The sequence below is a fragment of the Salvia splendens genome, chromosome 10 (assembly GCF_004379255.2).
Source record: "Salvia splendens isolate huo1 chromosome 10, SspV2, whole genome shotgun sequence".
NCBI lineage: Eukaryota > Viridiplantae > Streptophyta > Magnoliopsida > Lamiales > Lamiaceae > Salvia > Salvia splendens.
This window is the reverse complement of record NC_056041.1, coordinates 24,311,085-24,372,032: the sequence shown is the minus strand read 5'-3', so window position 1 is coordinate 24,372,032 and position 60,948 is coordinate 24,311,085. Positions and strand designations below refer to the sequence as shown.

General features: G+C 39.6%; 4 protein-coding genes across 4 annotated transcripts; 2 read left to right on the top strand and 2 right to left on the bottom strand.

The window, feature by feature from the left end:
• The first annotated feature begins 10,648 nt into the window (after positions 1–10,648).
• Positions 10,649–14,970, top strand: LOC121751664 (beta-galactosidase-like). The gene is made up of 18 exons (XM_042146463.1): positions 10,649–10,988; positions 11,057–11,152; positions 11,327–11,439; positions 11,534–11,600; positions 11,697–11,789; positions 11,868–12,011; positions 12,297–12,385; positions 12,479–12,584; positions 12,685–12,772; positions 12,864–12,982; positions 13,071–13,235; positions 13,303–13,478; positions 13,565–13,674; positions 13,765–13,874; positions 13,963–14,073; positions 14,166–14,276; positions 14,352–14,557; positions 14,640–14,970. The coding sequence occupies exons 1-18, from the start codon at positions 10,821–10,823 to the stop codon at positions 14,746–14,748; spliced, it is 2,181 nt and encodes a 726-aa protein (XP_042002397.1). The 5' UTR covers positions 10,649–10,820; the 3' UTR covers positions 14,749–14,970.
• A 4,239-nt stretch (positions 14,971–19,209) lies between these two features.
• On the bottom strand, positions 19,210–21,162 carry LOC121751666. Its single transcript, XM_042146466.1, has 6 exons — positions 20,964–21,162; positions 20,545–20,627; positions 20,329–20,450; positions 19,965–20,072; positions 19,797–19,881; positions 19,210–19,501 (listed from the first exon to the last, which is right to left on the bottom strand). Exons 1-6 carry the CDS (start codon positions 21,108–21,110, stop codon positions 19,309–19,311), a joined length of 738 nt encoding a protein of 245 aa, XP_042002400.1. The 5' UTR covers positions 21,111–21,162; the 3' UTR covers positions 19,210–19,308.
• Positions 21,163–24,863: 3,701 nt separating this feature from the next.
• On the bottom strand, positions 24,864–28,732 carry LOC121751665 (DNA repair protein recA homolog 3, mitochondrial-like). Its single transcript, XM_042146464.1, has 8 exons — positions 28,471–28,732; positions 28,322–28,364; positions 27,626–27,843; positions 27,421–27,508; positions 26,671–26,843; positions 26,431–26,577; positions 25,942–26,073; positions 24,864–25,427 (listed from the first exon to the last, which is right to left on the bottom strand). The coding sequence occupies exons 1-8, from the start codon at positions 28,528–28,530 to the stop codon at positions 25,050–25,052; spliced, it is 1,239 nt and encodes a 412-aa protein (XP_042002398.1). The 5' UTR covers positions 28,531–28,732; the 3' UTR covers positions 24,864–25,049.
• Positions 28,733–44,136: 15,404 nt separating this feature from the next.
• LOC121752813 lies at positions 44,137–45,076 on the top strand. Its single transcript, XM_042147901.1, has 2 exons — positions 44,137–44,409; positions 44,555–45,076. The coding sequence occupies exons 1-2, from the start codon at positions 44,137–44,139 to the stop codon at positions 45,074–45,076; spliced, it is 795 nt and encodes a 264-aa protein (XP_042003835.1).
• The last annotated feature ends 15,872 nt before the right edge of the window (positions 45,077–60,948 follow it).

Sequence of the window (60,948 nt, the reverse complement as noted above, 5' to 3'; positions counted from 1 at the left end):
TAAAATTCGAAAGTGTATATTTTTGTGAGACGGATTAAAAAGAAAAGAATGCATATTCTTGAGGGATGGAAGGAGCATTTCATTTTGGACTTGATGAGTCAAAAATTCTGAAAACTGACGAGATATGGGCCAGCCTTATATTTTTGTTAATTCAACTTTTTTTCAACCTTGATTTTCATTTCAATTTTTATATTATTCAAATATCTCTGGTACACTACTAGATGATCATCTTATCTTATGGCTAGTGAGAGCCGTAATGAACATGAGTTTTCCTTAACCTTATCTAGTTAATGTCCATTTGATGGGACTTTAGGTGTTATATATGCAGTTATTTTCTTATTAAGATTTACGTGCTTTAAAACTTTTGTAATTTTTTAGTGTTCTTTTAAAAAAATCATGTTTTTTTAGTTTTCAATTATAACTTTCTAGTTTATTCAATTATTAATTTAATTATAGTTAGTTATATTCATAAATAGATTTTAGTTTATTCATAAATAGATTTTAGTTTATTCATAAATAGATTTTAGTTTATTCATATTTTTATATTCTATAAATAAAAATAATACCACAGAATTTGGCCATAACACATATCTTTCTATTAAATATTTGTTCGAGCCTTGAGGAATTAGGAAAGAGAAACTTGATACAATAACACACGGGCATACCCAATTAGGTACACTATCCGAACATTGGCGACTACCGATGGTAAGCTAATCCAATCTCAATTAGGGCCGACAATTTTTGATCCGACACGAATTTGCACGAAATTAACCCAACACGAACACGCACGTTTAGGATTTGGGTCCTTATAGGGTCGACCCAATAAGAACCCGGAAATTTTGGGTTGGGTTGGGTTGGGTTGGATTTGGGTCGGGTTGGGTTATCCGTTAAGGAAAAAAATTATTTTGATTATTTTGATTAATAAAAATAATATATTAAATCTTAATTTTTAATTATTTTTATTAATTAAAAAAATATTATAATTATAATTTTATTAGTAAAAATATGATTAATACGGTTATCAATTATTTTTTATGATAAAAAAATATTACTGCATACTTAAATTTTATTAAAAAATAATTATTTTAAATATTTTAACTTTATTAGTTAGATTTAATTTTAATATACTTTAATTTTATTATTTGGATTTAAAAATTATTTAAATTAATTATTTTAATTTTGTAATATCTTATTTTATCGTGTAATATCAAATTTTAATTATATAATATCATATGCCAGTCGTTATCGTATAACGTATATATTGTGTAGTAACTTACTATTAGGGATGTCAATTGGGCCGGCCTATCGTATAACATATATATTGTGTAGTAACTTATTACTTACTATCATTAAAAGATGACCAATATTTTTTGGATGACACGAAATCCGCACGAATCCGACACGACCTATATATTTTTGGATGACACGAAATCCGCACGAATCCGACACGAATCTGTTTGGGTTGAACTCGATAAGAACATGATGATTTGGGTTGGGTTGGGTTGGGACCCGATAAGGTTGGGTCGATATTGGGTTGACCCGATAGCGATCCAATCCGCACGATTTGCCAGCCCTAATCTCAATTAATCCTAAGTTATAGTACTATCATTTAGTACTGGTTGGAATTGTGATTGATCAAATGACTTTGATCGATAATAAATGTGACGAGATATTTTATTTTATAAAATTAAATCAATAATGTCAATTTACGTTCAGAGTAGATGACGGTATTACATTCATTTTCTCAATCTGATTTCTGGTGAGTAAGAAATAATAGATTAAACACTAAAAAAATGCAAATTAACGACGAAATTAGTAACGGCAGCGGAAATTTCAAGAATTAGTGACGGATAAATGACTGAAAAACGTCAGTCACTAATTGGTGACAGAACATTCCGTCACTAATCCGAATTTAGCATGACAATCGCTTTTGATTTCCGTCATTGTTACTTTAGTGACAGATTTTTCCGTCGCTAATATTTTTTAGTGACAAGCTTTTTATTGACGGACCCATCGATAATTTATCTGTCACTAAATATGTTAAGTGTGTAAATTTTGCTGATTGGTGACGGATAATTCCGTCACTAAATTGCGAGTTCTTTTGTAGTGAAAGTTGGTCACAATAAAACTATGTGAAAAGACAATGATTAATTAACTAAGTGTTAAGTATCTCACATCGAGGATGATAACCTCATTGAAGAGGTATTTAATAAGATGAATTATTATGTGTAATAATTATCATGGAGTAAGATGGTCGATAGAGCTCACATGCGCGCCGCCACCTTGACGAGGTCGAGGTCACGAGCCGCGCATCGTGATTCGTGCTCCCCGCCTGTGTGCCGTGGATTTTAGAAAAGTGTCGTATTATGTATGTATAGATAACAATAAAGACCTGTCTATGCTTAATATTCATTTAGTGTTGTACCACACCAATGTTTGTTTACTTATGTGAAAAACATTTCGCATGCTAACATTGCAAGTTTTATATAGGTAACCAATGTCTATCTGGATTGTTCAAAATGGAAATATAAAAATAATCCATCAAAAACGAGAGAAACATGAAGGGTAAGTACTAATTATCCCATATATGAGTTGAACAATGAGAAATATTTGTCTTGATGATCAAAGTCTTCACAATAGCTCTCCTCTTGCTATGGGATGTTTTCTTATATTTTGGGGGCAAGTTGTAGGGTTTCATTCTATGACGTATATTTAAAGCGTCAGAGGAGTTGAGCTAAAAAAATAGCCCAAAAATTATGATTGGAATGCTTGGACATGCCAGCATGTCACTAGGCATGTTATCCTGGGGGCAAGTTGCACCTAGAGACTCACTGGGCAAGTCACTGAGTGTACATCTGGCGACTTGCTGGTTCGACACTATCCTGCTCAGTCCCCGTAAAACAGCCATAACTTCTTCTACTGGACTCTGATTGAGGCGAGGTATCCACGTGAAGCTCTTTCGAAGATGAAGAGAATGATGACATTTAATGATAATTTAGAGATCATCTTGGTAGGAGATTTCTGTTGACATCTAACTTCCTTCATTTGTCAATCTTGCCTTGAGTGATGACATCTTTTTCGGCTTGTGAAAACCTATTGTGAGTTATTTTTTTTACATAACTCACACAAAAATGGTCACAATATCAAAATAATTGAGTTCAAGATATAATAGCGACATTTCTTGGTCAAGCATCAACAAAACTGTGCAAATCTAGAATCTAAACACATGCAAAAACCAAGCATATCAACTTCGGCAAGGAACTAACTGAGTCACTTATGGTGAAGAATTGTTCCATGACTTAGTCCACAATGCAGGAGACTTAAAATTACTTTACCTATCGATATTTTAGTTATATAAATTAACACAATCACTAACCATTAAAGTAAAATAACAGTGTGATAAAAGTCCCCATATGACGTTTTCCATTAATTCAGATTCACGAAGCTATATTTTTCTTGTCTAATGACCTTGTGGGGATCAGATTTATAGGATTCACTAATTATTGGGACCTCTCTTCGATTACACCGCTATTGAGATGGCTAATCTTAGAGGATACAAGCCAGGATACAAAAGATTATTACAGGTTTGTAAAACCCTAAGTACAAACTAGAACACCAAAGAACGAAAAGATAGTTACAATTGGAAACCCTAGCTAAGACCAGCTCCTCTACCGGATCTGGACTCCAAGCTTAATCCAAAGAAAAGTCCTGCACACTTATAACATAAGTCAGTAACACTAAGAACAGATCCTACTGGATCTTGATCCTCATGGAGTGCTACGTGGCGCCCATCGGAGCATGCCTAATTAAGTAACCGGCCGATTCTCTTTGGGTCACCGTTAGTGGTTTGGGCCTCCCGAATTAATTCAGCCCATACTAAATAAATCAGGCCCATACACAATTGGTCCATTATATCTCACATACCTAAAAGATACGATACCTATTTTTCAGGGATAAAATTTAAAGTTCACTAAATTTTACTGGTTGCGTCGAAATCAGAATTCGTTAGAACTCGTGTTAAATCTTACAATTATCTTTCTAATAAAAATACATACCATATAAATTTGTTTTCTCGATTGATATTTTCTTTTGTTTATGTTTATAGATTTGTTGAAACGTACTTTCGACATTTTAATGTTGTTAATGCTCACATCTTTATTCAATTACATGAATGCTATGAAACGTCGAATTTGGACCCACCTACCAAATCCAACAAATATGAATTGGGATATTGGAGTCCACATTTTTCCGATAATTATGTGGCGTTCTAATCCAAACACCAAAATTGTGATTCATTATTGACAAAATCTTGCACGCAACTTCTCTCACAATCGACTTTTCCTTTATCCTTAACAAACAATTATATTATGAGAAAATGACTTGCATCCCTCTTTATTTACGTTGCATGTAAGCAATTGAAATAGATCGTTAGTGCTTATATATATTAATTAGATATGATATATGAAAAGGATTTGTATAGATAAATGCAACATCTTTTTAATAATTCATGATTTAAAAAAAGTTTAGTCATGGAAATATGATATGGGGAACCTATTAAAAATCTTGTTAGGCTGAAAAGTATATCGATACTTAGATAGATGAGATTAAATATAATTGTACATGATACTGCGCCAATTATTGGACTGGCCATCTAAAAAGATTTATAAAGCATCAACTTGAAAAGATTGGGTTTAATTTCTTTTTATTAAAAAATCTTTAACATGTTATGTATATCTATATATTATTAATTTGATAACGATGCATGGACCATCCAAGTGGCCATATTATTTTCACAAATTAATTATCTTTTCCATTGAATTATTATATCAATATTTTAGTATAGATAATGATTCAATAAAATAATTAAATAATTGCAATGAGAATATTCGAAATTGGTTTGTATTCCTTAAGTTGTAACTTTGCCTTTATACAAACTTTTTTTGTTACTAAACAACGTTTAAATGTTAAGATTCTTGGACATTGAGAGTGAAGTTGAAGATATAGTTATTCTTAAGCAATGAACTTAACCCCCCTTAATAGTAAAAAAAGATTTTTTTAATCTTTTTTTAGTTGGGCATACGGAGATGGAACCCTGAGAGCATCTCCAGTAAGACTGGACGTCAAATAGCCCTCACATAGCCTTCACACTGCCACATCATCAGCACTACAATTCTCCTGCCACATCAGCTTGCCACATCAACTGGACATCAAATAGCCCTCACATAGCCTTCACACTACATATCCACATCACTAATAACAATTATATAATTTAATTTACAATCGTATCAACATACGGAATTTAATTTACGAGACAAATACATTTAAATTGAATAATACTATTAAAATTTCAAAAAGTACAATAAATTTAAAAAAATACATTTAAAAAAATTACATTTAAAAAAATTACATAAATTTACATAAAAACTAACGCCTTGCAATCCTCGTTAAAACAAGTGGTGCGAATGAAAATGACGTTCAAAGCGCGTATATATAGTGTTTTCAAAAGAAAAAAAAAATAAAAAATAAAATCTGACGCCGGTTTGACGCCGATCCGGGACCCACAATGGCGCCGTGAGGATCGGCGTCGGAACCGGCGTCATCGCGCGAATCGGCATGGCCACGCCAATTTTGACACCGATTTCGCCGACGCCGGTTCCAATGGTTCGGCGTCAGAACCGGCGTCGGCGAAAAATCAGCGTCGCGATTTTGACGCCGGCATTGGAGATGCTCTAAACTATGTTACGAATTGGATGTCATCGAAGGACATAAGAAAATTGATTGTAGAGAGAAATACAACCCTCAAGAGAAGAATATACTTAATTACAACATATCCCAAATTTAAAGTTATACAGTAGTATAAAGAAGTCTTAATCAATATTGCCAAACAAGAATGAACTTGAAAAGATAGGCTAGTATTCTTTTGCTCCTTTTAATCTGAATTAGTGGATATAGTCAATTAATTTGAAAACACTCCTCACCTATTGAAATTAAGGTATGAGTTAGCATGATTTTCTATTGGCCTATAATTTATTGCAGCCATATTGTATTGATGTGATGTTGGATAAGTAGTCATGTCCAAATAAATTATGTATGCTTCAAAGCAAATTAAATTTCCACTATCATTTACTCTATTCAAATTATTAACTCAGTCATATGTGAATTTCTTTGTTTTAGATGAAACGTATGCATGATTTAGAGACGGGCATTTTTAAGTCCTGGTGTATTTAAGAAAATATGAAAGGACAGTATACACAAAAAGACTGTTATTTTTATACTAAGATGCATAAGTTATAAAACCATACGAATATTTAAATTATTTAACTAAAAGATAGTACTATAAATTAAGCATTTGTTATATGAATGGGGACAGTTATACACCAAACTTGCAACTTTTTTGGGTGAAATAAACTGCTTTAGATGTAGATGGTGGTGGAGAGGTTGTTGGCCTACAACAACAGCCTTGTGCACAATTCAATTCAGCACTAAATTTGTTGAATACGAAAAATATATATGCACTTAATTGTAAGAAAATGCTTCAAAGTATCATATATAAGGAGTAAATTTATTTAACATTCTCTTGCACGCAATAATATTGCTTTCACAAATGTATCCCACATCCATGACTTCTTGGCTTGGGTAACTAGTCAAGTAAAAGAAATAAAAAGAAAAGAAAATATAAAAAACTCTCCATGTAACTAGTTTAAGAATAAAGAACGGTCTAGAATTTCATCTTGAAAATGTGAAATTTAGGAGTAATATTTTATATTATCATTGTTTTCAGACGACGATGTCAAAAAAAAAAAAACAAAAATCACACATGCTCTCTTTTTTCTTTACTTTTTTTTGTTTGACCACAAGTGTACTGAATATGACTTTGGTGGAATCCGACTAATTTCGCTCAACGAGATTTGCGGTTTAAGGCCGAAGGTGTCCCAGTGGGTGATGAAGATTGAATCCGTAACCTTAAGATCGCCACCTCTCCGCCCTGCGACCCGTTGGTCATGCTCTCTTTTTTTAGTTAATTAGAATATTGAGTTGGTAATTTGTTGATGTGTATTGGGTAGTAACTCCACATTTAGGTGCAATAATCTACAAGCTACAAATAATAAATAAATTAAACTTTAAATATTAAGTGTGACAGAATCATGACCTATAGTGTATAGAGACATTAATAAAATTGAAGATGAGATATTTGGCATCAGAATACCTAATAACCTAATGTACCACTAAGCACACATTTCCAATATATGAAGGGAAAAATGACAAATTCAAAATTAAAATGTAATCGTAGCCTTCACGAACTGTTGATTCTAGATTGAATTATAGAATCACAATTTTTTAAGCCTACGAATTAATGGCACATGTCGTTGGTTGGACGATGGCACCAACTTGCATGACTAATTTGCACTCAACTCATGGTCAACACTATTTGATTTATTTGCTCACACAAAAATGTTCAAGACAATTTCACACTTGGTCCTATCTACTAACAGGATGAGGACTATGAGTGGCATTTTCTCAATGTTCTCAACATTAAAATAATAAATCAATTGATGTGATAAATTCAATTTAATCAGACTTATATTGTATACTTGTCTAATCGTATGAGTTTACAATTAAATTAATTCGACATCAAAATTCAAAATTGTCTGAAGACTTTAAAAATTCATTGTCTGGAAAAGATTTCAACATTATGACTAGAAAAGATTTCTAGTTTCTACATTATTTAAAATTTTAATATTAAAAACAATGAAATCACTATCACTGTAAATATAAAAGCAAACTCTCTATATCCAATTCCATTGTCTAAGAAAGTAGCGACGAACAGAAGAAAACATAAACAAATAAACAATACAAACATTATCTAACATTTTCATCTACCTAATAAATCAAATAACCACAAATAGGTAGCAAAGCACCGATAGGAGAGAAGGTCACTGAGTAGTCAACCATATATGTCTGAGTGTATCATTTTGCAATCACTCTTGCCTTATACGTATCTATCTGTCTATCGATCCGTATGGTCTTCTTTTGATACTCCCTCCATCTCTAATAATTTAATTTGTCATCATTTGACCATGCACGAGTTTTAAGAAATGTAATGGAAAGTGAGTTGAAAAAGTTTATGGCTGTGGGTCCTACTTTTATATATTAGTTTTATATCAAAATGTGAGTGAGAATGAGTTAGTGGAATATGAAGTTCACACCAAAAATGGTAAAAGTGAAAGGTGGCAAATTTTTAGGGACGAACGAAAATGGAAATAAGTGAAAAAATTTCAGGGACAGAGGGGTAGTAAACACTAATCTACACCTAACTAGTTTTCCTCCATTAGTTAACTTGCACTTCTCCCAGGTGTGGTTTTGAGCTAGCACTTACATCTGAAGCTTGTGCTATCTGAGACATGTGGCTGATTGCATTGTTTGCTCTAGCAAATATTGTGTTCTGACCGATCTTTTTCGGGGAGTATCTCTTCGGAGGGACCCCTCTATTGGATCGTGGAGGTAGGTCATATCTTCCAATATCTTCGTCAAAAGCGGTCACAGACCCATCTCCTTTAGTCACCCCGTTTCTGTTTCACCGTTATTAGTAATAGTAATATCAGTGGAAACAACTTCAGGAGTAGCGTTACTTACATCAGTCAATAGGCGAGGAGACTCTTGATAAACACCCCCGATAAGGGAAAACCACCCCCAAACCCAATTCTACATCGCAAAATACTCACTCTGTCCCAATAAATATGAAACATATTAATATTTTTGTCGCACGAGATTTTATGTAGTGTTGTTTTATTAGGGATATGAGAGAATACTAAATGTCTCATATTTGAATGATTTATATTTCCTACAATCTCTAATAAATGTATCGTACGTGTGAGTTTTAAGAAATTATTTGTTCTTATGAGAGAAAGTGAATGGATAGAATTAGTGGAGGCGTGACTCCTAATTTTTTATATACAAGTTTAACAAGCACCTTTGAGTAGAATTAATTAATAATATATGTGGTTGACTGACTTGGTAAATATAATAAATGGGAAACATTTACTAGTTTAAATACGTTAATAGTATGAAACATTTATTAAGGATATGACACATTTATTAAGGATGAGATGGAATACTAATTTTTTTATGAGTAGTGATAAATTAACTTAAATTATAGTATTATACTAGCAAAATAATATTTATAAAAGATATAAAAAATATTACTAAAATGAAATGTATTAAAGAAATTTAAATGATATGTTTTATTTTTGTAAAGAAACAAATTTTATCTTTAAAATATCATCTACCAATGTGCACTATAATACTTGCGAAATTAAAAGTTAGAAATTAAAAATAAAATATCAGTATATTGTGAAATACATATGGCATAATACAAGAGAAATGCCAAATAATAAAGTATTTTGTCCAAATTTTACTTTGTAGAAAAATGAAAAAATTATTTATCTTCCTATCATTGTGATAGTTTAAATAAAATGAATAAAAAACTCATTTCATTAAAATAATATTAATGATTATTGTATCAAAAAATTTATTTTGAATCTTTTAATAATGGTGGATATTTTCTAGAATAAAATCAATTACATGGAGTATTTTTTAAAACAATATAGTAAATGACTACGGAAAAATTGAATTAATATAATTTTCCTCCTAAAACTGTAAACAAGGCCAAATTAGTCACAGAAGTATGTAATTAGTGATGCTATTAATTCAAGGTTTGATCTTATCCTATTCAAATTGAAGGGAATTTTGATATACAATTTTTGTCTGTTTACCTGTATTCTTTTGTTATTAGGGGGTATGAAACATTTATTTGGGATATGAGAGAATAATAATATTTTAGGCGAGGCATACATTTAATATGGATAAGAGGGAATATTAGTTTTTTTAATGTAAGATAGTTGACAAATATTCTTACATTTACTAGGGATAAGCGGGAATACTAATTTTAGTCTAATCATAGTTAATGAATAAAACAAAATGAAAAATAAAAAAAAATAAATCTTTCGAATATAATTTTAAAATATCTAACTAATAATAATCTTGAATTTTGATAAAAAAAACATATACCAATAATTGAATTTGAATATAAACAGGAACAGAAATTAAAACTAACAATAAAATAGAATAAAAAAAGAAGAATCGAAATCATAAATAAATTGAAAGCGTGAGGAGAGACAAAAATAATAAATAAATTAATAAATTAAGAGAGAACGTGTTATAAAGAAAATGTCAATTGTGCCCTTGAGACTGAAAATGGCACAATGGGATAGAAAATATGAAAAAGTTTCTTTAAACACGATTGATTTTCACACTAAAAATACTATTTTTATAATTTACTCATTTTTTGAAAGGGGTGTTTCTTAGAAGATATTGAAAACATATAAAGTTGACGTAATATTGAAAAATAAGTCTAAAAATTGGAGAATGTGAAATATCCATTTATTGCTTTATATGCAAGTGGAGTATTTTTCCATCATCAAGCTTTCTAAAATTTTCACCGAATCCAGTTTGGGTGCAGCAAAAAGTAAAAAGAGAGAAAGTTGCTTAGCTCATACAAATTTGGTCTCTCACTTAACCCCACCTAAAATATGAATTTATGGATTTGTCTCTTTCCAATTCAATCTTTATAAAAAGCAGTTAGAGCTTTCTCATTATCTCATGCACAAATAACCAAACCTCGCAAACTTCCTCTTTGTCTTCACAAACAAAAACCCACAACCTATAATCCTATATAAATTCCATCCTTTTTCTCCTAAACAACAAAGGGGTCAAAAAAGTTTTCAAATTTAACCCCTTTTTCTGTCTTTGTCTCAAAAGCCATGGGTTCAACCTTAAAAATGGTGGGAATCATGTTTGGTTTGGTGTTATTTTTGGCCATTTCATCTGTTGGAGCCACAGTTTCTTATGATGACAAATCCTTTATCATTAATGGGAAGAGGAAAATTCTCATCTCTGGCTCCATTCACTATCCAAGAAGCACACCTGAGGTACTAATTTTTCATTTTACTAAAAAAGATTATATTTTTTTGACTTGATTGTATTTTCTTGGTGATAGATGTGGCCTGATCTCATTCAAAAGGCTAAAGATGGTGGGTTAGATGTTATACAAACATATGTGTTTTGGAATGGGCATGAGCCTTCTCCTGGGAAGGTAACTCATTCATTTACTCCATAATTTTTCCGTATAGAAAAAAAAAAGATTACATTTTTTGTGGTTGTATTGCTGTGGGCATGAGCCCTTCTCCTGGGAAGGTACATTTACTCCATAATTTTTGCATATACAAAATAAAGATTCAATTTTTATTGGGTTTATTGTTGTGGGCAGTACAATTTTGAAGGGCGTTTCGACCTCGTGAGGTTCATCAAATTGGCGCACCAAGCCGGTCTCTACGTGCACCTCCGCATTGGGCCTTTTGTTTGTGCAGAGTGGAATTTTGGGTGATTTTTATGATGCCAAATCCAAGTAATTTTTATGAGCTACTACATTGTTTCTTGATCACTGAAATGTTTTTGCTGCTCAATTGTGATGCAGGGGATTCCCTGTTTGGCTCAAGTATGTGCCGGGAATCGAGTTCAGAACAGACAATGGGCCTTTCAAGGTCTGCACTCTCATGCAAAACATATTCACATTGTATTTGAAATGAGGATTTTTGTAGCTGATGATTTTGGTATGTACATGTTTAATTGTGATGAAGGCGGCTATGCAAAGTTTTGTTCAAAGGATAGTCGGGTTGATGAAGTCAGAGAGTTTGTTTGAGCCCCAAGGAGGACCGATAATCATGTCTCAGGTACATACGCGCGCACATACATATATGTATGAGTTGGCAATATTGTTGTGACCGGTTTTGAGAGATGAATATTGGCAGATAGAAAATGAATATGGACCAGTGGAGTGGGAAATTGGTGCTCCTGGTAAAGCTTACTCAGCATGGGCTGCAAAAATGGCGGTGGCTCAAAATACCGGTGTCCCGTGGATCATGTGCAAGCAAGAAACTGCCCCTGATCCTATGGTGAGAATTTTTCACTTTTTCTCTAACTTTTTTATATAGTTTGGAATGGTTTTGGTATATATATATATTTCTTTATTGCTTTCGCTTTTGAAACACGGCTTATTTAGGTTAGAACTATCGTTTTCTTGTTATAATAATGCGCGACAAAGGGACAGTTCGGTCCAAAAATCTACTCTTGATTTGACTTATTGATCAGATCAGTCAAGCTATCGTGTGACGTTTGCTTATTTTCTGCAACATTCTTTGTTCTTGTGCGTATTTCCTTATCATGCTTAATCTTTACAGATAGATACTTGTAACGGATTCTACTGCGAAGGCTTTCATCCTAACAAGCCGAACAAGCCAAAAATGTGGACTGAAGCCTGGACTGGCTGGTAAAGAATTAACTTAGCTATCTGCATAAGTAACTCCATTTTGCAGCTATAATATGGAAGGTCTCATTGCTAAGTCTTTTATACGTCGTGTAGGTATACACAATTTGGTGGACCGATTCCTTACAGACCTGCTGAAGACATGGCCTTTGCAGTGGCTAGGTTTGTGCAGAACAATGGCTCCTTCTTCAATTATTACATGGTAAGTTGTCTTCAAAATAGGCAGTTAGGATTTAAAAGAAGTGAAGGATTTGCAGATAACAAAAATGTTTGCCTTCTGTTGCATATTTGCACGGTACCAGTATCATGGAGGGACGAACTTTGGACGAAATGCAGCTGGTCTTTTTGTTGCCACCAGCTATGATTATGATGCTCCACTCGACGAATATGGTAACCTTTAATATCACCTTAAATTTATCTTGTAAGAAGTCATATCAGTACTATAGTCGTGGTAAGTGATCGAGCCATTGTTCGTGAATAGGACTATTGAACGAGCCTAAGTGGGGGCACTTGAGGGACTTGCACAAAGCAATCAAGCAATGTGAACCAGCTCTAGTATCGTCTTATCCCACAGTGACATGGCCCGGGAAAAATCAAGAGGTGAAAATCGATACTATCTTAGCTTTCCAACTAAAGATTGTACTTTTAACATTTAGTATTTACGTCGTGCTCATCATCCAATCCTCAGGTTCATGTCTTCAGATCCAAGAACGGGGCTTGTGCTGCATTTCTCTCCAACTACGACCCTTCATTCTCCACGAAGCTGACATTCCAAAACGTGCAGTATGATTTGCCCCCTTGGTCGATCAGCATTCTTCCCGACTGCAAGACTGTTGTTTACAACACTGCAAGAGTAAGCAAACATGACATCTCTACAATAATGCTATTGGTTTTTTCAATATTTTTACATGTGGCTGCAGATTAGCTCAAAAAGCTCCACACCAAAAATGTTACCCGTGGGTGGTAGTTTAAGTTGGCAATCATACAACGAAGAGACTCCTTCGGCTGATGATAGAGACACGGTTACAAAGTCCGGCTTATGGGAGCAACTAAGTGTTACAAGAGACTCATCTGATTATCTATGGTATCTGACAGAGTAAGTGATCAACTATCGAGTTTCATCTAGAATGTTTCAGGCCAAAAGGGGTTGATGTGATCACTCATTACGATACAAATTTTCAGTGTAAATATAGCATCCGACGAAGGATTCCTGAAGAGTGGCGAGTGGCCTCTTCTCACAGTTATGTCAGCTGGCCATGCCTTGCATGTTTTCATCAACGGAAAGCTAGCAGGTGATTTATAGCGTCTTGTTATGTCGGTATATGTACGCGTCTTCCCCTTTTTTTGTTTATGTATATTGACATGTTCTGCCTCTACATCAGGCACTGTGTACGGAAGTCTGGACCATCCTAAAGTGACATACAGTGGCAAAGTAAATTTAAGAGCCGGAGTTAACAAAATATCACTACTTAGTGTTTCCGTGGGCCTTCCGGTCAGTGGAACCGTACTTTTTTACTCGTATCTCTCCCCAGAACTGTCCAAGCTCTTACATGACTCGTTTTATTTGTTAAATATGTTAGAACGTGGGTTTGCACTACGAGAGATGGAATGAAGGCGTTCTTGGACCGGTCACTTTGAACGGCCTCAATGCGGGCACGAGAGACTTGACAAAGCAGAAATGGTCCTACAAGGTTAGATGATATTGAATTCCTTCCACCTAATTAAAATTTTGGGATTAAGAAGGCCATAGACTCATGTTTGTGTTATTATTGTACATGAATAGACTGGCTTGAGAGGCGAATCGCTGAGCCTTGGGACAGTGACAGGGAGTTCATCGGTTGAATGGGTGCAAGGATCGCTTCTTGCTCAGAAGCAGCCCCTAACGTGGTATAAGGTAGCCGGTCTGATCAAGCGAGACCTGATGAGTTTTGATGACATTAGAGTTTAAATCTATTTCATTTGTTTGCAGAGTACATTTGAGGCACCGGGCGGGGAGGAACCATTGGGCGTGGACATGATGAGCATGGGCAAAGGCGAGGTGTGGATAAACGGGCAAAGCATAGGCAGGCACTGGCCGGCATACACAGCAAAAGGTAGCTGTGGGAACTGCAACTACGCAGGCACATTCAATGAGAAGAAATGCCAAAGAAACTGCAATCAGCCGTCACAGAGATGGTAAGGCGCGAATCCACGACCACTATTACATTACACAACATGATTTTATCGCAAGCAACATAACAAGTGGTGTGAATTGTAGGTACCATGTTCCGCGGTCATGGCTGAAACCGAGTGGGAATTTGATGGTCGTGTTTGAGGAATGGGGCGGTGACCCAACGAAGATCTCCTTAGTGAAGAGAACAACATAGATAAGGTGCCTGTAGAAAATAAGATGTGATTGAATCAAAAAAACAAGAATGGTGAATTATAGAGCTAATTACAGATGATGTAGTTCTGTTCTCATACATACATACATACATATCTGAATGTAATGAAGCTAGTTAGTTATGTTCATTACTATAGAAAAAAAAAGGAGGTGGTTTATTATATATTCAATGCAACAATCAAGATACATCCTGGTTGCTTTGGAATATCATATTTCATCCAATAGCATAATCACTCTTTGCAACATTGTCCAGTAAAATTTAACATTGAAAGAAAGAATTGGGAATTCTGGCAAAACTTGTGCTACAAAATCATTGGATCCAAATGCCATGACATAATTCAGTATTTTTGAGCCTAAATTAAAGCAAAACATATCAGTCTGCCAGTTTTATTGTTCACCAGTTCAGAGGAATTTAAATGGATTCAGAGAGAGAATATTTCGCCCCTAAAAACACAAGGGATATTGGCACTAATATCATACTACTAATTTATAAAATTTGTTTTTTTCCAGAAACTTTCAACAAGGCAATAATATCACGAACATTTTCCGTGGTTTTTATTTCCCACCGCGATGGATTCCGGCTACATTAAATGACATGGATAACAAGTTAACAACCACAGATAAAATTGGTGATATTATTTTGCCAATAAAAACAATTTTTTTGGATGTTTTAAGATATTTGGGCCAATATCCCAAATTATAAATTATAAATATTTGGGGCCAATATTTTACCATATGTTATATAATATCTCAACGAGAGCAATTGTTTCATTTTTGTATAATGCGACAGTTTTTGTTAAGTATCGGCTTTCTAAATGCTTACCCATCTACTAAATGATCAGTTATTACATACGTTATGTATGGAAACTCATTGATCTACAAATCGTCCAACTCATGTCATGTTTCCTTGACAAAATTGTTTACCTCCACATTTTTTAATAAACTCTCCGTCCCACAAGAATATGCCTTTTTCTAACTTTGAAAACCCTCGTCTCTCTAATGAGCTGTGACTCATTCTCCACTAACAATACTATATTTAATTCTTCTCTCTAACTCTCTCTTACTTTACTAATTTTGCATTAAAACTCGTGTCAAACCCAAAGTGTATATTCTTTAGAGACGGAGGGAGTATTATTTATTAATATGGGATGGAAGACTTTATGTGTTGAGAGAGACAATGATTGAAGGCTCTAAAATCAATATTATGATTTAAGTACGGGTATATATAGTCTTGAAAAGGGTTTAGACATGGTAAAAAGCGTCCTCCAAATAATGCATCAATTTCTTTTATTCTTTTAATTTCCGTCTAATTTTCTTCGGATTTTGACTGCCATGCGCAATGTTTGTAGAATATTCATAATTTTTTCTACAAAATTTCGATTAAGGCGTGCAATATACCAACGCGAAACTCTTTCAAAGACGAAGAGAATGATATTCATTAAGGACTTATTGGACTTCAAAATTGCCAGAAAAATTGGCTCAAACTAAGGCTACTACACCGGACTTCAATTTTGACATTTTGTACTTTTTAAATCTTTTTCTTTAATTTCTCAACAAAATTTCAAAATACCAAAAATCTAGAATATATTCAATAATGGATATAATATGCATGATTTACATTAAATAAAACGAGCCAAATCTAGGCAAATCTGTGTTTATCAGAAGTTTACTGAGTCAGGCAAACCATGGCTCCTCTCTCATCTTGCTCATCCCCTTTGTTTCTTCCTCTGGATCAGTTTGAGCCAAGACATCTGTTCAAGTAACCAGTTTGGAATGAATCTCAGTGTATGTAGAAATCATGGAATAAATATGCCCGGTCAATAGATTTTGACCAAATAATAAATGTGATGAGACATCTAATTTTGTGAAATTAAATGATATAGCGTCGATCTACATTTTACGTAGATAAATGTAGTATATTCACTTTCTCAAATCCGATTTCCGGTGAGTGAGAAATAGTGGATTAAAGTTGTGCATAATTAGCTTTTTAATTAAAGCTTGGAGTTTGAGCTTAGAGCATCTCCAATGCCGGCGTCAAAATCGCGACGCCGATTTTTCACCGACGCCGGTTCTGACGCCGAACCATTGGAACCGGCGTCGGCGAAATCGGCGTCAAAATCGGCGTGGCCATGCCGATTCGCGCGATGACGCTGGTTCCGACGCCGATCCTCAGGGCGCCATTGTGGGTCCCGGATCGGCGTCAAACCGGCGTCAGATTTTATTTTTTATTTTTTTTTCTTTTGAAAACACTATATATACGCGCTTTGAACGTCATTTTCATTCGCACCACTTGTTTTAACGAGTACTCTCTCTCTACCTTACTTTCTGTACAAGATCAATTTAAGAAATGAGTAATACCGGTGGTAGTGGTGGGGATGCGGATGAGTACGAGCGTATGCTGAACGAAGAACTAGATGCCTATACGAGCCGTGAGGTTGATCAATGGATGCAGAGTTATATGCAGCCGGCGGCACCTCGCCCACGACCAGTTGTCCACGGTCGACAAGTGGTTGATTGTGATCATGAAGCTGCACATCAGCGCCTGTTCACAGATTACTTCGCAGAGGAGCCGCGTTTTAACGCCAACCATTTCAGGCGTCGTTTTAGGATGAGGCGGGACTTGTTTATGCGTATTGTTAACGCTTTGGAGCAGCGATATCTGTATTTCCGCTTCAGGCACGATGCGGCTGGCAGACCCGGCCACACCCCTATTCAAAAGTGCACTGCGGCAATCAGGCAGTTGGTCTACGGCACCGCGGCAGACATGTGGGACGAATACCTCCACATCGGTGAGACGACTGCCATCGAATGTATGAAGTATTTCTGTCAGGGCGTGATCGAAGTATTCGGTGATCAGTATCTCCGAAAGCCTACCCCCGAAGATTGTCGGAATCTGTTGCGGATGCACGGGGATCAGCATAGGTTCCCGGGAATGTTAGGCAGCATAGATTGTATGCATTGGGAGTGGAAGAACTGTCCCGCTGCCTGGAAGGGGTTTTACACGACCGGCTACAAGGGAAAAAATCCCACGATGATCCTCGAGGCCGTAGCTGATTACCGGTTGTGGATTTGGCATGCGTATTTTGGGATAGTCGGTTCGAACAACGACCTAAACGTCCTCAACTCGTCGCCCCTTTTCAACGAGCAGTGCCAGGGCGTCGGTCCGGCCATCAGTTTTGTCGCCAACGGCAACCAGCATGATATGGGCTACTACTTGGCGGATGGGATATACCCTAGGTGGCCCGTCTTTGTGAAGACGATCCGGTGCGCATCAGATGCGAAGAAGGCCTACTTTGCGATGCGGCAGGAGTCGGCACGAAAGGACGTGGAGCGCGCATTTGGTGTGCTTCAGGCTCGATGGGCTGCAGTTAAGGGACCAACGCGTTTGTGGAATGTCGACTGCATTGCTGATATACTGTACGCCTGTATTATCATGCACAACATGATTGTCGAAGATGAAGGTGTACAACTGACTGATTGGGCCAACGACGATAATGAGGCCGGTCCAAGCCACGGCGTCGCCACCGCCAACGTACGAGGTGGGGTACCTCACGATGAAGAAGCCCTCCTCCAAGCACATGCCGACATGCGTCAGACGGAGGCTCATATTCGACTCCAAAAGGATTTAGTTGAATAGTTGTGGGCGCGGAGGATTGCAAGGCGTTAGTTTTTATGTAAATTTATGTAATTTTTTTAAATGTATTTTTTTTAAATTATTGTACTTTTTGAAATTTTAATAGTATTATTCAATTTAAATGTATTTGTCTCGTAAATTAAATTTCGTATGTTGATACGATTGTAAATTAAATTATATAATTGTTATTAGTGATGTGGATATGTAGTGTGAAGGCTATGTGAGGGCTATTTGATGTCCAGTTGATGTGGCAAGCTGATGTGGTAGGAGAATTGTAGTGCTGATGATGTGGCAGTGTGAAGGCTATGTGAGGGCTATTTGACGTCCAGTCTTACTGGAGATGCTCTTAGGAAATAATTAACTAGTGTTAATTATCCCACATTGGAGAAGTGACACATCTTTTAATGTGTTTAAATTAAGTAACTTTATGTTACTTAATAATTATAGTGGACCAAGATGGGTGAAAGAGCCTACACGCGCGCGCACGCGCGCGCCGCCGCCCGCCCGAGCCCGTGCTCGCGGTCGCGGGCCCCGGGCCCGATCTCGATCTTGGAAAATGCGATGTGAATTAGAAAATGTGCAAAGAGTATAAAGTGTTCTTGTTTCATTAGTACGAGGCATTTTGGGAAGAATTACCAGAACAAAATTGTAAGAACTTTGACCAAAGTGAATAATATGACCAAAGTGAATAATATAATACTAGTACGAAGTTCATATATGTATAATCATTAAATGACGCACCACATTCATTGCCTTTCCTTAAAATTACCACGACCACACACAATTGTTAATAAGAATGTTGCACGATAACGTAATTGAGCTTTATTATTAATATTATAAAGATTTGGTGATGTAATCCGGAATTAAAGATACAAAATAAGAATGAGACAACATGGGATTGCATCTTGTTCAGGCAAGTGATGGGAAGCAGCATTCCTTGGCAAAGGGCACAACCGCAGCAGCAAGCTGGTCCAGCCGAGATTCATAAGTATGGTCAGCGCCGTCGACCAACTTCAGCTGGTGGTTCGGTGCTACCTTCCCGATCTCATATGCTTCGTCCAACGCCACATCGTTGTCCGCCGTGCCATGAACCGTCAGCACCCTGTGCATTCCATACATTTTCCACAACTTTACCCATTTCTACTTATATACACTACATGCTTAATTAAAGCTATCCATATATTTAATCTGTACCATGTTAATTGAGTCATTTTTCTATTTAAGAAAGTTGTAATATAATTGAGTAATCTGTTTTTAGAAAAAAGTAACAATTTCTCTTATTTTATCAACATTTTATCTCTCTTACTTTATTCATCATCTACTTAACACACTATTTTTAATCTCCGTGCAGAAAAGAAATGTCTCCGTTGACAAGGAAAGGCAGGAGTACTACTTACTTGCATTTGGGGTCCATCGTAAGCCATTCTTCATCAAAGCTACTATTCAGCTGCTTAACATCTTTCACTTCTTCCTCCGAGGTTGCTGTTGAAATTAGAATCATCACTCATTAATTAGCATAACTCAAATTTGAGATTCCATGTAGAATTTATTTTAATTTAAGATACCATTTCTATTTTTAAGGTTGATGTGCCACGGATCATAACGGCCCGAGACATTCATCACAGCACCTACATTGTGATATTTAGATGCATATTCAAGGACAATATTGGCACCTGAAATATCCACAAAAAAAAAAGGATTAATGCCCAAATCAATTCTATCTCAAACTTTTAAATTTATTTAAAATCTTCAAATATTTGGTTAATAAAGATCAATCTTGACTCAATAATAAATTATTTAGCACTAATTAAGGGTGTGGCCCAAATGAATTAGTATTTGATAGTACTATATTTTTATGCTGTAGTATTAATTTGAAAGTCATGTAATTTGTTTCTAAAGGTTAATTTAATTATATTAGTGAAAATGTACCTTTACTATGGCCAAGAACTGCAGCAACCGGACGGTTTACTGTAGAGAAGTATTCAACCACAGCTCTCAAGTCTTCAATTTCACTATCGTAGTTACCACTATAATAAGAGTCTTCAGTGTACCTACACATCATTTATGGAACCCAATAATTCTAATTTATATTTCCCAATTTTCAACATTGAAAGAATTATTGTGCAGTCAGAAAGAATAAGTAACTCAGTTATAGAAAAATCAAAGCGAAATGCAGTGACTCCTTCAGCTTCCAAAGCCCCAGCAAGCTTGACCATTGCAAAGTGCTCCTGCAAATCATAAAAAACAATCTCAATTTAATCAATAAAAATATAAAATTAATTTTCGTTATAAGAAATGATTAAGAATTCGCTATCCTAAAATCAATTGGTGATAGGAAGATGGGCTCATGAGACTTATACAATGATTTCAGTTCTGTTTGTAAACTGATGTGGAATAGTTGTATCGTATTTTTTTTATTTTCAAATGCCAAGATGGGTCAAGATTTGGATCCAAAATCATATTTGAGTGACATAATTGTAACTGAGATAGGATTTTGGATCCGAATCTCGACCCATGAGGAATTTCGAGACAATCGATATAAAAGAAGAGATCGTATCACTAACCTTGTTAGATCGAAAAGCGTGGCATAAGACAACGATGTTGGTTGATCCAGTGTCATGTAACAAACCATCAAGTTTTTGGCCATGCTTGTTTACTACTGTTATTTGCTTCTGCATTGTTGCTGGAGATTTGATTTCAATACTTTCCATGATACTAAAATTGGACTACCTTGGTTTTTGAGATGGTGCAGCTTCTTTCCAAGTTGAAGAGGTGTTGAAATGCTAAAATTTGGTGTTTAATAATGAAAGGAATTTTCAATTTAAAGCCAAAAATTGTTAATAGTGTGTGTCTGGTAAGAATTTAGTGGTCTGCACACATTGTCATGTGGTATATTCAACCAATCACAATTATAGAAAAAAAAAAAAGAAAAAAGGAAAGAGGTGGTTTATGCAATTATCATTGTTGGGCACGCTATAAAGCATTATACTCCTTCCGATTGTGGATATGGGTCTCATTACTTTTCGGCACAGATTTTATATTAGAAAAGTGGGTGAAAAAAAGTTAGTGATATATGAGTCTCACTTGTATATATTAGTTTTACATGAAGTGTGATTAAAATGAGTTAATAAAATGTGAGGTTCATTACCATTTATAGTAAAATTGAACTGAGACTCCTACTTGTGGACGAACTAAAATTGAAAGATAGAATCCTGTAAACCCGTATTTTTATTCTAAAGAAAAAGGTAATTTAATTATGTTCCTAATTTGCAATGAGCATTAAATAATTTATTTTGAGGAGGATTTTGAAATTTAGAGGAATGTAATCCTACACCTCCCGAATATATACAACCGTGGTGGATCCATATTACATAAATTTTCCTATAGTCACTTATGTAATACTCTCTTTATCTCATGTTATTCGCATTTTTCTATTTCGGCTCATTCCAAATTACTTACACTATTTATATTTTAAGTAAGATTAGGGTATTTAATTGATATATTAGAGTTAGTTAAGTATTTTATTATTAAGTGGCCTTTCATTATACTTAAAATACTAATTTAATTATACTAAAAAATCAATCCCAAATTAGCAACCTAAAATGAAAAATGCAAATAATATGAGACGGATGAAGTATTCATAAATGTGTTCGCACACTATAGATAAAACTAAAATAAATTTTTGCTTGGAATGTCAACACAAAATGATGAACTACATTTATAGCTTTTTCAACTGCTTCAGCATAATCCAAAATTTTGAACCGAGCTACATGTTCTGTAATATTGATTAATATATAGCAAAGTTGTAACTGAAATATTCACATACCATTCACACTTAGAAAAGATGAATGCTAATGTGCAATTCTGATTTATCTATATCAAAGTTGTTACTGAAATAATCACATACAATTTTGATTTTTCCTATGCCAAAATTGTAACTAAAATAATCTCTTATCATGAACACTTGAAAATATAAACATCTTGTGCAAATTTAAATTTATCTATGCCAAATTTGTAACTAAAATAATATTTTATCATCCACACTTAAAGGGAAATATCATTATGCAATTTTAATTTTATCTATGTCAAAGTTGTAAATGAAATAGTCTCATATCATTCATACTTAAAAAGAACATCATTGTGCAAAAGTTGTAACTGAAATAGTCTCGTGCTCACACTTGAAAATAGCAATGTTATAGTGCAATTTCGATTCACCTTAAGCCAAAGTTGTAAAAACAAATTTCACATCATTCATACCTTGAAAGGAGTGACGTCATTATCCAATTTTGATTTGTATGTATCAAAGTTGTAACTGAAAGTCTTAAATTATTTTTTAGGTTCAAGCCGTGCCGACGTCGATGAGGATACTACAAATTTAAATAATTTTATGTTAACACGATGACATTGACAAAAAAAACCGAGCAACGCCATTCTGCAATTTTGTATCTATGTAAAAGTTGTAACAAAAATAATCTTATATCACTCACACTTGAAAAGAGCAACTTCATTGTGATTTGTGTCTCTTTTATTTATCTATCCAAAATTGTAAGTGAAATCAGCTCATGTCATTCACACTTGAACTTGTACAAAATAAATCGTTATTTGAGAGAAGGATAATATTAATATTTCAAATATTTCGGCCACAAATATACTTGACTTGAATTATATACATTAAATTATTGTATTACAAAAGTGAGAGTGTAACACAAAAAATGTCAAATACCAAGCAACGCAGAAGCTCACAAATTACCGAGCACCTTTTCATATTAGCGAGGACTTAACGAGAGAAAATAATTTAATCAGATTTTATGTATTGTTGTTTTGTAAATTAAATAAGAGAGTAAACTAACAAAGATATAAAATTAGAGATAGTGCTTTTAGGAAATGTTTAGTTTTTAATGAAACAATCCAAAAAGGATAATGCAACCGAGGGAGTAATTATCGAGTAGTACTTTCCAAGCGCTAGATCAAATACTCAGTTTTTTTTTTGCACAAAATAATTAAATACGAGAATTATTGCTACAGATTACCAAGCACCAAGATGATCGGAAATATATTTATTTTTCACAAAATTATTAATATAAATTTACCGAGCATCTATGTCCTCTATAATTTTTTTTAATCTTAAAATAAATTACCGAGAATCAATATTGTCTATAAGAATCATTAGTATTATTCTTTAATAAAATAATTATTAAATTAAAGTCAGAATTTAATTAATGATATATATTTATTCTTTATGCCGAGCACGTTCTTCTCGGAATTATGGATTCATATCAAAATGGCGCTTTTGTTTTCGTCAAAAAAAAACTTCTGCTTCAAAAAATATGAATAAATTATGGCGGCAATACTATCACAATTTTTTTTATCACAACATACAAATACTATTGTCCCAATATTTTGGCGCCTTGCTATTGTAGCTACATGAAATTTAACTAAAGAAAATGAAGAAAAAATCTAAAAGTAGCCCTTAGCCAATATAATGCATGGTTAAAGAGTAGGGCTGACAATTTTCAACACGACACGATAATCTGACACGAATCCGCACGAAATTATTGGGTTGGGGTCAAGTCTTATTGGATCCGTGTCCTTATCGGGTTGACCCATTAAGAACCGATAATTTCGGGTTGGGTTCGGGTCGAATGCGGGTCGGATACGGGTAACCCATTAAGAAATAATAATATTATTATTTAAAAAAATATATATTAATTTAATTTTTTAATTTCGTACAAATTAGGTTTAAATAGTATAAAACGAATTTTAATTGTGTAAATTATGTTAAAATTAAGGTTTAATCGTGTAATATTAGGTTTTAATCGTGTAATATCGGGTTCGGGTTGTTATCGTGTCGTGTCAACCCATATTATATCGTGTCGATAACGGGTTCGTGTCGGGTGCGGGTCGTGTTCGGATTTGAAGGTAGCAGGTCGGGTTCGTGTTCGGATTTACAGTTTCCTTAACAGGTCGGGTTCAGGTTAGGCCTTATTGGGTTGGGTCATTATCAGGTTGACCCGATAACGACCCAATCCGCACGATTTGCCAGCCCTATTAAAGAGGTTAACTGGCCGTGTGTGTGAGTTAGCTAAACTGTAAAAAGGTTAATGCCTGATGCAAAGACGGCAAACAAACCGAAACATCGATCATTGGTAAAGACAAGGAAACACCTTTCACTTGTAGAAGTGCTTCAAAACTTTCAATTCTATGCACGGAAAGGTTTCGACTTTCAAGGCACTATCCCGTTAACAAGGAAGTACCGTATCTAACCCGAATCTGAACAACCCTTTTTCTAAAGCCCTTCGAAAATACGAAACAAGACTAAGCACGCCTTTTGCTTAAACGCAGGATTGAGAGTAGGTGCAAGGTTTTGGGTGTATTTGAGAAGTTAAATGGTTCTTCCTCACTCTTTCAAACTACCCACGGTTAAATATACAGGCAATTTACTAGTGTACAAAATGCAGATGAGATTGACACTAGAAGCATATTATTAAGAAAAAAATCAAATAAAATTGCGCAACATGCCTCTTTCAAATCACAAATTTTTTACTAACTCCACAATCTGAATCTGATATAATAATAGGAATACACTATCAGACTAAATGCTTCTGGAGAAATCAATTGATGCACGAGTAGGCAAGACTGGCCCTACACGCCTACGCTACAACGACAGCTGCAGCAAGAGATTCTTCATCTGTTATGTCTGATTCAGCAAGAGCTTCTTCATTATGAGATTTGTCTTCGTGATCGGGTTCCATATGGAGAAGCTTATCTCTTAGCTTCTTCTCAAGTTCTTCTCTTACACTCGCATTTTCAGAAAGATGTCGCTTGAGTGCGTCCTGACCGTGGAAGTTTTGGTCATTCATTTTCAAGAACGAGCCTGATTTTGTGATGAACTTGTGTTTGCATCCTAAGTTTATAAGCTCGGACTCTCGGCTAATACCTTTCCCAAACTCGAGCTCGAACTCTGCCGTTCTAAATGGAGGTGCATGCTTGTTTTTCACAATCTTTATAGCAACTTGGTTTCCTGTAACCTGCAGGAGAAACAAATTAGCTTAAATACAGTCAAACAAGGTATTGGTACAGAATTACTTAATAATGTCTAAAAAATACGCACATTTATGTTATTAGAGTAAAAATAACTAGATAATTCAAAATGCATTATTCTCAACTTTTCTTGAATAAACACTACTAGTAAAGAGTAACTCAAGACTACCGAGAAAAATACGTTACAGATGATATCAGGTAAGAGAGTAATCACCATACGAAGTAACAATGCCATTATCATCAAATTTAACTCGAAATATCAGAGTCCACATTACTAGTATTCTAGGACGTTTGAGTCACTTGAATGGGTGGTTAGCATGTGTGCGAGAAAGTAACACTAAAAAATGGCAAAAATACATAACAAAACACAATAACTTTATGTCTTTTATATTAGCAAGGTCACACAAAACAAATTACCAATCAAACTACGAAGTCGGTATCAAAATAAAAAGGATCTGAGCTTCAGCCTTCAGGTATCCAAGAAATGAGCAACATAAGTACCTCTTCTCCTTGCTTGACCATTCCCGTTCTCCTGATGTTTAGACGTACCGAAGCATAAAATTTCAAGGCATTCCCACCACAAGTGACTTCAGTGGGTCCACCAAATCCAAAAGTGGATAGCTTTGCCCGGACCTATAACCAAACATAGTTCGTCACAGCACTAAACAACAAAATGAAATTTACTTTTACGGTTCTACCAGCCTGACACAAGTTTTACACTACCAAATTACTTTCACTTGATCGACCAGTTCCACATATTTTATGATTTATCTCCATGTCTTAAAAGGGTCAAGTCTTGCACAATGACTCCAGTATGCACAAAAAAAAGGTATAAGTAGACACGACATGTTCTAATCACTATTCATTTATGTGGATGCTTACACATTCTGAGGACTCTTAGAACATATCTTAAGGCCTAGAGTCTAGACTAAGAAGAGGGGGAGAGATTATAAATATTAAAAAAACAAATTAAAAGTTTTGGGGACATGCCTGATTTGTAAATAGTAATATGGTCTGCGAGAGGGATAAAGAGTGGCATATTTTCCGTAGTGCCTGGCTCATAAGTCTAGCTTGCATAGCCATGTGAGCATCTCCCATTTCACCATCTAGTTCACCTTTCGGAACCAGAGCAGCTACCTACAAGATGATACCACATAACAGGTAAGAATAGACTGTCAGTTAGCTCCAACCCACAACTCTTTTTTGGGAAACTGTAGCAATCTTACTGACACTATCCACAACAACGACATCAATTGAACCACTCCGGATAAGGGTGTCCACCAGACTGAGTGCTTGCTCACCACAATCTGGTTGTGATATTAGCAAATTTTGGGTATTTACTCCAATGGACTCAGCCAAAGAGGGATTAAGTGCGTGCTCAGCATCAATAAAGGCACAATAACCTGTGGAAGGAAAAAATGGAAGCCAAGTGTCAAAGTCTGCAACTAAGACAAAGGTTGATGAAGGTCCAACTAATTAGAACCTATTCCATATAAATTAATAGAACTTGAAATCTTTTGCAAGAATACTATATACAAATGTATTAGTTTCCCATTGGCCAACTTAGTAGCACAATCAATTAAATGCAACCAAGTAAAAACTAAATTTTATTCAGAAAATATGTTCACATGTTACTCATTAAATTGTGTTTTTCACAGCATCAATAACACAAGAGTAATAGAATAAATAAAAAGGAATGGTGGGGAGACATCTTATGTCTGCAAATGTCATACAATAGTGAGGAGACTTAGGGTCCGTGTACCAAAAGTGGAAAAAAAGCAATGGGTCTTTAAATCATGCATGTCCCAAAATGGTAAAATTGGTCTTCAAATCATGGATGGAGAAAGTAATAATTATGAACTTATTCGCTTGGATATGATATTAAACGATATTTTATCAATAATTTGATCCTCATATGAAAATCTAACAACTTCAGCAGGTACAAGCTGTAGGAGTGGGAAATTGGGAATATTGACAAACCTCCCTGTTTTTGTGCCTCTGCAATCAAGTGTAATGCAAGGGTTGTTTTTCCAGAAGCCTCTGGACCATATATCTCCACTACACGCCCCTAATAAAACTCAAAGATATAATATTAGATTGAACATAATGAAAATGAATTCGTATTTTAGGTGTATGATAAAATAAGCATGCCCAAAAATATGCAGCACGCTTCTCCATTACATACCTTCGGGAGTCCTCCTATTCCCAATGCAACATCCAAAGAAAAGGATCCTGTGGAAACCACAGGGTGGTGTGTATGTGAGTCATCCCTGCCAAGCCACATTATGGATCCATCTCCAAATGATTTTGTGATCTGATCTAATGCTAGCTTTAGAGCCAAGTCTTTCTTGGACAAATTCTCTTCTCCAGAGTCACTTGCATCACTCTTTGTTTTCCTTTTACCTTCAGGCATACAAAATCATATGGCATTGAGTTACTAACATAGCTTGCAAAGAGCAACAGAACAATTGCAACTTAACACTATAATATCCTTGAAAAGTGGCAATGCATAGAAAAGAAAAATCTAGTACATTCGAAATTTCGATTATCTTATCAGATCAAGATATAAAATACTAATGACTTCAATCAAAAATAACAATATCAAGTCATAAACAGTCGTGGAACAATAGCCTCAAACAACTATATTTCGAAAAGTAGGGAGGTTGGGAGCTCATATTGAAGCATCTTCAAAATTATAATTGTTGTCATAAAAATTTATTATATCAGTATTTTAACCCTACATGAGCTGCTCCAATAAAATTGCAGTAGTTATTAGATAATCATCTTCTCATAAAATGCACACAAGCTACTGGCGCAGTATTGAAAATGCAACTGCAATCATTCGAAAGTAGGGCATCGAAACAGATTGAGAAACTTTCACCTCCTTTGGTGGAAAATTGACGCAGCTGAATAAACCCGGATTCCTGCAAACCATGAAAACAAGGTTAAAAATGATATTTGGCGCCATTCTAGCTTCATCTCTCCGAACAAAGCAAGGGCAAAATGTTGGAGGAAAGAAGGAAAAAAAACCTGCAATTGCGGATAAATGTAGCGTCGGAGAGAGGAAGCACTTCGCAGAAGCCTCGCCATTGTAAAGATTAGGTGAGTGGCCACACACTTCTTTAACAGAGAGAATCAATTTGTAGGGTTTCTGGATTTTCCCTCCTTTTTCAACTTCTTGCCTTTTGTTTGTTTCAGACACAAAACAAAACTGAAAATTAACTTCAAAAGATATCTTTTGTTAGGGTTAGGCCAATACCATAACCGCTCATTTCTATAAATTCAAATACAGGTTCATTTCACAATAGTATTAAAAAACCTTACATAAATTTACTAAAATATTATTGGAATCATGGTCAGTCAATGCAGTTTGACCAAATCGTACGAGTGACGAAAGTTTCAATTTTGTGAAATTAAGGGGTATTGAATCGATCTATGTTCAAGTTCAATTTTCAGTTAGTGAAAATGGTGGATTAAAGCTTGTGACTTGAATATGGAATTATGAGACTAAATAATGTGTTAATGAATTTGTTGAAGTTTGTGGCTGATCTTGAGCAACCGAGAACTCATGGTAGATATAGTAGATTGGCAGTAGCCGATCAAGATGAAGAAAAGAAGAAGGCTAGCTAAGAAACCAGCCGTCGGAGATGTTTTACTTTCTGTTGTAACTGATTGAATTAATCATATTCACTTAGTATAAATAGTAGTTAGCTCTTTGTATTAGTTAGCTCATTAAGTTTTCTACTCCTCTCGAATAAAATTCCTCCACTTTCCAAACACTTGGTGTTCATACTTCTTCTACAAACCCTTTGAAACAGCAAGCTTCGATTGCCAATCTTGTTTCAATCTTGATTCTCTTTCTACAATTGGCGTCGTCCAGTGGGAAATTCAATCGATCCACAGAAAGAAGAAGAAGATGGCGGCAAGTCTTGAGATAGAGAAATTCACTAGGAAGAATGACTACGGTCTTTGGAAGATGAAGATGCGTACAATTCTTGTGCAGCAAGGTTTAGCTGCAGTCTTGGCTCCGGTGGATGCGGAGGCAAAGGGAAGGCTACCGCTCTGGACGAGAAAGCTCAGTCGAAGCTAGATGAGATGCAGCTGAAGGCGCATAGTGCTGTAATCTTGTGCCTTGGCGATAAGGTACTGAGAGAAGTACAGACAGAAACTACGGCCGCTGCAGTCTTGAAGAAGCTCGATGAGGTTTATTTGGCCAAGTCCTTGGCAAATCGCCTCTATGTGAAGAGGAGGCTTTATTCCTACACTTTCACATAAGATAAGTCCATCACTGACCAACTTGAAGATTTTAATAAATCGATTGACGATCTTGAGGCTGTGGATGTAAAGATCAGTGATGAGGATAAAGCCATTCTTGTTCTCAATGCTCTTCCTTCCTCATATGATCAAATGAGGGATGCGATTTTGTATGTGAGAGATAAGGCGATTACTCTTGCAGAGGTTCATGCTGCGTTGATGGCCAAGGAGTTACAAAAGGGGGCGATAAAGAGATCAGATCCTCAGCCTGAATCTCTGAATATCAAGAAGTTTAGTAAGAAAAAATTCAAGAAGAAGCCTGATGAAACTAAGGCTGAGTGGTCTGGGGCTAAAGAAACTCGGTCTTGTCATTGGTGTAAGAAACCGGGGCATTTAAAAAGGGACTGTTTCTGTCACGACCGCCCTTACTAAGGATAGTAAAGACGGGGAATTCGTGACTAGGGAAGGGACTAAAGAAGCGGGGAAGAAAGGGAAAAACAACACAACTTGACCATAGCTCGAAACAAGAGGGAATAGCTCGAATAAAATCAGAGTATCATTTCAACAATCAACAACTCCAAATGAAAATATCTCAACAATACACGAACTCAAAAGAAACAATATTTAGCGGAAGCATTTCGAGAGTAGAATAATGCTATGTATGAAGACACAACATATTCTAGACATTTGATAGACATTCTTCACTTTCATGCTCAACACCCACCGCGCTCGTCATCGCTCAACCTGCACATTTTTAAAAAGAAATGCCGGGCTGAGTACTTGATGCACTCAGTGAACACATGCCAAAATAATTTTATAAAAACAGTTATATCATGCCACCATTGAGTGACCTCGGGGTTTTAACTTGAAAAGGCCCGAGACACTAAAAATATCTCCAACACAAACTTTCAACTCATCCTCAAATCCTTTTCCTCATCATTTCAAAACACAACCATTTTTCCTTGAGTTATTTAAGAAACTGCCATATCTGTTCTTTAGGGTGCCGTTTAAGGTGGCCACTTTCCACGAACACGAAAACCGGCCAACCCGTTAGATGACTCACGGTCCTCATCGTGTACACTAGTCCGAGTAGGGACGCACCCTTGCTAGGACCCGAATTCGATTAAACTCATAGTAGGGACTCACTCCCCACTAAACAACCATCAATATCATCATCTCAACAACCATCAATATCATCATCAACAATCTCAACATCAAACTCATCTTAAAAAAACACATCATGTGAAACGAGAGTATGACTACAACTCGATCACCGGATCGGCCGACCTAAAAGACGGCTCACGATCCCCAATGGTGTACACTAGCCTGAGTAGGGACTCACTCCCTAGTCAGACCCGAATTCGATTTCATTAGGTCTAGTAGGGACAACTCCCTTGCTAAACAAACAGATAGACATTTCTCAGAACAAAAACATGGCATGACATTCCCTTTGCAAACTTTATTTTCCTCAAACAACCATCAATATCATCATCTCAACAACCATCATCTCATATCATCATCTCAAACAACCATCATCATTTTCCTCAAACATGGCATGACACTCCCCACTAAACAACCATCAATATCATCATCTCAAACAACCATCAATATCATCATCAACAATCTCAACATCAAACTCATCTTAAAAAAACACATCATGTGAAACGAGAGAATGGCTACAACTCGATCACCGGACCGGCCGACCCAAAAGACGGCTCACGATCCCCTATGGTGTACACTAGCCTGAGTAGGGACTCACTCCCTAGTCAGACCCGAATTCAATTTCATTAGGTCTAGTAGGGACAACTCCCTTGCTAAACAAACAGATAGACATTTCTCAGAACAAAAACATGGCATGACATTCCCTTTGCAAACTTTATTTTCCTCAAAAACGTATTTGAAACACAAATCACTTTTCTGTCAAGGTCGAGCATCAATTCACATCACATCGACAGAGCCAAACTTTATAATATCACTCAATAAATCAACACATAGCACCGCATAACATGCGCAACAACACTTTCACTTTGATAACATATCTCGCCTCATCATTGGAATAAATATAATAAATAAATCGCACATAACATGATGCTCAAACCGATATATTAAAACGAAAATCCTTCACTTGCCAATCCTTTTCGTTCTCAAAAAGCATGCAAAATCCCTTTTTAAAAGAATATAATATGCAAAAATTAGACTTTAAGAAATAATTTAATTCCAACAATACATACATGTATAAATCTTACCCTTCGATCCCTTTTTCAGTGACTTTAGCACATTGTATTCATCCTTCTATCGACTAACGAAACAAAGGCAAAAAAATTTTCAGGTGCACAAACGATGTCACTACGAGAATAAATAAAAAGGGTAGAAAAGTCGGGGTATTACAGTTTCGCTTGGAAAAAGAAGAAGGCAGCGGAGGATCAGTCTCATAGCAATGTTGTTAGTAATGATAGTGATGAGGTTGCAGAGGTCATGAATGTGATAGAAGAGAAGGAAGTAGGATATTGGATAATGGACTCTGGCTACTCTTTTCACATATGCCCCAACAAGGAATGGTTTTGGGATATGGATGAGTGTGAAGGATTTGTTGTGCTGGGCAATAATAATACTTGTAGAATCAGGGGAGTTGGAAGTATTAGGCTCAGGCTCAGGCTCGATGATGGATCTATCAAGATATTATCTGAGGTAAGATTTATACCTGAGGTCAAGAGGAACCTAATCTCAATGGGAACTCTTGAGAGAAAAGGTCATTTGTTCATTTCAGAAAATGGAGAGATGAACATCTGCAAATACTCACAAGTCAAAATGGTGGCTATAAGAAAAGAGAGCATGTATTATCTGCAGGCTGAAGTGCTCACTGGAGATCTGATCTCAGGTGCTGGCATCTCAGATTAGGTCACCCTGCTGAAGAAACTTTGAAAGCATTGATTCGAAAAGGAGCTATTGATGGTAGTTCAGAAGATAAGCTTAGACCATATGAAGATTGCTTACTTGGAAAAGCCAAGAAACTCAGCTTCTAGCAGGTAAACATACATCAGCTTCACCTCTTGACTATGTACACTCGGATCTTTGGGGGCCTGCACTTGTTAAAAGCCCAGTGGGGAAAATATTATATGTCTATAATAGATGACAATAGTAGAAAAGTCTAGGTATATGTTTTGAGAGAGAAGTCTGATTCTTTTACTACTTTCAAAGTTTGGTGTAAGGAGATGGAAACTGGAAAGGGTATCTGCCCTAAGATCTTAAGAACAGATAATGGGTTAGAATATCTGTCTAAGGACTTTGATGCTTTCTGTCAAGAAAATGGGATAAGGAGGAATAAGACTGTCCCTGCTAACCCTCAACAAAATGGGGTAGCAGAGAGAATGAACAGGACTCTTCTAGAGAGAGTGAGATGTATGCTATCTTCATCTGGAGATAGGAAGCATTTCTGGGGAGAGGCAGTCTCAACTGCAGCTTATCTGATAAATAAATGTCCAGCTTCTGGGGATAGAGGTTCAGTTCCAGATGAGTTATGGTATGGTGGGAAATTTGATTACTCAAGGTTGAAGCTAGAGATGTCAAATGGGTCGGGCGACCCTGCCCGGCCCAGGCCCGGTCCGACATGGTCCGTCCCAGCCCACCAATGAAATGGAGCGGCTTGGGCTGGGCTCAATAGATTCATCGGGCTCCAATTGAGTTGTTTTATAAACCCAGGACCGACCCGAGCCCAGGCCCACTCGAAGCCCGGTCCAGGCCTAAGCCAAGCCCAGGCCCGACAGAATCTAACTTATGCACTTATATTTGTATATTTGTTTTCTATAATTATATAGATTAGTTATTTAGTTTTTTTTTTTCAAAAATAGTGAATCCTAGAATTGATTGAGTAATAATTTTGAATTGCATAATTATTACTTATAATTAAATTTAACTTATTTTGATATGAAGTAAGTTTTTTGTGTCTAAACTATTTTTGACAATTTTCCAATTTTTATTCATTTATGAATATTTTATTTTATCTCACAATTTTTACGTGCACCATATATATGTGGACTAGTATGTATACTTCATTTCTTTCTGAATAAGTAAAACTTGTTTCTTAATACGTCTTATTTCATTGGAGCGTATATAAAAATTTTACGTGATTTTAATTCAATAGAAATTAAATGTTATGACTAGTATATGGGTTAAAAACAATGTCAAGATTTACATTAAAAATAACTGTCTGTTTCAATATTTTGACAGAATTAATAACGAAATAAATTAATGTATTGAGATTAGTTCTCAATGATTTATCTCTATCAAATATAGTTCCACAAACATAGTGATTGATTAGTTATTTATATGTATATAATAAAATTACATAGATTAGTTATTTATTTAATTTTTTTCAAAAATAGTGAATCCTAAAATTGATTGTGTTATAATAATTTTAATTTATATAATTATAGAGATTAGTTGTCAATGATTTATCTCTATCAAATATAGTTCCGTAAATATAGTGATTGATTAGTTGTTTATACATCATTAGTACTATACTATATAAATCTTAGAATATTCAATCGATTCTATCTTTTTATTCGTTATGAACAATGTCTAATAAAGTTGTAAATGAGGGTGAACTAATTTCACTAGAATTGCCAATACATATTTAAATATGTCTCGACCAATAATCAATTTAACACCCAAAAAATATATAAAAACAAATTCATTTAAGTAAGCTATAAATATTGAGTAATCAGATTCCAACACCCATTTTTTAGATTAATTAATATTTAATTAGCATAATTAAAAAAATTTCAACTTGGCCCAGCCTGGTCCACTTACCAACTGGGCCCGGGCTTGGGCTGGACTCATTCTATACACCAAAACCCAGGCCTGGCCCGGCCCGGGCTAGGCCGGCCCTGCCCACTTGACATCTCTAGTTGAAGCCATTTGGATGCAAGGCTTCTGCACACCAGAAACAAAGGAAGCACAGTACTAGAGCAATCCAGTGCATCATGCTTGGCTATCCCAAAGGAGTGAAAGGCTACAGGCTATGGTCTATTGAGCCCAACAACAGCAAGGTGATAATAAGCAGAGATGTGGTCTTCCTTGAAGACAAGATGCCTTTTCTTGCTAAAAAGTATGGAAAAGAAGCAGTTGATGCTCATCTTGAGGTGGAGTCAGAGGGATTTTCTGATAGTTTAGCTGATCAAGGACACCAGGAGTTTGTTGATTCAGGTGGAGCTGTGCAGGATCAGGTGAATGATGATGAAAATCTGCAAGCTAAGCCTCCACTGCACCACTACCAGTTAGCAAGAGATAGGCCTAGAAGATAAATGTGAAGCCTCCAACAAAATTCAATGATTATGAGATGTTGTTTTATGCTTTACATGTAGCTCACTGAATCGAGCTCATATGAGGAAGCAATCAGAAGCCCAAAAAGCAAACAATGGATCCAAGCAATGAAAGAAGAGATAGAGTCACTGATCAGAAATAAGACCTGGATCCTAGTTGAGAAGGCAAAGTTCAGAAGAATTATTGGTTGTAAGTGGGTATTTAAAAAGAAGTTTGAATCTGCCCCACAGGAGGTCACATTCATAGCAAGGCTTGTTGCAAAGGGATTCAACCAAGAAGAAGGAATAGACTTCAATGAAGTCTTTTCCCCAGTTGTCAAGCACAACTCCATCAGAGTATTGCTGGCCATTGCTGCAAAAAGGAATTGGGAGCTGGAGAAAATGGATGTAAAAACAACTTTCTTGAATGGAGATTTGGAGGAGACAATCTATATGGCACAGCCCCAAGACTTTGAAGTTCCTGCTTCAGAAAACAAAGTGTGTATGCTGAAGAGAAGCATCTATGGGCTCAAGCAGAGTGTTAACTAAGCCCCTCAGCAAGGAAAAGTTTGAGTATTGCTGCAGGTTGATAAACCTATGTGCTGTTGATTTTTGAAGTGGTTGTTGGATCACCCAAGGTGGAGATTGTTGAAGTTTGTGGCTGATCTTGAGCAACCGAGAGCTCATGGTAGATATAGTAGATTGGCAGTAGCCGATCAAGATGAAAGAAAGAAGAAGGCTAGCTTGTAAACTAGCCGTTGGAGATGTTTTACTTTCTGTTGTAACTGATTGAGTGAATCTTATTCACTTAGTATAAATAGTAGTTAGCTCTTTGTATTAGTTAGCTCATTAAGTTTTCTACTCCTCTCGAATAAAATTCCTCCACTTTCCACAAACACTTGGTGTTCATACTTCTTCTACAAACCCTCTGAAACAGCAAACTTCGATTGTCAATCTTGTTTCTAATTTTGGAATATGCATTTTCTAATTTTGGAAAATCTTTTCTCGTAATGAGATGAGACTCATTCTCCACTAACAATACTTAAATTACTTTTTCTCTCTATCTCTCTCTTCTTTACCAATTTTACATTAAAACCCGTGCCGTCCTCAAAGGGCATATTTTTTGGGGATGGAGGGAGTACTATTTAAAAGACATGAAGTGATAGGCTATAAAGCTCGCCCGCATGTGGGAGAGGGTCTGCCTCTCCCATGTGTTTCAAGGTTGTCGTATTTATTCCCTTTGACATCGCAGTTCTAGTCCTCTATTTTCAGCATTGGAGACAGATTACACTCCAAAGGATCAAAACCAATGTTGCAACAACTGTCGGAGTTCGCATTAGTAGTTGCCATTGATCAAACTTTGCTTGCTGTGTCGAATTTAGCACATGTGCGTCGCCATTGAGCATCTTGCCCTTGTCGGCATTTGAAGGTAGGATTTTTTGTGTTGTATAATGTGGGTGTTCGTGTTGTGAAAATGCGATGTGTTATGGTAGGTCGAGATACCAGGTCCTATGAATCCACTAGATCACTTGGTCTAGGAACTCAATGGAACACGGAATACTCTGTCGTTGTACACACAAAACTCCCCTTCAAAGATCCCTCAACCCGAATACTATAGATAGTATAAAGAAGCAGGGGTCGATCCCACGAAGATGGACACGTAAGAAAGCGTTTAGAGACTCTTGACAAAGGCGGCTGCTGCCACGCAAACTGGGTTGAGGTATAACTACTACTAGACCTAGGCAAGAAATATAAACAATAGACCTATGAAACTGTAAACATGCTGAGATCAAACATCATATAGACTACGGGATATTAAATTCCCTTCCTAGACCGTGTAAACGGCTACCTAATAGAACCAGACAGGAAGCATATAACAGTGGGGACCATAATTCCAGAATTAGCATGTACGGCAGAAAGGCTGCAAATAACAAACTGAAACTCTAACTAACAACGACGTGCATCTTTTAACTGAATCACAAACGCATATGAAGAAAAAAAAGCACGTACCTAGATTCGAATAGAATATAAAAGTTGGGTCGTTAGAAACTTGCAACAAACCGGAAATAACAATGATCTACATATACTAGACGGAATGAAATGAAAACACGAAGGCTAGGCATAAATTTAAACTAACTCTGCTCGGATTCATGTCGGATGCTTAATCCACTCTGGATCCAAGCGATCCGAACCAAACAACAACCTCAATCAACTCCATAACTTCCGATCTAACAGATCTAAACCGATCAACTCCGAATTTAAACGATTCCACTCAACTCAGCTACAACACCAAATTCAAACCTCCGATTCAACCAACAACAAACTCTGATCAACCCGATCCAGCCATTACTCTGCACAGATTCAGTGAACAATTGCGAAACGCATCCAACACAAGTAAACTAACACAAACTCCAGATAATCACAGAAATGAAATCAGAAATCAACATCAACGACATGACAGAAAATTAAACTTGCATTAAACACATAATTATTCAGTAAAAAATAGAGGGCCGAGCTCCGAACAGCGAAGCTCGGTGAAATCCACAAATACGAGAAAATAAAATGGAACTTGTTTCTTCGCCCTCGACAGGACGGTGTTACAACCCAACTGAAATGCGATAAAGCGAAAAGTGAGAGCAAACCCCCAGAATTTCCCTCTAAAGAACCCAAGTGTGTAAAAGACAAAGTGAGCTTTGAGCCACAGACTGTTAATGAGGCCTCCACCGAGAAGGTCCCTCTAGAATGCATGCTTCCTCCTTTATATAGGCGCAGAGTTAATCTTCTAGAACCTTCGTAGAAATCTTCATTCTACCCTTCCGCTCCGAGATTTCCTCCGTCTTACAATTTTTCTCCATAATGCTTACTTCTTCGCCAGTTTCCTCGGACATGTGTTTGTCCTCTTCTTTTCCTGGGCCTGGCGAAATTCTTCTACACACCTGGCTTAAAACGTGTGTTAGACCCAGTAAATCCTCGAATTTATCCCCTAGACCTATGCATGAAATTAGCCTTATCAAACTGCTCACACTTAAACCATGCTTGTCCTCAAGCATAAAAGACAAGAAAAAGAAATAAGGCGAATTTCAATGCACGGTTCCCAAGAACGACTCCACAAACAAAACATAAACAGAGCACCGACTCCTAGACTTAGACAACTACAGACTCACAAACGAAAACAACACATAAAGAAAAACAAAACACAACAGATAAGCATGAACTAGTTTCAACTTTTAGGCGACCGTCCCCACAAGCTTAAGTTCTATCCGATCGTCTACAGTCTTCAAATCCTCCCCCTTCCCTCTTTTACCTAAACGGTCTGTCAGTTCGTCAAGATATCCTATTGATTCCCCAGCAGTTAGGTTCGCTCGATCACTCATTCCTCACCAGGGATGTTAGGATCGAAATGCTCCAAAGTTAAAGTTACACCACTGATGCGTCGGGTTATGAGAGTTTCTCCCCCCTACTAATCCTTCTCCTTATTGATTTTCTAGGTCAGGTTGCGATTGCTTCCTGCCCTTTTTTTTATATATTTTTTTCTTTTTCTATATATATATATATATATATATATATATACCTTTTTCCCCTGGACTTCGTCCAGCTTATGCCTCCTTTTCCTATTCTATTTTTCCCCCTGGACTTCGTCCAGCCTATACCTCATTTTCCTGGACTTCGTCCAGCTTATACCACCAGTTCCTGGACTTCGTCCAGCTTATACCTCCATAACCCATTTTTTCTCCTTTATACTCTACTTCCCTAAGCATCAAGTGGCATCCCATTTTTACATGTTAGCTCAAAGTGTATAGGCTTATAACTCACATTTATGAAGTGGGGCTTCACAACTAGGTCAGCTAAGGCGTCCTCTATCGTCCTTACTTCATTCAGATCGCTTTTAGTTCATTAAGGAAAAAAGGCATCAAAGTTGACATGTATCCTATCTTCAATCGCCCTCACTAAGGGAATCTTGCCTTATTATCTTACTAGCTCATGCAACACACAAAAACGCTAGACCTAGAGACTCTAAGACTCCTATTTACAAAAACTAATACTGCACTTACTCCCTCCCCTCCCACTACACTCAAGCTTGTCCCCAAGCTGTCCTAGTGAAGTGGGGAAATAGGGAAGTATGAACAACACAAAACAGACGCGCATAAAACAAAACAAACTTCTCACACTTAGACCGTACAACGGGCTAAGTGGGAGAAGGCGCAACAAACAAAACAAAGCATGCAAAAATAGAACAACCCCTTCTCACACTTAGACAAAGGATTGGGCTAAGTATGGGAAGGTGCAACACATATATACAAAATAGAGCATGCTGGTCACAGACAAACATAAACAGAAAAGGAAGAAGAAAAGAAAAACAGAAATTGAAAAGTTACTTGGTTTAGGGGGAATCAATTCGGGGTCTGGCCCCGCGGGAGCCAGACTTGGGCGGGGCGGATGGTTGGGTCACTCTAGCTTTCTTCTTCACCGGTGAGTCCGGCACCTCTTTTTCTATCGCAGTCGGTCTGGGGATTGTTTTCTTCACAGCCAAGGGTTTAGTCGCGGACGGGGCAGTCAGAGGCTTCGTCGGTTGGGTAGGCTTCTGGAGAGATAGACTTCCTTGCTCTGGCGATTTAGAAGCACTGCCAGGGCCAGGAAACAACTTCGGTGCCTCGGGGAACCTCACTTTAAACCACTTCGCCATCATCAGCATCAGTGAGACGCCCTCTGCTATCCTCTCAGTGTGCTTAGACGACGTTGCCACAAGAACAGTAATACGTCCCTTGAGGGCAACGATCTCCTCTCTGACTTTCCCAACTTCCATTCTTACCTCGGTTACCTCCTTCCTCACTCTTGCGACTTCCTTCATTATTCCTGCAACATCTTTCCGTACGTCCTCAACATCGACACTGTCCTTTTCATTACCCCGTAGGGCCACAATCTCTTCTCTAACCATCTGGTTCCTGCCTCACCTGGACTTCCGACCTACCGACCTCATAAAAACAAACCTCCTTCCCATGCATATATAAAAGCCCCTTGTTAAAAAAGTAATCGACATTAAAAACTTTCGGGGGCAAGCACATCTCCACATCACGGCAAGATTTGGCTATCTTTAGTATCACGTTACGTTGCAGATAGGCCCCTAGGAGATGGCATGTATACAGTGTCTGGAAGGGTTGGCGACCATCTGATGGCAAGCTTGGGCTAGACAGTAGCCCAGGTGTACACGGACTCCCTTGGCCATACACCAAGTAAAGTAGAGATCAGCCGTGGTCAGAGCAGCGTTTGCAGTACCCATCAGATTATAACTTATGAAGGTCTGAGCGAATCGCAGGATCCGGTTCTCTATGTGCGAGGCTTTCGAACAACTCGTTTTAAACTGACCCACCTTGGGGTGGGTTATAAACTCCCAAGCGCTTTGTGGTTTGAAACCCGGGGTAAACTTAGGCGGACCCACCATCCTGTCATTCCACAAGCCCTCATCATCCTGTGTGCGCGATAACAGCCCCATGCGGAGCGACCACTCTCGGATGCCCATTTCTTGCTCCTCGTTGAAAAGGCGGAAGGTAATAGAGTCGGCATCCAGATCAGTTGTAGACTTCAAACGAAAAGTTGAGAAAAACTCACGCGCTAATGCTGTTGGGACTTCAAAAGAGCTGCGCTTCAGCAACCTGTCGAAACCGATCGCGTCGATGTACTCCCGGAATTCAACGTCGGAAGCAATCTCCTTCAGCTCTGGGGGATCATATCTCTTTCCGGACTTCGCATACTTGCCCTGGGCACTCTTCTCTTTAAACGTTGCTGCACGCTTGGGATCAGTGAACTTCCTCATTGCATCCAGTAAATCCTTGGTCAACCAGACTTCTGTAGGCTCGAAGTTGAGCTCTTCTTCAAGTTCGTCTTCGGAGTCGCTATATTCAGCAGGGCTATCAGACTCGGCAGTATATGGGACCTTTGCGGGTGGAGGAAAAGAGGTTTCAACAGATTTTCCTTTCGATCTCTTGGTCAAGGAAGGAGCGGCCTGCTTTCCCTTCCTTTTTCTTTCAGCCGTCTGGCGGCGTTCTTCCTCATCACTCTCCCCACCACTGGGTCTAGGAGAGTTGTCCTGCTCACGAGCTGCGGTCTCTGGACCCAGCGCTTCTCGTTCCGTCTGCTGGATGGAGTCATCAATTTCATCAATCAAGCTCCGACGAGCTTGTCTCCGGGCTTCCCTTGCATTTACCGGAGAAATCGTCCCCTCCGGGACATCAGTCAAATCTACGACTAGATCAACCCTGTCGTCGACGGGTTCCTGTACGTCTTCGGTAACGAGGGCTTCTCCCTCCTCAGACAGCAAATGGGTTGCCCCTATGATATAAACAGGAGTTTCCACCCCAAATAAATCTTGTTCATTGTGGGTCTCAGTCCCAACAACCTTTTCAGGGGTCCTCCCCTCATCATCGTTTTCAACAGAGACTTGGGCCTCATCGCCCCCAACTTTTTCTAGGGTTTCCCCCTCCATAGCTTTCTCAGAAATTAGGGGCCCATCGCCTTCAACATGTTCTAGGGATCCCCCTTATGAAACTTTCCCACAAATACCATGGGTTTCCCCCTCTCCTAACTTCTTGACAACAAGGGTTTCCCCCTCAGATATACCAACACTTCTAGACATGACACGGGTTTCTCTCTCAACGACATCAATAGCAGCAAAAACAGGGGCTACCCCCTCAGAGACACCAACAGTAGTAATGGTAGAGGTGTCTCCCTCATAAACATGGCCTAACTTTGGTTCACCGACCCCCAGAAGCTCCAAACCCGTAGCCAGATCCGTCTCCTCCTCAGATACGGTTGCGGCGGTCGTTCTTGCTACACTGGTGGCTGGTTCGGTCATCGAATGTATGGCCTCCGGTTGGGGTTTCACAGTCTCCGAAACCTGTGGTGATGGTGGTGCAGTGGTCGTTGTGGCCGGTGTGGTCTTTCCCATCATAGTGGTGAACATGGCGAACGCCTTCATTGTTTCCTCTGGCCCCCAAGTTTCTGCAATAGATCGGCCATGAACGATGCTTCGTTAGATTCGGCGGATCCAGAGGTGCTTCCTGAGTTTTGTGTGTTCTCCATGGCGGAATCTGTAGAATTCGCAAGAACTTGGAAGAAAAATTTTGTTGATTAGGGTTAGAGAGAAAGAATTTGATAGAGGAAATTTGGGGATTTTTTTTGTAGAGAGAGTGAATGTGATATGGAAAATAAAAGAGAAAGCACGGTTATAGCCTGTAGGTATGGGAAGACGGTTTTATAGGCGGTTACAGGTGTGACGCGAGCGCCCGTACGCCTCCCCATAAAGTTACCTTTTGAAATTCGAACCGGTGCCAACTCTCTCCAAAATTTTACTCCTCAACTCCCTGCCCCATGTGAATACTCTGCAATATTACACTTAGAAAAACATTAAACTAAAAAAACGCCAGACTCCCAGGTCAAGGATATGACAGTATGAAGAAAAATTCCTTAAGGAGTCTGGGATTTTGAAAATATTTTTGGAAGATTTTTTATTTTTTATATTTTATTTTTTTGATTTGTTTGGGTTTTCTTGATTTAAGGAAAGCAATTAAATATTTACACTTTCTTTCAAGTATTCTTGAGAATTCCTAGGTCAGGGCTTGGATAAAAAAAACTTCTCAATTTACTTGACCCAGGATTGTTTCAAGAACACTTCCTTCCTAGACTGGTTAGGCGATATCAGGGAGTGCGCGTAGAGGTACTTCGTCCATGATAAGGCTCATTTAATGCATCGGTTTTGGGGGTAAAACATATACTACTTGATCGGTTTATCGCGCAAACAAGTGTTAAAATGTGCAGAAATGCTACTTGTCCAAGGCAGCAAGGCCGAACTGATCAAGCAAGTACAAAAGGCGAAAAAGGCCAAAAATCGGAGGAGTTGATCAAGGGGCGAGGTCAAGCAGTTAAAGTGGGGACCGCTGGTTTCTAGAAGGAAAACGTGAGGAAATGAGCTGGATGTGGCGAACCATTCTGTTACCCAGGACGACGTTCTAGAAGGGGACACGTGCCAGCTTGTGAAAACGCCAGGACGAACCGATCAGAAATTTGATATCCAAAAGCGTCGTTATTCTAGAAGAAAGAGCACGTAGCAATCAATGAGTCGCTCATCCTCAGCATGAGTGAATATTCCCTGTCAACATCGTTATCCAGCTGAAGGCCGAATCGAGCTTATAAATAGAGGCTTCGCCACCACAAGAAAGTATCCGAGACTTTACTTTCCGCCTAGTTTAGCTTAGTTTAGCTTAGTTCAGCTCTCTAGCTTAGTTTAGCTTAGTTCTGCTCTCTTAGCTTAGTTTAGTTCAGATCTCTAGTTTAGCTTAGATAGCGTAGTTAAAAGGGCGACCGAAGGGAGTGCTGCAGAATAACCATTTCTGTCGGCGTAACTTAAGTTTCCCGCTGAGATTCTTCTCAGTTTACCGCTTTCTTTATTTTCGAAGTGTTAGCTTAGTTTATTTTCACGCTGTAATCGTATCTTAGTTTAATTGAAGTTATTCTCTCTTTTAAATCATGCATTTACTTTTCTGTTATTACCTGCAATTTACTTGACACAGTGTTTAAATTTCCGTTGATCAAGCTAGCTAGTTTGAATTCTGCCTAGATAAAAACCGTAGTTAAAACTCCCAAGTTAAAGCTTGGCAGCAGCCAACCCCCCTGTTCACTAATCACACACTCGACACACCAACTTCTCTGTGGGATCGACCCCTAACTTGCCATTTTACTGTTAAAGTAATGCGAAATCGGGAGTTATAAATATTATCTTTGGCGCGTTTCTGTTCGAGGATTGATTCGATTAAGTGGCAACGACAATTTGCTAACTGGTCCAACCGATTCAGTTATCCTCCATATAACTTGATCCAATCTTAATTTGCGCGTTTCCGAGCCTGCCAAAATGGCGCCGTTGCTGGGGAAGCATGGTGTTACTTTATATTTGTGTGTAGTGCGTAGGAGTAAATAGTTTATTTCTTTCTTTTCTTATTTGTTTTTCCTGCTGTTGATGAGAAGGTACCACCAAGGCGATTACTGGAATCATCCTTTGATATATAGAAGAACTAACAATCGTTGGAGAGTCCAGGAAGCCAGCGTAGTTATTAAAGACTACCTGGCAGGGAAAGTCAATGAGGAGGGTAGAATGATTGCAGATGAAACTGTCTCTACCGTGATCCAACGGAATGACCTCCCTTCAAAGAAGACCGACCCAGGAATGTTCACGCTCCCAATTTCAATCGGAGACGTCCAGGTGGAGAACGCCATGTGCGACCTGGGGGCATCTATCAATGTTCTACCATACTCCATCTATCAACGGCTGGGAAAGGCAAAGCTAGTCGACACGGATTTAATGATACAGCTGGCCGACAGATCATGTATTCACCTGGAAGGAATTTTGGAAGATGTTATTGTTAAGGTAAATAACTTTCTGTACCCAGCTGATTTCTTCGTATTCAAGATGACGGAGCCCGCAACAAAGGAGTCAAGCGGAGTCCTACTAGGACGGCACTATCATAGACGTACGGAATGGAACGATCAGCCTAGATTTCAAAGGAGAACAGTACACGTTCAATATTGATGAGGCCATGAAAAGGCCAGCCGATGGAGAGAACATGTACTCCATCGATGTGACTGAGCCCTTGGTACTGGAGTATTTGGAGGAAGAATTTTTAAAAAGGCAGTTCACTGACTCCGCCGCAGATAAGGAAGTCGAAAAGGAAGTGGAAGAATGGGTTGAGACCATGAAGGTCGGAGAAATGGACGACCAAGCCGTCGCAAGTGCAATAAATGATTTTTACGAGCGCCCAAAGCCAGCTGGGTCAAGTGGGACAGCTCAAGTATCTAGCCTAGCGAAGCGGCATGATCAAGGCAAGCTACTGGAAAGAGACACAACAGAAAACCCTCTGCCCAATGAAGAACCAAAACCTGCAAAAGAGTTAAAACCCATTCCCGCACATCTAAAGTACGCCTACCTGGGTGAAGATGAAACCAAGCCTGTCATCATCAATAATCAATTAACCCAGGGGCAGGAAGACAGATTGCTGGAAGTATTAAGAAGGAATTATCAGAGGGCCATCGGCTGAAAGCTGACAGATTTGGTAGGCATCAGCCCGGACATATGAATTCATCACATCCGACTGGAGGAAGGAGCCAAACCACACCTCGACCAACAACGGAAACTCAACCCCAACATGAGGGAAGAGGTGCTAAAGGAAATCGTTAAGTTGGTTTCGATCGGGATTATCTATTCCATTCCCGACAGTAACTGGGTCAGCCCAGTGCACATGGTGCCTAAGAAATGAGGGATTCAAGTGGTAAAACACAAAAAAATGAGCTAATCCCGACAAGGCCAGTTACTGGATGGAGAATGTGCATAGATTACAGGAAGCTGAACCAAGCTACGAAGAAGGATCACTTCCCTCTGTCGTTCATTGATCAAATGTTGGAGAAGTTGGCAGGGAAGCAGTACTTCAGTTTCCTGGATGGTTATAGTGGCTATTTCCAAATTGCTGTGAATCCAGAAGACCAGGAGAAGACGACGTTCACCTGCCCTTTTGGCCTCTGTAACGCCCCGGGCACCTTCCAGAGATGCATGATGAGCATTTTCTCAAACCTATTGGAGGACTGCATTGAGATTTTCATGGACGATTTTACTGTCTATGGGGATGATTTTGATCAATGGCTGCATAGTCTGAACAGGGTATTGGAAAAATGTCGCCAGAAGGACTTGGTTCTGAATTTCGAGAAATGCCATTTTATGGTTACCGAAGGAATAGTCTTGGGCCACATAGTGTCAAGCAGAGGGATCGAGGTCGACCCAGCAAAGATAGCGGTCATTGCTGGGTTCTATAGACGATTCATAAAAGATTTCGCAAAGATAGCCCAGCCACTAACACGACTTCTTCAGAACGAGGTCGAGTTTGAGTTCTCAGATGCTTGCAAAGCCGCGTTCCAATTTCTAAAAGATCGATTGATAAGCTCTCCAATAATATGTGCCCCCGACTGGAATCACCCCTTTGAGGTGATGTGCGATGCTAGTGACTATGCTGTGGGGGCAGTTTTAGGTCAGAAAATCGAAGGGAAGAGTTATGTCATCTTTTACGCCTCCAAAACTCTGAATCAGGCACAAAAGAACTATGATGTGACCGAAAAGGAGATGCTATCGGTAGTCTTCGCGTTTGAAAAGTTCAGACCATACTTGCTTGGTTCAAAAGTAATTGTTTATACAGATCATGCGGCCATCAAATACCTCTTAGCAAAAAAGGAGTCAAAGCCGCGGTTAATCAGGTGGGTACTCCTTCTACAGGAGTTTGATTGGGAAGCAGTGGATTAGAAAGGATGTGAGAACAAGGTGGCAGATCACCTAAGTCGAATTTTGCAAAAGGACAATGAAGAAGCAATTCCAGACGCTTTCCCTGAAGAACATCTCTGTCTGATCGAGTCATCACCTGAATGCCGGTGGATCAACCAAGCGGAGGGAGTTGATTAAGGCAACCAGAGAAGCAAGGGACAGAACACGAGAAAGGAGCCATGGTTCGCGGACATGTCCAACTACTTGGTAACGGGCGAGTTACCTAGAAGTGATGAGATTACAAGAGCACAGAAGCTAAAGCTTAAAAGTGATTCCCGATACTTCTATTGGGACGATCCTTACCTATGGAAAATGGGGGCAGATCAAGTAATCCGACGATGCATTCCAGAGTGGGAACAGGAAGACGTGATGATCCACTGCCACGCACTGGCTTGCGGTGGGCACTTTGGACCGAAGAAAACAGCAAGGAAAATACTTGATAGCGGGTTTTACTGGCCTTCCATCCATAGAGAGGCTTATGAGTTCTGCAAGAAGTGCCCTCGATGCCAACTTACTGGAGGGATATCTACTAGAGACGAGATGCCTCAAATCCCCATTATTGTCTGTGAAATATTTGATGTATGGGGAATGGACTTTATGGGAACCTTTCCCGCGTCTCAAGGCAATCTCTATATACTAGTGGCAGTGGACTATGTGTCCAAATGGATCGAGGCAAAGGCAACTAGGATGTGTGAGTCCAGAGAAGTAGCGAAGCTCTTGAAATCAAACATATTTACCATATACGGGGTACCACGGGCTATCATCTCTGACCAAGGAACTCATTTCGTAAACAGAACTACTGAAGCCTTGATGCGGAAGTATGAAGTCCACCACCGCCTATCCACACCTTATCACCCGCAATCCAATGGTCAGGCTGGGGTTTCTAATAGAGAGATAAAGGCTATCCTAGAGAAGACAGTCAATCCCACGAGGAAGGACTGGAGCCGTCGTCTGGAGGACGCACTCTAGGCATACATGACCGCTTTCAAAACGCCTATAGGAATGTCCCCATACCGGCTGGTATTTGGAAAGATGTGCCATCTGCCGGTGGGAGTGGAGCATCAAGCTTACTGGGCCATCAAGGAAATGAATATGAATACCGACGCAGGGACTGCAGAAAGAAGAATGCAACTGCAGGAGCTTGAGGAGCTCCGTCTGGATGCCTACGACTCTGCTATGTGGTACAAAGAAAAGAATAAGATATGGCATGATAAGAATCTCCGCAAGAATGAGCTCAAAGTAGGCTAGAAAGTGTTGCTATTTCAGTCCAGGCTGAAATAAATGCTAGGAAAGCTCAGATCAAGGTGGATAGGTCCTTATACCATTGTCGCCGTCCGAGCGAATGGGGCAATCGAACTCCAGGGAGACGATTCAGATTCGCCTTCCTTCATGGTGAATGGTCATAGGGTAAAGCCATACAGAGAAGGAATAGAGGTATTTGTGGTGGACGACATTCCACTACTCATGCCTAACTCTCTCCAGTAATCAGGTAAAGGGAATGATCAGGTACTCATAGGTAGTCTGCTTGATCAAGCGGAAAAGGCTCAATCTATTAAACTGATCAAGTGACATCCTAGGGGACCCGGTCAAAAACCCTTAGGAATTAGTGTAAATAGCTTTTAGTAAGTTTTATTGTTTATTTATTATTATTCAAGTTAAAAAGATGGAAGAAAGGAGGAAGACTGATCAAGTGGAGCTAATTAAGTTTCACTAAGAATTAATTGTCCACTTGATCAGTGCATTTCAAATTTAATTGGTGGTACAACGATTAAGGTGAGCAGGGCAGGAGATGAATGGATGTGCGCAGCCACTGAAAAGGTGTCAGGAAGCGCCATCCGACATAGTGAAAGGACACCCTGGAGAGCGATGATACCTTCGTGCCTGCAGACCTGGCAAAGAATTCTTCACATCCTTCTGGTTTTCCGGGAGTACAAACTTGGAGGCCAGGAGCGTCTCTTTCCGGGTGTTCAGGCGTAAGCAAAAGATGAGCCTGAACGAGTTCTCTGTGCGGATGGGACTCCATACCGAGACCCAGGTAGCCAGTGGAGAATGGTTCGGGCGCGACATTGGCCTTCATCAGAGGAGGCCGGATTTTGATCAGCAGGCAGTCTGGCAAAGCCTGTGCAACGGACATGCCCCCGAGTTTAAAGCGTCTGAGTCCAGAGCGGACCATATTGCTGATCCGGCCCTTCGCCTTGCCCAAGCCTTCCTAGCCTGCAACCTCCTGGGCCAAGCAAATACATTGTCAATTCTTACTCTGGCCGAGCTCTATTTCATGTGGTGCATGAAGGACCAAAGGAGAGTGCACCTGGGCTATTGGATTGCCCACTAGATAAGTCAGATTGCCAATCGCCCCGCCCGCCACCTTAACGTCTGCCACCTTCTCGGAGCATACCTAAGGAAAAATTGGACCCTGGAATTCCAGGAGGGTGTGGAGCTTCCCGATCGCTGCCTGCCCAAAACCTGAACTGTTTCACATTGATTTCTTTGTAAGAATTCAGGTGCTCAAACAACTGTGTGACGGAAAACTTCGCTTCATCTCAAAGGCTCGGAAGGAGAAGCAGGCAGAACATCAGGAGGACAGGGGAGAAGAGCTAGAGGAGGTCAGACGCAAGAGAAGGAGAAGGATAACAGATCAACCGGCGAGCCCCGACAGGCAGCCAAGGCAGAGGTTGGAGCAAGCAAACGTAGCAGAACCAGATGAGGCTGCTCGTGCTACAAATGAATGGAGACTCCGCATGTAGCAAATGCTGACGCAGCTAGTAGCAAATTCGGACGCCCTACTGGTCGCTCAATCCAGGGTTTCACAGGCTATTCACCAGCTGACCCTCGCTATGCAAACACCACTTCCCTCTGCAAGCTCTCCTCCACCTCGGCACCCGCCATCCTCCAGGCCACCCTCAGCGTCCCCCAGTCAGCTCCGCAAGCATTGAGTATACCCCCCCGATCTCTACTCATTTCAAGTTCTGAAACTTTTTTAGTTTTATTTGTTTTTTTTTTGGGTATGTATAACTGTTATTCTGGTCCACACCATACTTAGACCTATATTGGGTCTAAGTGTGAGAAGTATGCATGTCCACTTTTGCTATCTGTTTTGTTCATCTTCCCATATCTGTTTTGGTTTCCATTTTTCTGTGTTTCTTAGCATGTTTTGATTATTGGCACCGCCTCACACTTAGCCCAATGCTTGGTCTAAGTGTGAGAAGTTTCCCTTGTTTGTTTTTGTGCAAATTGCCTGTACCTAACCCTTCTTTCCACTGCATCCAGTCCCTCGAGGACGAGCTCATATGCAGTGGGGAGGGGGGACGGGTTAGTTACAGAAAATTCATACATGCTAAAATTTTTCAAAAATAACAAATTTTAGATAGCAATAAGATAGGAAATATGCATGAAATCGGATAAATGATAGACTTGATTACTTCGTGGAAGAGTTAGAGAAAGAATTTAGTACGCTCACATGTAAAACTTGATTGCAAAAACTTGATCAATTTGAATGACGCAAGTATGATGGAATCGCTCAATTTCTAAACCAACTGTGAAGCCTCTCTATATGTGAGTTATAAGCCAAAAGTAGAACACTTTCTACTACTCTTTTCAAAAGAAAAATTACGAGAGGGTCAAGGAGATGAAATTTATCAAGGGGAACAAAAGGGGATAGCAATAGAATAAAAAAAAAATTTAAGGTAGTCGGGTCGATCAAGTTAGACAATCAGGTTGATCATACAAAAAAATTGAGAAAAGGGTTAAGAAAAGAAAGGGGCAGGAAATAGTTGCAACCTGACCCAGGAAAAAGATAAAATAAAGCCGAAAGTTATAACGCTAAGGGTCAACATTGACCGAGAAGGAGCATCAAGTGGAAGAAGACCTTTGGCTTTTTGACTCATGTGATTTTCTCTTTTAAACTTAGAACCCCTAGGACCCTACCCTAACAAGTTACTACCCCTGAGCCTTGTTACAACCCGAAACAAAGACCTTAAGGAACTATCTTGTGCAGTCCGATTCAAAGTATTAAATTTGTAGCAACACCGAGTGAACAGTCCTAACATTTCTGGTGAGAAATGAGTGACTGAGTGAATCCAACAGTGGTTTTTAAATTGAGCAATCTTGACAAGCTGACTCCTTGATCAAGCAGAAGCGAAAAAGCAAAAATATAAGCTACTGGTTAATGGTATGACCTCGACTTCGGGTATGATTGTTGGAAAATTATTCGGTCCAATGCATACATGTGAATACGTGTTTTTAGTTCTTGTTCTTCTTTCTTTTGCTTGTGAAATAAGTAACCCATGCCTGAAATTTGCCTTATCTTTTTCTCTTTCTTTTTCTTTCTCTTTATACTTGAGGACAAGTATGTTTTAAGTGTGAGCAGTTTGATAAGGCTCATTTCATGCATCGGTTTTGGGGGTAAAACATATACTACTTGATCGGTTTATCGCGCAAACAAGTGTTAAAATGTGTAGAAATGCTACTTGTCCAAGGCAGCAAGGCCGAACTGATCAAGCACGTACAAAAGGCGAAAAAGGCCAAAAATCGGGGGAGTTGATCAAGGGTCGAGGTCAAGCAGTTAAAGTGGGGACCGCTGGTTTCTAGAAGGAAAATGTGAGGAAATGAGCCGGGTGTGGCGCACCATTCTGTTACCCAGGATGACGTTCTAGAAGGGAACACGTGCCTGCTTGTGAAGACGCCAGGACGAACCGATCAGAAATTTGTTATCCAAAAGCGTTGTTATTCTAGAAGAAAGAGCACGTAGCAATCAATGAGTCGCTCATCCTCTGCATGAGTGAATATTCTCTGTCAACATCGTTATCCAGCTGTAGGCCGAATCGAGCTTATAAATAGAGGCTGCGCCACCACAAGAAAGTATCCGAGACTTTACTTTCCGCATAGTTTAGCTTAGTTTAGCTTAGTTCAGCTCTCTAGCTTAGTTTAGCTTAGTTCTGCTCTCTTAGCTTAGTTTAGTTCAGATCTCTAGTTTAGCTTAGATAGCGTAGTTAAAAGGGCGACCGAAGGGAGCGCTGCAGAATAACCATTTCTGTCGGCGTAACTTAAGTTTCCCGCTGAGATTCTTCTCAGTTTACCGCTTTCTTTATTTTCGAAGTGTTAGCTTAGTTTATTTTCACGCTGTAATCGTATCTTAGTTTAATCGAAGTTATTCTCTCTTTTAAATCGCGCATTTACTTTTCTGTTATTACCTGCAATTTACTTGACCCAGTGTTTAAATTTCCGTTGATCAAGCTAGCTAGTTTGAATTCTGCCTAGATAAAAACCATAGTTAAAACTCCCAAGTTAAAGCGTGGCAGCAGCCAACCCCTCTGTTCACTACTCACACACTCGACACACCAACTTCTCTGTGGGATCGACCCCGAACTTGCCGCTTTACTGTCTTTGGCGCGTTTCGGTTCGAGGATTGATTCGATTAAGTGGCAATGACAATTTGCTAACTGGTCCAACCGATTCAGTTATCCTCCATATAACTTGATCCAATCTTAATCCGTGCATTCCTGAGCCCGCCATTCCACTACACACAGCTCCGAGTTATCTCGAAATATCTTCATACGATGACCATTGATGAGGAAAGGCACAGAATTCGAGACATCTCCTTGGATCTCTACTGCTCCATTTGCGCGAAGGCCAACGATAGTATATGGTCCGACCCACTTGGATTTTAGCTTTCCATGAATTAGCTTAAGCCTGGACTGGAACAGGAGAACTTTCTGCCCAACTTGTAGTTCCTTGGTCCGGAGATTCTTATCATGCCAGAGCTTGGTCTTTTCCTTGTACCACATCGCGGACTCATAAGACTCAAGCCTCAATTCTTTCAACTCCTGGAGCTGCAATTTCCTCTCTTCCTCACAAGCTCGAGGACTCATGTTAATCTCCTTCACCGCCCAGTATGCCTTGTGCTCCAATCCCACTGGCAAGTGGCACATCTTTCCGAACACTAACCTATACGAAGACATCCCAATAAGCGTCTTATATGCTGTCCTGTAAGCCCATAACGCGTCGTCAAGCCTCTTACTCCAGTCTTTCCTTGACGGATTCACTGTCTTCTCTAGTATTGCTTTGATCTCCCTATTTGATATTTCCGCCTGGCCGTTAGACTGAGGATGATATGGTGTGGACAACCTGTGGTGGACTCCATATTTTTTCATCAAAGCTTCAATCGTTCGGTTTCGGAAGTGAGTTCCTTGATCCGAAATAACAGCCCTAGGCACTCCATACCTACCAAAAATTATAGACTTAAGAAATTTGGCCACCTCACCGGCTTCACAAGAGGTAGTAGCCCTGGCCTCTATCCATTTCGAAACATAATCCACGGCCACAAGTATGTATGCCTTCCCATATGAAGATGGAAATGGACCCATGAAGTCCATTCCCCAGACGTCGAAAATCTCACAAACGATCACAGGGACTTGCGGCATTTCATCTCTTTTGGAGATTCCCCCAGTCTGTTGACACCTTTCACAATTCTGACAGAATTCGAACGCATCCTTATGCAATGTAGGCCACTAAAACCCGCTGTCTAACACCTTCCTTGCGGTCTCCCTCGGTCCAAAGTGACCTCCACACGCTAGAGCATGACAATGGTTCAGCACATCCCTTTGTTCCCACTCTGGAATACATCTCCTAATTACTTGGTCAGCTCCCATCCTACATAGATACGGGTCGTCCCAAAAATAGTACTTGGCTTCGCTTTTCAGTTTCATCTTCTGGGCCCAAGAAATTTCTTGGGAACTAGGCACTTCTCTGGTGACCAAGTAATTTGCGAGGTCTGCGAACCACGGCTCAACGTTTATTTGACATTTTCCTTTTTCAGCATCTTCTGGACCCGTCACTGCCATTATCTGTTCCCAACTGATAAGTCTAGGCGAACCTTCCAGATAATACAAATGTTCCTCGGGGAATGCATCTGGTATTGCTTCCTCAGTCTCCCCTTGGAAAATTCGACTCAAGTGGTCAGCCACATTGTTCTCTATTCCCTTCTTGTCTTTGACCTCCCAATCAAATTCTTGTAACAGTAACACCCAACGGATTAATCTGGGTTTGGACTTCTTCTTCGCCAGCAGGTACTTAATAGCTGCGTGGTCCGTGAAAACTATCACCTTCGACCCCAGCAAATACGGGCGAAACTTCTCAAATGAGTATACTACCGCCAGCATTTCCTTTTCAGTGGTGTTGTAGTTCTTCTGGGCTTGATTGGGCGTTTTCGAAGCATAAAAGATCACATAGCTTTTCCCATCGACTATTTGTCCTATCACTGCCTCTACTGCATGATCACTCGCGTCGCACATTATTTCAAAGGGTGGATTCCAGTCAGGCGCTCTAATAACGGGAGCAGATACTAGTCTATCCTTCAACAGCTGAAAAACCTTTTTGCATTCCTCATCGAAAACAAAATCAACATCGTTATGCAACAAGTGAGTAAGTGGCTGAGCAATCTTTGCGAAATCCTTTATGAACCTCCTATAGAAACCAGCATGCCCTAGGAATCCTCTTAATTCTTTCTGATTCGTCGGGTATGGCAATTTTGAGATCACATCAACCTTTGCTCGATCTACTTGTATTCATCTTTCTGATACCACATGCCCTAGGACAATTCCTTCTAGGACCATAAAGTGGCATTTCTCGAAATTCCAAACCAAGTGCTTTTCCTGGCACCTCTTCAACACTATATCCAAACTTGCCAAACATGAGACAAATGAATTCCCGTACACAGTGAAGTCGTCCATAAAAATCTCGATGCAATCCTCTAGGAGATCCGAGAAGATACTCATCATACACCGCTGAAAAGTGCCTGGCGCATTGCACAGACCAAACGGCATCCTTCTGTAAGCATACGTTCCGAAGGGACACGTGAAAGTAGTCTTCTCCTGGTCTTCGGGATCCACATAGATTTGAAAGTATCCACTGTACCCGTCAAGGAAACAAAAGTATTGCTTGCCCGCCAACCTCTCCAGCATTTGGTCAATGAAAGGCAGAGGGAAATGGTCTTTCTTGGTCGCTTCATTTAACTTCCTATAGTCAATGCACATCCTCCACCCAGTAACTAGTCGGGTGGGCACCAACTCATTCTTGTCGTTCTTGACCACCTGTATTCCTGATTTCTTTGGTAACATATGCACTGGACTCACCCATTCACTGTCTGGTATGGAATAAATGATTCGTAGGGAGAGTAGCTTCAATACTTCCTTCAGCACCTCTTCCCTCATGTTAGGATTCAATTTGCGTTGAGGATCTCTGCAGGCTTTTGCAACCTCTTCTAGCCGAATGTGAAGCATGCACAGATCTGGACTGATTCCTACCAAGTCAGAGAGTGTCCACCCAATAGCCTTCTTGTTTCTCCAAATTACCTTCAACAGTTCCTCTTCTTGTCCCTTGGTCAAGCTGCTGTTAATAATCACATGGAAAGTTTCATTCTCTTCTAGATACGCATACTTGAGACCTGGTGGAAGTGTTTTCAGTTCTCTCTTGGGGACATCTTTTTCCTGGGGTAAGGGATTTTTCCTTGTCGACTCAGTTGTTATTCCCTTCGTAGTCTTAGTAGAACTTTCCATGCTCGCCACATAAGGTGTCTTTCTTGATCTAGCTAGCTCCGGGTTCGTGCATAATTCCAGAATTGCTTTGGCTAGCTCCTCATCTGATAACTCACTCGTGTTCATAGCTTGACACCACCCGACTACTTCTCTATCAATAGCATGACTCATCTCAGAATTCGCAATCTGCTCCTGCATTAATTCGGTCTCAAGATATTCCTGGACCAAGGGGTTAATAACATCTATAGCATGCAAATTTTCAACGTCAAGAGGTTTCTTCATTGCCTCATCTATGCTGAATGTATATTTCTCCCCATTGTAATCAAGGCAAATGGTGCCATCAAAAACATCAATGATAGTCTTAGCGGTACGTAGGAAAGGTCTCCCTAAAAGTACTCCGCCAGACTCTGCAGACTCATTATCGCTCATCTTTATCATATGAAAATCAGTTGGGTACAAGAAACCATGTACTCTGACTATCACATTCTCAAGCACTCCTTCAGGGCAGATACACGACCTATCCGCTAGCTGGATCACTACTTTCGTATCTACCATACTTACTCCTACTAGTTTCTTGTAAATGGAAAGCGGTAAAACATTTATTGAAGCCCCTAAATCACACATAGCATGCTCAATTTTTACATCACCAATAGAGATGGGCAAAGTAAACATACCTGGATCATTGCGTTTCGAAGGCATCCTCCGCTTCTAAATTACCGCGGAAACATTCTCGCCTATCAGAATTTTTCCACTAGGTCTCGCCTTACCAGCTATAAATTCCTTGATGAACTTGCTAAACACTGGCAATTTCAGAGCCTGTAAAAATGATAGATTGATTTCCAACTTCCCAAAAATATCCATGAAATCTACCGGCTCTTCCTTTTTTTCTTGGTCTCCCCCCGGCTTGGGAAGGGTTTCAGTCGCTTCTCCGCTCCTGTGGAACTTTCAGCTGAGAACTCTCCTACTTCTTTCTTCTCCTCCTCCCTTACCTCTGGCCCTTGATCGAGGAAAAAAGGTTCAGTTTCTCTAGGCAATGGTTTCTCCAAATCTCCTGCCCTGAGTTCATCTGTAATCATGGGATTGTTTGCAGCCAAGTTCCTTGGTCTAGAGGTTATACCCCATGTCTCCTTACCCGCAGTGGGATCTTTGACTTCCTTCGGTCTCATTGCTGGGCCTTCGTACCCCTTCCCAGACCTCAAGGTAATTTGGCTAATATTGGCCCTGTCAGGCGGTTTTACTGAGGCAGGAATTTTACCCTCATTACCTCGCATGTCACTCAAGGAAGTAGCAATCTGTGACAGCTGTCTTGCTAACATATCCATTGCCGCCTTTTGTTCTTACTGAGCATCCTGAAGCTTGTGGACTACGTCATTGTTCGACTGTAAGTTGTTCTGCATGTGCTGCTGAGAACTGATGAGTTCGTGCACCATTTCATCAAGATTCCTTGGTGGCTTAGAACTCGGCTGACTTGGGCCGGGTCCTGCATTTTGGTTTGCTCCACTTCCTTGGGTCGGGCGAATATTTCCTTGATCCCCTGAATTGTTGTTGAACTGATTTTCTTGACCTGGGTAGGTGGTTTGGAAATTCCTTTGGTGCGGTGGCACATAAGAGTTTCCCTGATGGTTTTGATTCATGTTTCCCCAGTTCGAGTGATCTCCCTGGTTCCGATTGTTCCAGTTGCCCTGCCCTTCTTGGTTTCTTCCTAACCAGTTACCTTGTCTCTCGGGCTGAGGTGCAAACTGCAAATTCTGTTGTGGTGCTGGCTGGTTCTGTTCGTTGTCAGTCCATCTGAAATTGGGATGGTTCCTCCAGGGTGCATCTCTCTGTCTCCCTGGGTTCCAGCTCCCATCGGGATTCCAACTTCCCATTGCATTGACTTGGGCCTGATAATCTCCTTCCTGGGTCCCGTAATATTGCTAAACTTGATTATCTCCTGGACCAGGAGATTTCTCCTTTCGTTGTGAAGCTAGTGGATTTGTCTTTTCAATAGCGCTCAAAGAGCTTTCTCGAGCCTGTCGATCTTTGCTTCTACTTTATCATCTTCCTGCTCTCTCATAGCATTTACTGATCCTCTCCTTACTGCATTTCTGGGGTTATCATATGCCTTTTTAGCGTCGATCAACTTCCCCAAAATCTCTCTTGCTTCACTTCCTTTTTTCCTGGTGAAATTCCCCCCACTCGAGGAATTCATTAAGTCCTTAGACTCAGGGGTCGCCCCTTCGTAAAACAGAGAGTAGGTCTCTGCCTCTATCATTCGGTGATTCGGGCATGCATCCAACAGCCCCTTGAATCTCGACCAATACTGACTCAAAGATTCGTCGTAATCCTGCTTACACTCTAATATTATTTTTTCAGTGCATTCGTCTTGTTGGACGGGAAGAAATAATATAAGAATTCAAACTTGAAGTCCCTCCATGTGCGGATAGAATCCGGGGGCAACCTCAATAACCATGTGTTGGCTTCCCCCTTCAAGGCAAACGGAATCGCACGCAGGCGATAATCCTCCTCAGTCGCCTCATTCGGCCTTTTCTGTATGCCACACAATTTACTGAATTCATTCAAGAACTCATACGGACACTCATTCCTTCGCCCAGAGAATGTGGGTAGGATGCCGAGCACGTTTGTCTTTATCTCAATGGACCTCTATCGCGGATTCAGCACTATAGCTTGAGCTGGCTCTCCATCTAGATGAGCAGTAAGTGAGCCGATCTCTGGATCTGGATCAATTATGTTCGTCATGTCCCCTGTTTCTTCCTCCTCTGTACCTGTTTCCGAAGATGATTTAGGATCCTCCCTTCCTGACGAGTTCCAATCCTCTTCACTTTCCGAATCAAACGGAAATGGATCTCCCGTAGATAATCCCGATCTGGTGGTGACCATAGATGCTGTGTTCTTGACTTGCCCAATAAACTGATCGTTCCTCCACTCAGATGAGTTACCACAGTATCCCAGCCGTGAGCCCCTGCTCATAAACTAGAAATAAAAGAAAAGGAAAAATTTAAGAACTATGTACGCCAAAATCATCTAAACACAATCACAAATTATGCCATCCATCCCCGGCAACGGCGCCATTTGAAGGTAGGATTATTTGTGTTGTATAATGTGGGTGTTCGTGTTGTGAAAATGCGATGTGTTATACTAGATCGAGATACCAGGTCCTATGAATCCACTAGATCACTTGGTCTAGGAACTCAATGGACACGGAATACTCTGTCGTTGTACACACAAAACTCCCCTTCAAAGATCCCTCAACCCGAATACTATAGATTAGTATAGAGAAGCAGGGATCGATCCCACGAAGATGGACACGTAAGAAAGCGTTTAGAGACTCTTGACAAAGGCGGCTGCTGCCACGCAAACTGGGTTGAGGTATAACTCTACTAGACCTAGGCAAGAAATGTAAACACTAGACCTAGGAAACTGTAAACATGCTGAGATCAAACATCATATAGACTACGTGATATTAAATTCCCTTCCTAGACCGTGTAAACGGCTACCTAATAGAACCAGACAGGAAACATATAACAGTGGGGACCATAATTCCAGAATTAGCAAGTACGGCAGAAAGGCTGCAAATAACAAACTGAAACTCTAACTAACAACGACGTGCATCTTTTAACTGAATCACAAACTCAGATGAAGAAAACAGAGCACGTACCTAGATTCGAATAGAATATAAAAGTTGGGTCGTTAGAAACTTGCAACAAACCGGAAATAACAATGATCTACATATACTAGACGGAATTAAATGAAAACACAAAGGCTAGGCATAAATTTAAACCAACTCTGCTCGGATTCACGTCGGATGCTTAATCCACTCCGGATCCAAGCGATCCGAACCAAACAACAACCTCAATCAACTCCATAACTTCCGCTCTAACAGATCTAAACCGATCAACTCTGAATTTAAATGATTCCACTCAACTCAGCTACAACACCAAATTCAAACCTCCGATTCAACCAACAACAAACTCTGATCAACCCGATCCAGCCATTACTCTGCACAGATTCAGTGAACAATTGCGAAACGCATCCAACACAAGTAAACTAACTCAAACTCTAGATAATCACAGAAATGAAATCAGAAATCAACATCAATGACATGACAGAAAATTAAACTTGCATTAAACACAAAAATATTCAGTAAAAAACAGAGGGTCGAGCTCCGAACAGCGAAGCTCGGTGAAATCCACAAAATATGAGAAAATAAAATGGAAGTTGTTTCTTCGCCCTCGACAGGACGGTGTTACAACCCAACTGAAATGCGATAAAGCAAAAAGTGAGAGCAAACCCCCAGAATTTCCCTCTAAAGAACCCAAGTGTGTAAAAGAAAAAAATTGAGCTTCGAGCCACACACTGTTAATGAGGCCTCCACCGAGAAGGTCCCTCCAGAATGCATGCTTCCTCCTTTATATAGGCGCGTAGAACCTTCATAGAAATCTCCATTCTACCCTTCGGCTCCGAGATTTCCTCCGTCTTGCAATTTTCCTCCATAATGCTCACTTCTTCGCCAGTTTCCTCGGACATGTGATTGTCCTCTTCTTTTCCTGGGCCTGGCGAAATTCTTCTACACACCTGGCTTAAAACGTGTGTTAGACCCAGTAAATCCTCGAATTTATCCCCTAGACCTATGCATGAAATTAGCCTTATCAGCATTCATGGAAGAACATCTATTGTTCTCGATAAAGTTTGCGGTGGGATGTCACCATATTTTCGCATCCATATGATACCAGCTGCCTTCCTCTTCCGAGGATCGACGTCTCTAAGAGCATCCACAGTGGGACGGATGTCCTGGCGGACATCCCGACGGACTTCCCAAAAACACCTACTGCCACGTTATAAGGACATTCTACTGCAGTGCCACGTCATAAGGACATCCCACTGCACAATGGCGGACATCCCCAAGGACATCCCGACGGACATTCCACTGCACTGCCATGTCATAAGGACATTCCACTGTACTGCCTCGTCATCCCTGCCGCCAGTCCCATCGTGCCCGTGCCCGATCCCGGCGTCACTCACGGGCAGGGATGGCATCCCCAAATCGCGCCGCATACTATCGATGACATCCTTCAGCGTCAACTTGTATAAGGGGTTAGTCGTTGCATACCACTTCTTCATGGTGTGTATCAGGGTCTCATGCTGCTGTATGCGGGCGAGTGAGGGGAGCTCGGGATCGATCTGGGAAGGAGCTGCCGATTGGACCTCGGGGGACCCGCTGGCGCTTCCCCTAGCCATCCGCATTGCGGTGTTTTGCCCAACTGGGCGACGGCGGAGGGAAGACAATTGAGGGGTCGGGAACTCTGCCTTGGCACCGACACTGCTGTTGTACTCCCCGGAGGCGTTGATCTTCATCCGCTTCGGCCAACCAGCTTCAACACCCGAACTAAACTTGGCGGAAGTCTGCACCACAAGATAGACCTCCCAATATTTGAATTAACCAAAACCCAATTCACTATCGGGGAACTACTGGTGAGACAGAAGCTTCACATCATCGGCGGACATGCCGCTGGTTGTCGTGCGAAGGTTGTTTTGGTAGATGTTGGCAAATCGGCTGAGCTGCCTCCTCAGCCGCTCCCACTGTTTCCGGCATTGCTCTCCATCGTGAGGCTTCCCACCTGGCGGTTTGAATTGGAGGTAGCTTTGGCTAATGCGCCACCATATTCTGTCGATATGCTAGTTAGCCCCGACGTAGGGATCCTCGACTACACTGATCCAGGACTTCGCCAGCGCGACGCACTCCCCTATGCTCCACATGGTCCTCTTTCTCCCGCCGGCTTCATCCCCTTCCTCCTCGGCCCCGTCCCACCCTCGTTCCCCGCACGCGAGGACGAGGTAGTGCCCTTGCCCTTACCCTTCTCTCTCTCTTGCTTCCGCGTCCTCTCTGCCGCCAGGGGCATCTCAGTGGGTGACTCCCTGACCGGAGATAACCCCAACTCCTCAAAAGAGAAAGTCTCAATGCCGGTGAACTGAGTCTCCAGAGGGGTACTCTGGGGGAATCACTAGGCAATAAATCCATATAGGGGCGATAGACATTGTCCCCATGTGATTGAGGGACCCCCTGCCTGCTCCC

Excerpts from the sequence above, each read along its gene's own strand:
- LOC121751664 (XM_042146463.1), top strand. The coding sequence starts at position 10,821 with ATGGGTTCAACCTTAAAAATGGTGGGAATCATGTTTGGTTTGGTGTTA. Across the intron at positions 13,875-13,962 it reads GTGTTTCCGTGGGCCTTCCG|AACGTGGGTTTGCACTACGA; the intron begins GTCAGTGGAACC and ends TAAATATGTTAG. Across the intron at positions 14,558-14,639 it reads AATCAGCCGTCACAGAGATG|GTACCATGTTCCGCGGTCAT; the intron begins GTAAGGCGCGAA and ends TGTGAATTGTAG.
- LOC121751666 (XM_042146466.1), bottom strand. The coding sequence starts at position 21,110 with ATGGAAAGTATTGAAATCAAATCTCCAGCAACAATGCAGAAGCAAATA. Across the intron at positions 20,451-20,544 it reads TTTGATTTTTCTATAACTGA|GTACACTGAAGACTCTTATT; the intron begins GTTACTTATTCT and ends AATGATGTGTAG. Across the intron at positions 19,882-19,964 it reads CAACCTTAAAAATAGAAATG|CAACCTCGGAGGAAGAAGTG; the intron begins GTATCTTAAATT and ends TAATTTCAACAG.
- LOC121751665 (XM_042146464.1), bottom strand. The coding sequence starts at position 28,530 with ATGGCGAGGCTTCTGCGAAGTGCTTCCTCTCTCCGACGCTACATTTAT. Across the intron at positions 27,844-28,321 it reads TCAATTTTCCACCAAAGGAG|GTAAAAGGAAAACAAAGAGT; the intron begins GTGAAAGTTTCT and ends GTATGCCTGAAG. Across the intron at positions 26,578-26,670 it reads ATGTCGTTGTTGTGGATAGT|GTAGCTGCTCTGGTTCCGAA; the intron begins GTCAGTAAGATT and ends ATCATCTTGTAG.
- LOC121752813 (XM_042147901.1), top strand. The coding sequence starts at position 44,137 with ATGATTGCAGATGAAACTGTCTCTACCGTGATCCAACGGAATGACCTC. Across the intron at positions 44,410-44,554 it reads TGGAAGATGTTATTGTTAAG|TACACGTTCAATATTGATGA; the intron begins GTAAATAACTTT and ends AAAGGAGAACAG.